Source organism: Pristiophorus japonicus, chromosome 12 (assembly GCF_044704955.1).
Source record: "Pristiophorus japonicus isolate sPriJap1 chromosome 12, sPriJap1.hap1, whole genome shotgun sequence".
Taxonomy (NCBI): domain Eukaryota; kingdom Metazoa; phylum Chordata; class Chondrichthyes; family Pristiophoridae; genus Pristiophorus; species Pristiophorus japonicus.
This window is the reverse complement of record NC_091988.1, coordinates 198445075-198516761: the sequence shown is the minus strand read 5'-3', so window position 1 is coordinate 198516761 and position 71687 is coordinate 198445075. Positions and strand designations below refer to the sequence as shown.

At 48.4% G+C, this 71687-nt stretch overlaps 1 protein-coding gene across 1 annotated transcript; it reads left to right on the top strand.

The window, feature by feature from the left end:
• Positions 1-36988: 36988 nt before the first annotated feature.
• sdc4 (syndecan 4) lies at positions 36989-69021 on the top strand. Its single transcript, XM_070896402.1, has 5 exons — positions 36989-37347; positions 61862-61979; positions 64707-64735; positions 65570-65759; positions 67076-69021. Exons 1-5 carry the CDS (start codon positions 37279-37281, stop codon positions 67225-67227), a joined length of 558 nt encoding a protein of 185 aa, XP_070752503.1. The 5' UTR covers positions 36989-37278; the 3' UTR covers positions 67228-69021.
• Positions 69022-71687: the final 2666 nt, after the last annotated feature.

Here is a 71687-nt window from a genome sequence, read left to right as displayed (position 1 = left end):
GACTTTTTTGACGGGATAACATACGTTAAAAATGGTCGCAACAACGTTGATAGATTCTTATCATAGAATGATACAGCAGAGAAGGAGGACATTCGGCCCATCGTGCCTGTGCCGGCTCTTTGAAAGAGCGATCCCATTAGTCCCACTCCCCCCCTGCTCTTTCCCCATCGTCTGGGATTGCCAACTCTAATTGGACATATTCCTGGAGGCTTCATCACAAGACCTTTTTTTTATTCGTTCTTGGGATGTGGGCGACGCTGGCAAGGCCGGCATTTATTGCCCATCCCTAACTGCCCTCGGGAAGGTGGTGGTGGGCCGCCTTCTTGAACCGCTGCAGTCCGTGTGGTGAAGGTGCTCCCACAGTGCTGTTAGGGAGGGAGTTCCAGGATTATGACGCAGCAACAATGAAGGAACGGCCGATATATTTCCAAGTCAGGATGGTGTGTGACTCGGAGGGGAACTTACAGATGGTGGTGTTCCCACGCACCTGCTGCCCTTGTCCTTCTAGGTGGTAGAGGTCGCAGGTTTGGGAGGTGCTGCCGAAGAAGTCTTGGTAAGTTGCTGCAGTGCATCTTGTAGATGGAACACACTGCAGCCACGGTGCGCCGGTGGTGGAGGGAGTGAATATTTAACGTGATAGATGAGGTGCTTTGTGGGCTGCTTTGTCCTGGATGGTGTTGAGCTTCTTGAGTGTTGTTGGAGCTGCACTCATCCAGGCAAGTGGAGAGTATTCCATCACACTCCTGACTTGTGCCTTGTAGATGGTGGAAAGGCTTTGGGGAGTCCAGCCTCCAACCGCCTCACCCAGTCAAATAGCCTTTATCCCCATCTCCACTGTTTTTATGACTAATAAATGGAAGTGTTCAAAGAACATGGGACAATTTATTTAACCCACACAAATTTTTCCCCTGGATGTTGCTCACATCAGTGACATGGAGATTAATCAGCTAGGGGAAGGATTAGAGGGGTGATGAGGAAACATTACTTCACCCAGAGGGTGGTAGGGTCTGGAACGCACTGCCTGAAAGGGTGGTAGAGACAGAAATCCTCATCACATGTGAAAAGTATGTAGATGTGCAGCTAAAGAGCCGTAACCTACCGGGCTACGGATCTCGTGCTGGAAGGTCATTATCATCATAGGCAGTCCCTTGGAATCGAGGAAGACTCCCTTCCACTCTAAAATTGAGTCCTTAGGTGGCTGAACAGTCCAATACGAGAACCACAGTCCCTGTCACAGGTGGGACAGATAATCGTTGAGGGAAAGGGTGGGTGGGACTGGTTTGCCGCACGCTCCTTCTGCTGCCTGCGCTTGCTTTCTGCATGCTTTCGGCGATGAGACTCGAAGTGCTCAGCGCCCTCTCGGGTGCACTTCCTCCACTTAGGGCGGTCTTTGGCCAGGGACTCCCAGGTGTCAGTGGGGATGTCGCACTTTATCAGGGAGGCTTTGAGGGTGTCCTTGTAACGTTTCCTCTGCCCACCTTTGGCTCGTTTGCCGTGAAGGAGTTCCGAGTAGAGCGCTTGCTTTGGGAGTCTCGTGTCCGGCATGCGGACGATGTGGCCCTGCCCAGCGGAGCTGATCGAGGGTGGTCGGTGCTTCGATGCTGGGGATGTTGGCCTGGTCGAGGACGCTAACGTCGGTGCGTCTGTCCTCAACGGCGACTGGGTCTCCTCTTCTTTGACGGTGGTTGGCCTCCTTCAGCGACGAGTGGACCTCTCCTTCCCCACTGGTGACCTGGCCTCTTCTCCTCCTCCAGCTGGAAGGTGGGATTAGGCTGGGTAGCTCTTTGTCGGCCGGCGTGGACATGATGGGCCGAATGGCCTCCTTCTGTATCATAATTTTTCTATGATTCAATTCCTGGAGGCGCCAAGCCAATTCTGGATAGTTGCCAATCATTCTTTCCCTCTAATTCCCTCCCCCCCTCAATGTGGGCTCTTTAAGCTTGCTGCCAAGCACCTTAGGGGGAACATTGTTGGCAGCCCGACCATAGCCCTGCATAATGTTTCCTTCTTCAAGTATTTATCCACTTCCCTTCAGAAAGTTATTATTAAATCTGCTGCCACCGTGCTTTCGGGCAGCGCGTTCCAGATCACAACAACTCGCTGAGTAAATATTTTTCCCTTGGTATTCCCTTCACCAATTATCTCTACGTCAGGTAAAAATCACACAGGTTCTACTGTGAGTTTTCTCAACTTTCTGGCTGGGTGAAAGAACCTGTAATGGAAACTAAAGTGACTCTATTTTCTCGGCGATTTCACTTTCGCATTCCGTACTCGTTACCATGGTGACGGGGTTTTTTTTTCCAGCAAAGCCCTCCCTTGGTCTGAAAAGCTTTCTGGCTTGCAACAGGCACTGCAAATCAAAAACAAAATTAAATGGCTGTGTAGAGCGCTTGGAGGCAGTTTGATGGGAAAAGGTGACATTTAAATGTGCAAGGGCTTACTATTTTACGATTATTCTACAGGGACTCTGCCCGATATGACAAATTCTCATATCGGGTCCAAAATCACAAAGGTATGTATTACAGGTACAACGTCTCAAGTCCGTCAACCTCGGGACCGAGGTCGTGCCAGTTCTCGGATTTTTCCGGATGTCGGACAAGAAAATCTATGGGCCAAAAATTCCACGGACCCAGCAAGGCCTCGCAAAAGCCGGTTTTCACGATCTGTCAAGATTTCTCCGAAGAGGATCCTCCGCATGCCCGAAGCCGATAACTAGTCCGGCCCGCCGGGTTTTGGACAATAATTCCGGATTCCGGACGACTGAGTATCAAATGGGATTTTCTCAAAAGTGTCAAAAATTTTCGGACAGCGGAGTTGAGACGGCGTACCTGTATTCTTCCAATTCAGGCCTCTTGTGCATCCCCTGTTTTAAACGCTCCACCATTGGTGGCCGTGCCTTCAGCTGCCGAGACCCTGAGCTCTCGAATTCCTTCCCGCCTCTCTACCTCTCTCTCCTTTGACCAAGCTTCCCTAATATCTCCTTATGTGGCTCCATGTCAACGTTCACCTGGTAACGCTTCTGTGAAGCACCTTGGGACGTTTTCCGACACTCTAGGTGCTATGTAAATGCAATAGCAACAACAAAAACAACTTGCATTTACATTTAGAGAGGGAATTCCTGTGATTTTATGAATTCCAGAGCTCAGGGTCCAGGCAGCTGAAGGCACGACTGCCAATGTTGGGGCGATGAAATTCGGGGATGCAGAGGAGGCCAGAATTGGAGGAGCACAGAGATCTCGGAGGGTTGTAGGGCTGGAGGAGGGTTACAGAGATGGGGAGGGGCGGTGGGGGGGGGGCGTGGGGGTGGTGGGGGTCGTGAGCCAGGGAAGGATTTGAAAATAAGGATGAGAATTTTTAAATCGGGGTGTTGCTGAACCGGGAGCCCATGTAGCTCAGCGAGCACAGGGGGTGATGGGTGAAGGGATTTGGTGCGAGTTCATCATCATCATCATAGGCAGTCCCTCGGAATCGAGGAAGACATGCCTCCACTCTAAGAATGAGTCCTGAGGTGGCTGAACAGTCCAAAAGAGAACCACAGTCCCTGACACAGGTGGGACAGATAGTCGTTGAGGGAAGGGGTGGGTGGGACTGGTTTGCCGCACGCTCTTTCCGCTGCCTGCACTTGATTTCTGCATGCTCTCGGCGACGAGACTCGAGGTGCTCAGCGCCCTCCCGGATGCACTTCCTCCACTTAGGGCGGTCTTTGGCCAGGGACTCCCAGGTGTCGGTGGGGATGTTGCACTTTATCAGAGAGGCTTTGAGGGTGTCCTTGAAACGTTTCCTCTGCCCACCCTTGGCTCGCTTGCCGTGAAGGAGTTAGGACACGGGCAGCAGAGACTTGGATGATCTCAAGTTTCTGGAGGGTTCAAATTGGGAGGCCGGCCAGGAGCACATTGGAATATCGAGTCTTGAGGTGTGGATGAGGGTTTCAGCAGCCGATGAACTCTCCCGAGAGCACCCACCCACCAGCTTTCTTCCCTCCCCCACCTGGTCCAATTTCTGTTCGACTGAGTAATCTGTCTTTGTGCTGTTCATCACATTAAGATCCTGCTACTATCACATTGTCCCCTCTTCTGTCTCATTGACACCTCCTCTTATCTGCTTTATCTCCTTAACTACCGCACTATGCATCCAATTTCACGCATTCGGAACTCAGTCTCTCTCTCCCCGCCCATATTCTTCTTCGTAGCCGGTGCCTCGGAGTCAAGGATAACTTCCGGCTTGTCTCCGTAGCTCAATTAAAAGCAGCAGATGCTGGAAATGCACAGTGAGTATTTGTAAAGGGATACGGCAAGACTGACGAAAGGGTCCACACCTCACACTCTCTACAGACATGGACTGATCTGCTGTGTACTTCCAACATTTTCTGATTTTGTTTCATATTTCCAACCGTGGCTCACTGGGCAGCACTCTCTCGCCTCTGAGCCAGAAGGTTGTGGGTTCAAGTCCTACTCCAGAGTACTTGTGCACCTAAATCTAGGTTGATGCTCCCAGTGCAGTGCTGAGGGAGTGCTGCACTGTCAGAGGTACCGTCTTGCGGATGAGACGTTAAACCGAGACCCCCGTCTGCCCTCGCAGGTGGACGTAAAAGATCCCGCGGCCATTATTTTGAAGAAGAGCAAGAGAGTTCCTCCTGGTGTTGTGGCCACCATTTATCCCTCAAGCAATACCTAATAGGCCTGCAAGGCCATCAGCAGGCCGGAGCCATCAGAGGGAGCAGCGTACGGCAGCATACCACTGCAGGAGGGCAACGGCGGCGAAGTCAGGTCGCTGCGGGCAGGCACAGCAGGAGGGGCGAAGGAGCGGCAAGAGTCCGTAGAGGGAAGTGACCGGGACCCAGGAGAGGCGAGGGCCCAGGGGCAGCACGGGCCCAGCCCACACTGCGATATGTGTGCGCACTAGGTCCATGCAGCAGAACTTGACTCCAGTCGTCTTGGGTAATCCTTGCCACTGGACCAAGGCCTAGCTCGGTCAAGCCCGTGTGGTGGCTGGTGTGCAACGGTCACCACACGTTAAAAAAATCCACGCACAGGCTTCACGATGTAGTTCGGGACCTGGAATATCAGGTCCTTCATTGAAACACCTGTGAACTCATTCTTTCTTGGCGTGGAAACAAGTCATCCTCGCTGCCTATGATGATGATGATGAATAGGCCACATAATAGGCCTACCAGCAAAGTTGAAGCCCATGGAGTAAAAAGGACATTGGCAGCATGGATACAAAATTGGCTAAGTGACAGGAAATAGAGAGTAGTGACAGAGAGTACAGCACAGGAGGCCATTCGGCCTGTCGAGCCCGTGCTGGCTCTCTGCAAGAGTACCTCAGCTAGTCCCACACCCCCACCCTTTCCCCGAGCCCTGCAAATGCTTTTTTCCTTCAGGCACTTATCCAACTCCCCTTTGAAAGGGAACATTGTTGCTTTCGAGGTTTAATTTTTTCCCCCCACATGCCACAGGCCCCGATCGGAGAAGAGTCCTGCTTCTGTCACGCCTTCTGGGGCACCAGGAGAAATTGGGTCCTGGACATTAGTGCGTTACACTGATTAAGAGTTCCGGCAGCACTGGAAGTGAGGTGCTAACACCATCAATACTGACCTTTCAACGTATTGAAAGGGTGGACTTGTCTGATGAGCCACTCAGTGCAGGGAGATTATGTTAATCGACCAATTCTCACCCGCTCTTGATGTTCTGATTCACAACAACAAAGGCCACACAAACTGAGGAAAAGAAACGCATCAGCTCCTTATTATTGAGGATTGCAGCTCTGCCATCAGAGAGGGAACAGATTTTCACAGTCAATGGGGGAACTTGGTAATATTAATCCCAGTTGTTGCTAAGAAAGAAAGACTTGTATTTATATAGTGCCTTTCACACCCACCGGACATTTCAAAGCAGTTTGCAGCCAATGAAGTACTTTTTTGGAGTGTAGTCACTGTTGTAATGTGGGAAACGCGGCAGCCAATTCGCGCACAGCAAGCTCCCACAAACAGCGCTGTGATAATGACCAGATAATCTGTTTTAGTGATGTTGATTGAGGGATAAATATTGGCCCAGGACACCGGGGAGAACTCCCCTGTTCTTCTTCGAAATAGTGCCGTGGGATCTTTTACATCCACCTGAGAGGGCAGGCGGGGCCTCGGTTTAACGTCTCATCCAAAAGGCGGCACCTCCGACAGTGCAGCGCTCCCTCAGTACTGCCCTGGGAGTGTCAGCCTAGATTGTTGTGCTCAAGTCTCTGGAGTGGGACTTGAACCCACAACCTTCTGACTCAGAGAGCAAGAGCGTTACCCACTGAGCCATGGTAGCGCAACATACAAGCAGCATAGCTCCTCACTTATCCCTAAAACCAGGAGAAAGCAAGTTGCACGTGCATGTTGAAAGAGATTGGCATTGATCCAGATTGTAGCTGCACTCATTCTCCCTCTGTTTCTGCCTCCCCCGGACTTTAATGGTCCCTTTCTTCTCCCTCGCCCCTCCATCCATTCATTGGCAGCGATCCAGTTACGTCATTCTTAAAAGTCTTGGCACGGCACAGTGCATTATACGTTTAATCGTGTATATAAATTTTAGATTGTGTATAGTCCAGTTAATTTATATAATTTATTGCCGCCCATTGTAGTGTGATCATTGTTTCATGTGTTCCTAAGCAGCTATTTTATCACGGTTTTCCTGAGGCTGCCTTTTAATCTTCAGCTCGGTCAGCAGTGGGTTTAACCTGTTCACGATTTATTTGCTCCGCTCTGCTGACCTGCACCATTGTCAGATCTTGGATGCTGAGACGAGGGCCTGCAATCAGATGCACAGTCCTTGCTCCGACCGGGACCAGGAGTCTCCTTTCCCGCTACTCAAGAAAGGCAGGAGAAGAACCACCTCTGTAACATCGCCCGTCTCCGCCCCTGCCTCAGCTCATCCGCTGCTGAAGCCCTCATCCATGCCTTTGTTACCTCGAGGCTTGACTATTCCAATGCACTCCTGGCTGGCCTCCCACATTCTACCTTACATAAACTAGAGGTCATCCAAAACTCGGCTGCCCTTGTCCTAACTCACACCAAGTCCCGCTCACCCATCACCCCCTGTGCTCGCTGACCTACATTGGCTCTCGGTTAAGCAACACCTCGATTTCAAAATTCTCATCCTTGCTTTCAAATCCCTCCATGGCCCTCGCCCCTCCCTATCTCTGTAACCTCTTCCAGCCCCACAACCCCCCGAGATGTCTGTCTGCGCTCCTCTAATTCTGCCCTCTTGAGCATCCCTGATTATAATCGCTCAACCATCGGTGGCCGTGCCTTCTGTTGCCTAGACCCCAAGCTCTGGAACTCCCTGCCTAAGCCTCACTGCCTCTCTATCTCTCTTTCCTCATTCAAGATGCTCCTTGACCTGCGCTAATTTCTACTTAAGCAGCTCGGTGTCATGATACTTCTGTGAAGCGCCTTCAGGACGTTTCACTACATTAAAGGTGCTATATAAATACAAGTTGTTGTTGTTTTTTAAAGTCCTATTCCTGAAAATGCCAGTTTGTTGGCAGCAATGAAAAAGCAAATTCAATCATGATATACCTGCAATACTGGTGTCAGCCTGTGGCTCAGTGGGCAGCACTCTCGCCCCTGAGTCAGAAGGTTGTGGATTTAAGTCCTACTCCAGGGACTTGAGCACACAATCTAGGCTGACACTCCCAGTGCAGTGCTGAGGGAGTGCTGCACTGTCGGAGGTGCCGTCTTTCGGATGAGACGTTAAACCGAGATCCCGTCTGCTCTCTCGGGTGGATGTAAAAGATCCCACAGCACTATTCCGATGAGTTCTCCCCGGTGTCCTGGCCAATATTTACCCCTCAACCAACATCACTAAAAAACAGATTATCTGGTCATTATCACATTGCTATCTGTGGGAGCTTGCTATGTGCAAATTGGCTGCCACGTTTCCTGCATTACAACATTGGCTGTAAAGCACTCTGGGATGTCTGGTGGTTGTGAAAAGCACTATATAAATGCAAGTCTTTCTTTCAGTAACGATAATCCCTTTAAAACCTTTCAAGTACTTAATGAGGCACTAAATGTCAAAAAAAGTTTGGTTGCCCAGTTGCAGAGTGCCCAACTTTTGTGACAAATGGATCAATGTCTCTGCCGTTCTTTTGTTGCATTGCTTTTATGTTTCTTAATAATTCAGCGTCAAAAGATAAAGGAAAAACAAAATGAGTTATTACGGCTGAAACACAGCATTACACATAGCACCTTTCATCTGCTCATTCGTTGCTAACACACTCTGCCTTCTGGATCCAATCATTTGCTTCACAAAAACCTAACGGAGCCTCTCTTTTTTTAATATATTGACTCACGGGATATATGCATCTCCAGCAAGGCCGGTATTTATTGCCCATCCCTAATTGCCCTCGAGAAGGTGGTGGTGAGCCGCCGCCTTGAACCGCTGCAGTCCGTGTGGTGAAGGTGCTCCCATACAGGAGGGTGGGTATCACTACTGCCCTGTAGACCAAAAGCTTGGTGCCAGATTTGAGGGCCTGGTCTTCAAGCACTCTCTTCCTCAGGCGACCGAAGGCTGCGCTGGGGCACTGGAGGCAGTGTTGGACCTCACTGTCGATGTCTGCCCTTGCTGGTAGTAGGCTCCCGAGGTATGGAAAGTGGTCCACATTGTCCAAGGCCTCGTGCTTCCCACCCACCCCTTCCTTCAACCACTGTCTGCCCCACCTGTGACAGAGACTGTCATTCCTGCTCACTTTTAGAGTGGAAGCAAGTCATCCTCGACTCTGGGGGACTGCCTATGATGATGATGAAGGTGCTCCCACAGTGCTGGGAGGGAGTTCCAGGATTATGACCCAGCGATGATGAAGGAACGGCGATATATTTCCAAGTCAGGACGGTATGTGACTTGGAGGGGAACGTGGAGGTGACGGTGTTCCCATGCGCCTGCTGCCCTTGTCCTTCTAGGTGTTAGAGGTCGCGGGTTTGGGAGGTGCTGCCGAAGAAGCCTTGGCGAGTTGCTGCAGTGTATGATAGATGGTACACGCAGCAGCCACAGGTACATGGAGGGAGTGGATGTTTAAGATAGTTGATAAAGTGCCAATCAAGTGGGTTGCTTTGTCCTGGATGGTGTCGAGCTTCTTGAGTGTTGTTGGAGCTGCACTCATCCAGGCAAGTGGAGAGTATTCCATCGCACTCCTGACTTGTGCCTTGTCAATGGTGGAAAGCCTTTGGGGAGTCAGGAGGTGAGACACTCGCCACAGAATACCCAGCCTCTGACCTGCTCTTGTAGCCACAGTATTTGTGTGGCTGGTCCAGTTAAGTTTCTGGTCCAGGATGTTGGTGGTGGGGGATTCGGCAATGGTAATGCCGTTAAATATCAAGGGAGAAGTGGTTAGACTCTTGCTTGTTGGAGATGGTTATTGTCTGGCATTTGTGTGCCATGAATGTTACTTGTCGCTGACCAGCCCAAGCCTGGAAGCCTTGATGTTGTCCAGATCCTGCTGCATGCGGGCACGGACTGCTTCATTATCTGAGGGCTCGAACTGCCCAGTCAACTCATTATGAGGTCCATTTTGGAAAGCCTGTTTTACAGACTGTAAGGGAACTCATTGAGCAGACAGTTTGTCGAGGTGACACAGGAGGAAGCCGGCAGTAGAGGCAATGCAATCGCAAAGACTCAGAGGCCTAGGGAGAAGCCTGCAACAATGGCACAGTTCCACTAACTCAATAAGCCCCCAGCAGTGAGGCCTGTGTACTCCACGAACGTCATCCAAGATTGTGAGGATTAGATTACAGCCTTGGAAACATTCATTCAATCTGTTATTAGTTACAACAATGTGTCCTGTGCATTCTCACATGGACCGCAGCCTGAGCTTGTTTCATCTGAGCACGTGTGAATATTTCATTCACTTCACTTCCTCTGGACTTTAGAAGAATGGGAGCTGATCTCATTGAAACGTATAAAATTCTGAGGTGACAATTGGCAGGGTAGATGTTGAGTGGCTGTTTCCCCCTGGCTGGAGAGTGCAGAACTAGGAGGGATAGTCTCAGGATAAGGAGTCGGCCATTTAGGACTGGGGGATGAGGAGGAATTTCTTCACTCAGAGGGTGGTGAATCTTTGGAATTCTCTGCCCCAGAGGGCTGTGGATGCTGAGGCTCTGAGTATATTCAAGGCTGAGATCGATAGATTTTTGGAGTCCAAGGGAATCAAAATATATGGAGATCGGGCGGGAAAGTGGAGTTGAGGTTGAAGATCAGCCGTGATTGAATGACGGAGCAGGCTCAAGGGGCCCTAGAGCTTAGTCCACAGCTAATAACGTGTTTCCTACATTACAACAGTGACTACATTCCAAAAGTACTTCATTGGCTGTAAAAGCGCTTTGGGACGTCCGGTGGTCGTGAAAGGCGCTATATAAATGCAAGTCTTTCCTTTTCTTTCTTTCTAATCCTGAGCTCACCCAACATGTGTACATTCCAGCAGGATGTGGGACGAGTGCATCACAATAGCAGAGGGTGCAGGGGTGGGGGTGGGGGATGAGTGGGGGTGTGCGGGGGCGAGTGGGGGGCAGGGGTCCGGGGGGGAGGGAAGGAGGGGGTGTGGGGGTGTGGGGGGAGAGGAGTGTGTGGGGTCCAGGGGAGAGAGGTTATTGGGGGGGCATGGGGGGGTGAGGGTGTGTGTGGGGGTCTGGGGGGGAGGCGGTGTCTGTGGGGTCGGGGGGGAAGGAGGTGTGGGGGTGGGGGGAGGGGTGGGTGTATGGGGGAGAGGTCCGGGGGGGGAGGGAGGGGGTGTGGGGGGTGAGGGTGTGTGTGGGGGTCCGGGGGGAGGCGGTGTCTGTGGGGTCTGGCGGGGAGGGGGTGTGGGGGGATGCGGGGTGTGTGTGGGGGAGGGGTCAGGGGGGGAGGTGGGGTGTGTGTGGGGGAGGGGTCCGGGGGTGGGGAGGGGGTGTGGGTGGTGAGGGTGTGTGTGGGGGTCTGGGGGGGAGGCGGTGTCTGTGGGGGAGGGGGTGTGGGGGGAGGTGGGGTGTGTGTGGGGGAGGGGTCTGGGGGTGGGGAGGGGGTGTGGGTGGTGAGGGTGTGTGTGGGGGTCTGGGGGGGAGGGGGTGTGGGGGGATGCGGGGTGTGTGTGGGGGAGGGGTCAGGGGGGAAGGTGGGGTGTGTGTGGGGGAGGGGTCCGGGGGTGGGGAGGGGGTGTGGGGGGTGAGGGTGTGTGTGGGGGTCCGGGGGGGAGGCGGTGTCTGTGGGGTCTGGGGGGGAGGGGGTGTGGGGGGATGCGGGGTGTGTGTGGGGGAGGGGTCAGGGGGGGGAGGTGGGGTGTGTGTGGGGGAGGGGGTGTGGGTGGTGAGGGTGTGTGTGGGGGTCTGGGGGGGAGGCGGTGTCTGTGGGGTCTGGGGGGAGAGGGGGTGTGGGGGGATGCGGGGTGTGTATGGGGGAGGGGTCCGGGGGTGGGGAGGGGGTGTGGGTGGGGGAGGGGTCCGGGGGTGGGGAGGGAGGCAGAGGCTCCTGGGTGGCAGCACCCCAGATAATTATTGTCGGTCACTCCTGCTCCTCTGGAGCCCAGAGAAATATTTGAGCGTTTAGTGTTAGAGGGCCTCTTCAGTTCCCCCGCCCTGGGCTCCCTGGGGCTTCATCTTTTCACCGTATTTCATAGAAGCACAGCATGGTTACAGCACGGGAGAAGGCCATTCAGCCCGTCGAGCCTGTGCTGGCTCTCTGTCCTTCCCCCTCCCTTTCCCCGTAGCCCTGCAAAAATGTTTCCTTCGGATACTTATCCAACTCCTTTTTGAAAGCCACGATTGAGTCTGCCTCCACCACGCTCTCAGGCAGTGCATTCCAGATCCTAACCACTCGCTGCGTAAAAAAGGTTTTTTCTTACATCACCTTTGGTTCTTTTGCCAATCACCTTAAATCTGTGCCCTCTGATTCTCGACCCTTCCGCTAATGGGAACAGTTTCTCTCGATCTACTCTGTCTAGACCGCTCATGATTTTGAACATTATTTAGTAATGACTTGGATGGAGCTCTATATCCAAGTTTGCAGATTGAAATTAGGTTAGGAGTTCATCATAGGCAGTCCCTTGAACGAGGATGACTTGCTTCCACACCAAAAGGGATGAGTTCACAGATGTTTCAATGGAGGACCCGATGTTCCAGTCCTGAACTCCAGTTGAGGGGGTGGAAGATGCCTGTGCGTGGATTGTTTTAACGTGGGGTGACCGTTGCACATCAGCCACCACACGGGCTCGACAGAGCTCGGTCTTGGTCCAGTGGCAAAGGTTAACCAGGACGACTGGAGACCTGCTCTGCTGCACGGACCTAGTGCGCACACATATCGCAGTGTGGGCTGGGCCCGTGCTGCCCCTGGGCCCTCGGAGTTAGGAGGGTCATGGGAGCAGGAAGAGGCATAGACAGAGTAAGCGAGTGGGCAAAATTTATGAAAAACTTCTAACCCAAGAAAGATAAATGGGGAGCATTTTCTAAATGGTGGGTAACTAGGGACTGAAGAGGAGCAGAGAGATTTGGGAGTTAAATACACAAATCGGTGAAAGCTTGTGGACGGGTCGAAAATCAATCACAAAGGCTAACGGAATGTTGGCCTTTATCTCGAGCGGGTTGGAGTACAAAGGGGAGGAAGCGATGCTTCAGTTGTACAGAGCTCTGGTCACACCCCGTCTGGAGTAACTGTGCTCAAGGCGCCGCAGTTTAGGAAGGAGATATTGGCCTTGGTGAGCAGCAGTGCAGTCACCAGAATAATACTGGGTCTAAAGGTTAGATTACGAGGACAGGTTGCACAGACTGGCCTTGCATTCCCTGGAGTTTAGAAAGCTGAGGGTGATCTAATCGCGCTGGTTAAAATGATAAAAGATTTCAACAGAATAGATAAAGAAAGAAAGACTTGCATTTATATAGCGCCTTTCACAACCACCCGGACGTCTCAAAGCGCTTTACAGGAAATGTAAGATGGAGGGGAATCTATTTCCTCTGGTGGAGGGAGTCCAGAACAGGGGGGGCTTAACCTTACAATTAGAGCCAGGCCGTTCAGGGAGCACTTCTTCACGCAAAGGGTAGCGGGAATCTCAAACTCTCGCTCCCAAAAAGCTGTGGATGCTGGGTTTAGTTGGAGCTTTCAGGACCGTGATGAATGTTGGGCAAGGGTGTCAAGGGATGTGCAACCAAGGTGGGTAAGTGGAATTGAGGTCAGTGGTATCAGGCATCATCGATGACCTTAGCACCCAGATCTACAGTGCTCCAAACCCAAGAAACACAAGTGCCATTTCAGAAGGGCATTGAAGGGTTGGGATCAGCCTCCACCCAGGGAAGGGGGCATGGAGAAGGCAAACCATCACATCACTGCCCATTGCCCGCGCTCCCTGTTCTCTGAGTCGTAACCACATGGAAACCGGTTATTGCATTCTAGCGCATTGAGTCATTGTAACCTAAACATAGCCTGAGGGGCCGGTTTTCATCAAGGTCTCCGCCCACCCAAGTGCTGCCCAAAGGGCCGCCGATGGCCGCCGAGGTCTCTGACGGTACTTTGGGCGGGACATTCATCGGCGAGGTAACTCGAAGGTCGGCGGGCGGCAAATGGATGATGTACGCCGCCAATCTGGGCAGCAGCGGGCGGGAAGTCTCATTCTCGGCGGCAGAGACGCTTGCCGCCCAAATGCCGCCGGGGATAGAGTCGGACCCCCGGAGGGTCGAAGACATGAAGAAAAAAAATCACAAATAAAAAAAATACAAAAAGTATCGGAAGACCAATGCAGGTGAGTCGCTGTTGACATTTTTGTTTAAATGTTCACTTACCTTTTTTTCAGGTTCTTCATACTTACCGTCGGGGACAGACCAGCCTCCAGCCAGCGTTCCCACCCCCCCGGGTTCTGCCGCCGAGTCCCGCCGAGTCCCGCCCGCAGGAATCTGGGAGCTCGGCGGGCGGGAGCTCAGTTGCGCCACTCGGCCGTCAGCGGGCGATTCCCGGCGGCTCTCCCCTCCCGCCCGCTCCAGGCCGCCTCCAAAGTGTCACTGGGCGGAGCTTCACGAGGAATGTCGACGGCAGTGGGCAGTGGGCCTCTGAATTTCGACCCCCAAGGGTTATTGCAAAACTTTGTTTCAAGATGAAACATAAAAACATAGAAAATAGGTGCAGGAGTAGGCCATTCGGCCCTTCGAGCCTGCACCACCATTCAATAAGATCATGGCTGATCATGCAACTTCAGTACCCCATTCCTGCTCTCTCTCCATACCCCTTGATCCCTTTAGCCGTAAGGGCCACATCTAATTCCCTTTTGAAGATATCTAACGAACTGGCCTCAACAACTTTCTGTGGTAGAGAATTCCACAGGTTCACAACTCTCTGAGTGAAGAAGTTTCTCCTCATCTCGGTCCTAAATGGCTTACCCCTTATCCTTAGACTGTGTCCCCTGGTTCTGGACTTCCCCAACATCGGGAACATTCTTCCTGCATCTAACCTGTCCAGTCCCGTCAGAATTTTATATGTTTCTATGAAGCGCCTTCAACTGTTCGGGTCCAACAGAGACTTCACAGGGCAAGCCTGACACATCACACTGAGACCAGACATCACAACAGGTTTATAAACCGGTTCAATTTGAAGCTGCACAACCAGTTTAAGTGAAGGACTGTGCAATGTGTGCGCCTGTGTGTATGCTCACAGGTTTGTAGAGCTGTTGCATCACTCACAGCCTTCCGCCAGAGGTGGGCACCGGAGGGACTGGAGTGCATCATCACCCCCGGCAACCAAATTTTAATTTGATTTCAGTTCTGGTAAAAAGGTAATTTGATTAATTTGTCGGTTTTAGTGCCCCTTTAGTCAAGGGGGTATCTGTCCCACCTGTGACAGGGACTGTGGTTCTCGTATTGGATTGTTCAGCCACCTAAGGACTAATTTTTAGAGTGGAAGTAAGTCTTCCTCGATTCCGAGGGACTGCCTATGATGATGAGTCAAGGGGCACTTGATTATTGTTCTACCAAAAAATAGTTGTAGAGCTGTTGCATTGTGAGTGGCTTAGCCAGTCACGTGATGTTCACAAGACTCAGTAAAACCCCAGTCCGTTGGGTCTAGGTCATCCACGATGAGACAGGTGGTTGTGAGCCTAGTGGATGAACTGGTAATGTGTTGTGCGAGTGTTAAACCTTCGTTAATAAACCAACTGGCACGGGCCCAGCCCACACTGCGATATGTGCGCGCACTAGGTCCGTGCAGCAGAGCAGGTCTCCAGTCGTCCTGGTTATCCCTTGCCACTGGACCAAGACCTAGCTCTGTCAAGCCCATGGGGGGCTGTTGTGCAATGGCCACCACATGTTAAAAAAATCCACACACAGGCATCCTCCACCCCTTCAATTGGAGTTCAGGACTGGAACATCGGGTCCTTCATTGAAACACCTGCAAACTCATTCCTTTTGGTGTGGAAGCAAGTCATCCTCGTTCGAGGGACTGCCTATGATGATGAAACCAACTAGTTCTTAATAGCAATCTGTTGTTATGGATTCTTAAGCAAAGAACCTATGAAGCGAATCCATTACACCGGGTAACTCACTTTGTAGCTTAGCCCACCCCATCTACAGGCCCCTTCAGGGACAGAAGCCCTTTCAAGGCTTTATCCACAGCACAGTGTCCTTTGTACCATGCCAGCCCATCATTCCAGATTAGGACCTGGAATGCAGGGAGCTGGCCACAAGTACCCTTCGAGATCCTGTCCAGCTCCACCTCCCCAAGCAGTGATCATGCCTTTTAAGATGTCTTAAAAGAAGTGGCTGCAGAGATAGTCGACGCATTGTAATTTATCAAAATTCCCTGAATTCTGGAGAGGCCCCAGTGGACTGTAAAACCACAAATGTAACACCCCTATTTAAGAAAGGAGGGAGACAGAAAGCAGGAAGCTATAGACCAGTTAGTCTAACATCTGTCATTGGAAAATGCCGGAGTCGTTCATTAAGGAGCGTCCTCCTCTGTTTCGGATGCCCACAAAAGTTCGTCACCATCCTCCGCCTACTCCACGACGACATGCAGGCCGTGATCCTTACCAACAGACCCAATCCACATCCGGACCGGGGTCAAGCAGGGCTGCGTCATCGCCCCAACCCTCTTCTCAATTTTGCTCGTCACTATGCTCCAACTCACAGTCACCGAGCTCCCCGCTGGAGTGGAACTAAACTACAGAGCCAGTGGGAACCTGTTCAACCTTCGCCATCTCCAGGCCAGATCCAAGACCTCCCCAACCTCTGTCGTCGAGCTACAGTACACGGACAACGCCTGCGTCTGCACACATTCAGAGGCTGAACTCCAGGATATAGTCGACGTATTTACTGAGGTGTACGAAAACATGGGCCTTACGCTAAACATCAGCAAGACAAAGGTCCTCCACCAGCCTGTCCTCACCGCACAGCACTGCCCCCCAGTCATCAAGATCCACGGTGCGGCCCTGGACACCGTGGACCATATCCCTTATCTCGGGAGCCTCCTATCAACAAGAGCAGGCATCGACGACGAGATCCAACACCGCCTCCAGTGCGCCAGTGCAGCCTTCGGCCGCCTGAGGAAAACAGTGTTTGAACACCAGGCCCTCAACACTGCCACCAAGCTCATGGTCTATAGGGCTGTAGTAATACCCGCCCTCCTGTATAGCTCAGAGACATGGACCATGTACAGTAGACACCTCAAGTCTTGATCACACTTGATCAACTCCGCTGGGCAGGGCTACATAGTTCGCATGCCAGACACGAGACTCCCAAATCAAGTGCTCTACTCGGAACTCCTTCATGGCAAACGAGCCAAAGGTGGGCAGCGGAAACGTTACAAGGACACCCTCAAAGCCTCCCTGATAAAGTGCAACATCCCCTCTGACACCTGGGAGACCCTGGCCAAAGACCGCCCGAAGTGGAGGAAGCACCTCGAGTCCCGTCATCGAGAGCGTGCAGCAATTAAGCGCAGGCAGTGGAAAGAGCGTGCGGCAAACCAGTCCCACCCACCCCTTCCCCACCTGTGACAGAGACTGTGGTTCTCATATTGGACTGTTCAGCCACCTAAGAACTCATGTTAGGAGTGGAAGCAAGTCTTCCTCGATTCCGAGAGATTGCCTATGAGTAGCAGGACATTTAGAAAATCATAATGCAGTCAAGCAGAGTCAGCATGGTTTTATGGAAGGGAAATCATGTTTGACAAGTTTGCTGGAGTTCTTTGAGGATGTAATGAGCAGAGTGGATAAAACAGAACCAGTTGATGTCACATATTTAGATTTCCAGAAAGCATTTGATAAGGTGCCACACAAAAGGTTACTGCACAAGATAAGAGCTCACGGGGTTGGGGGTAATATTTTAGCGTGGATAGAGGATTGGCCAACAAACAGAAAACAGAGAGTCGGGATAAATGGATCATTTTCAGGTTGGCAAACTGTAACTAGTGGGGTGCCACAGGGATCTCAAGTGCTGGACCCTCAACTATTTACAATTTATATTAATGACTTGGATGAAGGGACTGAGTGGAATGTAGCCAAATTTGCTGATGATACAAAGATAGGTGGGAAAGCAACTATTGAGGAGGACTCAAAGAGTCTACAAAGGGATATATCATCATAGGAAATCCCTCGAAGTGAGGATGACTTGCTTCCACGCCAAATAGGGATGAGTTCACAGGTGTGTCAATGAAGGACCTAATATTCCAGATCCCGAACTACATAGTGAAGGGTGGAAGATGCCTGTGCGTGGATTTTTTTTAACACGTGTTGGCCGTTGCACACCAGCCACCACACGGGCTTGACAGAGCTAGGTCTTGGTCCAGTGGCAAGGGTTAACCAAGACGACTGGAGACTTGCTCTGCTGCACAGATCTAATGCACACACATATCGCAGTGTGGGCTGGCCCTGGTCCCTCACCTCTTCTGGGCCCCGAGCTCACGCCTCTCCTCGGCCCCGGTCACTTCTATCTACAAACTCTTGCCGCTCCTTCGCCCTTCCTGCTGTGCCTGCCCGCACTGCAATCAGCGACCTGGCTTCACAGCCGTCGCCCTCCTGCAACAGCACGTGCTGCTCCCTGTAATGACCCTGGCCTGCTGATGGTCTTGCAGATAGGCTCAGTGAGTGGGTAAAAATTTGGCAGATGGAGTATAATGTGGGAAAATGTGAGGTTATCCACTTTGGTAGGAGAAATAAAAAAATAAATTATTATTTAAATGGGGAGCGATTACAAAATGCTGTAGTACAGAGGGACCTGGGGGTCCTTGTACATGAAACACAAAAGGTTAGTATGCAGGTACAGCAAGTAATCAGGAAGGCAAATGGAATGTTGACCTTTATTGCAAGGGGGATGGAGTATAAAAGTAGGGAAGTCCTGCTCCAACTATACAGGGCGTTGGTAAGACCACAGCTAGAGTACTGCATATAGTTTTGGTCTCCTTATTTAAGGAAGGATGTACTTGCATTGGAGGTAGTTCAGAGAATGTTCACGAGGTTGATTCCTGAGATGAAGGGGTTGTCATATGAAGAAAGGTTGAGCAGGTTGGGCCTATACTCATTGGAGTTTAGAAGATTGAGAGGTGATCTTATTGAAACATGTAAGATTCCGAGGGGGCTTGACAGGGTAGATGCAGAGAGGATGTTTCCCCTTGTGGGGGAATCTAGAACTAGGGGGCATAGTTTCAGAATAAGGGACCACCCATTTACATAGAAACATAGAAAATAGGTGCAGGAGTAGGCCATTCAGCCCTTGGAGCCTGCACCGCCATTCAATGAGTTCATGGCTGAACATGCAACTTCAGTACCTATTCCTGCTTTCTCGCCATACCCCTTGATCCCCCTAGTAGTAAGGACTACATTTAACTCCTTTTTAAATATATTTAGTGAATTGGCCTCAACAACTTTCTGTGGTAGAGAATTCCACAGGTTCACCACTCTCTGGGTGAAGAAGTTTCTCCTCATCTTGGTCCTAAATGGCTTACCCCTTATCCTTAGACTGTGACCCCTGGTTCTGGACTTCCCCAACATTGGGAACATTCTTCCTGCATCTAACCTGTCTAAACCCATCAGAATTTTAAACGCTTCTATGAGATCCCAATACACAATACTCCAGGTGTGGCCTCACCAAGGCCCTGTACAACTGTAGCAACACCTCCCTGCCCCTGTACTCAAATCCTCTCGCTATGAAGGCCAACATGCCATTTGCTTTCTTAACCGCCTGTTGTACCTGCATGCTAACCTTCAATGACTGATGTACCATGACACCCAGGTCTCGTTGCACCTCCCCTTTTCCTACTCTGTCACCTTTCAGAGAGTAGTCTGCCACTCTGTTTTTACCACCAAAGTGGATAACCTCACATTTATCCACATTATACTTCATCTGCCATGCATTTGCCCACTCACCTAACCTATCCAAGTCACTCTGCAGCCTCATAGCATCCTCCTCACATTGCCACCCAACTTAGTGTCATCCGTAAATTTGGAGATACTACATTTAATCCCCTCGTCTAAATCATTAATGTACGATGTAAACAGCTGGGGCCCCAGCACAGAACCTTGTGGTACCCCACTATTCACTGCCTGCCATTCTGAAAAGTACTCATTTACTCCTACTCTTTGCTTCCTGTCTGCCAACTTGTTGTCAATCCACGTCAGCACACTACCCCGAATCCCATGTGCTTTAACTTTGCACATTAATCTCTTGTTTGGGACCTTGTTGAAAGCCTTCTGAAAGTCCAAATGCACCACATCAACTGGTTCTCCCTTGTCCACTCCACTGGAAACATCCTCAAAAAATTCCAGAAGATTTGTCAAGCATGATTTTCCTTTCACAAATCCATGCTGTCTTGGACCTATCATGTCACCTCTTTCCAAATGATTGATTCCATCATTTTACCCACTACCGATGTCAGGCTGACCGGTCTATAATTCCCTGTTTTCTCTCTTCCTCCTTTTTTAAAAAGTGGGGTTACATTGGCTACCCTCCACTCCATAGGAACTGATCCAGAGTCTATGGAATGTTGGAAAATGACTGTCAATGAATCCACTATTTCCAAGGCCACCTCCTTAAGTACTCTGGGATGCAGTCCATCAGGCCCTGGGGATTTATCGGCCTTCAATCCCATCAATTTCCCCAACATAATTTCCCGACTAATAAGGATTTCCCTCAGTTCCTCCTTCTTACTTGACCCTCTGACCCCTTTTATATCCGGAAGGTTGTTTGTGTCCTCCTTAGTGAATACTGTCCTCCTTAGTTAAAACAGAAATGAGGAGGAATTTCTTCTCTCAGAGGGTTGTGAATCTTTGGAATTCTCTACCCCAGAGAGCTGTGGAAGCTGGGTCATTGAATATACTCAAGGCGGAGATTGACAGATTTTTGAACAATCGGGGAGTCAAGGGTTATGGGGAGTGGGCAGGGAAGTGGAGTTGAGGCCAGGATCAGATCAGCCATGATCTTATTGAATGGTGGAGCAGGCTCGAGGGACCAAAAGTAGTGAGCATCCTACTCCTGCTCCTATTTCTTATGTTATTATGTTCTTATAGCCCACCCCTGAGCTGGGTGGGTGGGCCATTTCCAATAGTGCCATGCAGTAGTGGATACCTCTGGGATGCTTGGATCCAGGAGACCAGAAGTAGTGAGTATCCTCCGCATTAGCAGCTTGAGCCTCCGTGTTTTTCACAACATGGTTTGGTTTGACCATCAGAGGAACCATCCACTAGTGGGCATACTGTCAGGTGACACCCTGGTCTTCTACCATACACACTGAGAGCGAGTGATCATCATACAGGAGGCTCAACTGTTGAGGATATCTCTACAGTTGAGTCCTCTGGATATCTATCACTCAGCCAGTAATATTTCCACAGGTCTCCTTTGTCGCAGCATCTGAACCAGAGCTTGTGGTCCTGGGAGCACTGTGTTAAGAACATTAGAACATAAGAATTAGGAACAGGAGTAGGCCATCTAACCCCTCGAGCCTGCTCCGCCATTCAATAAGATCATGGCTGATCTGGCAGTGGACTCAGTTCCACTTATCCGCCCGCTCCCCGTAACCCTTAATTCCCTTATTGGTTAAAAATCTATCTATCTGTGACTTGAATACATTCAATGAGCTAGCCTCAACTGCTTCCTTGGGCAGAGAATTCCACAGATTCACAACCCTCTGGGAGAAGAAATTCCTTCTCAACTCGGTTTTAAATTGGCTCCCCCGTATTTTGAGGCTGTGCCCCCTAGTCCTAGTCTCCCCGACCAGTGGAAACAACCTCTCTGCCTCTATCTTGTCTATACCTTTCATTATTTTAAATGTTTCTATAAGATCACCCCTCATCCTTCTGAACTCCAACGAGTAAAGACCCAGTCTACTCAATCTATCATCATAAGGTAACCCCCTCATCTCCGGAATCAGCCTCGTGAATAGTCTCTGTACCCCCTCCAAAGCTAGTATATCCTTCCTTAAGTAAGGTGACCAAAACTGCATGCAGTACTCTAGGTGCGGCCTCACCAATACCCTGTACAGTTGCAGCAGGACCTCCCTGCTTTTGTACTCCATCTCTCTCGCAATGAAGGCCAACATTCCATTCGCCTTCCTGATTACCTGCTGCACCTGCAAACTAAAAGAGTTTCATGCACAAGGACCCCCAGGTCCCTCTGCACCGCAGCATGTTGTAATTTCTCCCCATTCAAATAATATTCCCTTTTACTGTTTTTTTTTCCAAGGTGGATGACCTCACATTTTCCGACATTGTATTCCATCTGCCAAACCTTAGCCCATATGCTCAACCTATCTAAATCTCTCTGCAGCCTCTCTGTGTCCTCTACACAACCCGTTTTCCCACTAATTTTTGTGTCATCTGCAAATTTTGTTACACTACACTCTGTCCCCTCTTCCAGGTCATCTATGTATATTGTAAACAGTTGTGGTCCCAGCATCAATCCCTGTGGCACACCACTAACCACTGATTTCCAACCACGGAGGTGTGTGGGGGACCTGACCCATCCACCTCCATGGCACGAACCTGGTATTGCAGTACTTCCAGGAACGGTGCAGTGGCTCTAGGCCTTTTGGCTAAGAGCATTGGCGCAGAGTGATCCTTGACTGGTGCAGGGTGACCTCTGGCGTTTGACAAAGAATTGTAACGATTGGATAACGATTGGACATTTAGGACCGAGATGAGGAGAAACTTCTTCACCCAGAGAGTGGTGAACCTGTGGAATTCTCTACCACAGAAAGTAGTTGAGGCCAATTCACTAAATATATTCAAAAGGGAGTTAGATGAAGTCCTTACTACTCGGGGGATCAAGGGTTATGGCGAGAAAGCAGGAAGGGGGTACTGAAGTTTCATGTTCAGCCATGAACTCATTGAATGGCGGTGCAGGCTAGAAGGGCTGAATGGCCTGCTCCTGCACCTATTTTCTATGTTTCTATGAAAAGGACCCATTTATCCCGACTCTCTGCTTTCTGTTAGCCAGCCAATTCTCGATCCATGCTAATACATTTCCTCTGACTCCGTGTACCTTTTATCTTCTGCAGTAACTTTTTGTGTGGCACCTTATCGAATGCCTTTTGGAAATCTAAATACACCACATCCATCGGTACACCTCTATCCACCATGCTCGTTATATCCTCAAAAAATTCCAGTAAATTAGTTAAACATGATTTCCCCTTCATGAATTCATGTTGCGTCTGCTTGATTGCACTATTCCTATCTAGATGTCCCGCTATTTCTTCCTTAATGATAGCTTCAAGCATTTTCCCCACTACAGATGTTAAACTAACCGGCCTATAGTTACCTGCCTTTTGTCTGCCCCCTTTTTTAAACAAAGGCGTTACATTAGCTGCTTTCCAATCTGCTGGTACCTCCCCAGAGTCCAGAGAATTTTGGTAGATTATAACGAATGTATCTGCTATAACTTCCACTATCTCTGTTAATACCCTGGGATGCATTTCATCAGGACCAGGGGACTTGTCTACCTTGAGTCCCATTTGCCTGTCCAGCACTACCCCCCTAGTGATAGTGATTGTCTCAAGGTCCTCCCTTCCCACATTCCCGTGACCAGCAATTTTTGGCATGGTTTTTGTGTCTTCCACTGTGAAGACCGAAGCAAAATAATTGTTTCAGGTATCAGTCATTTCCACATTTCCCATTATTAAATCCCCCTTCTCATCTTCTAAGGGACCAACATTTACTTCAGTCATTCTCTTCCGTTTTATATATCGGTAAAAGCTTTGACTATCTGTTTTTATGTTTTGCGCAAGTTTACTTTCGTAATCTATCTTTCCTTTCTTTATTGCTTTCTTAGTCATTCTTTGCTGTCGTTTAAAATTTTCCCAATCTTCTAGTTTCCCACTAACCTTGGCCACCTTATACGCTTTGGTTTTTGATTTGATACTCTCCTTTATTTCCTTGGTTATCCACGGCTGGTTATCCCTTCTCTTACCGCCCTTCTTTTTCACTGGAATATATTTTTGTTGAGCACAATGAAAGAGCTCCTTAAAAGTCCTTCACTGTTCCTCAATTGTGCCACCATTTAGTCTGTGTTCTCAGTCTACTTTAGCCAACTCTGCCCTCATCCCACTGTAGTCCCCTTTGTTTAAGCACAGTATGCTCGTTTGAGACACAACTTGTGTAGAGGACACAGAGAGGTTGCAATGAGATTTGGATTGGTTAAGCGAATGGGCTAAGGTTTGGCAGATGGAATGCAATGTCGGTAAGTGTGAGGTCATCCACCTTGGGAAAAAAAACAGTAAAAGGGAATATTATTTAAATGGGGAGAAATTACAACATGCTGAGGTGCAGAGGGACCAGGGGGTCCTTGTGCATGAATCCCAAAACGTTAGTTTGCAGGTGCAGCAGGTAATCAGGAAGGCGAATGGAATGTTGGCCTGCATTGCGAGAGGGATGGAGTACAAAAGCAGGGAGGTCCTGCTGCAACTGTATAGGGTATTGGTGAGGCCGCACCTGGAGTACTGCGTGCAGTTTTGGTCAACTTACTTAAGGAAGGATATACTAGCTTTGGAGGGGGTACAGAGACGATTCACTAGGCTGATTCCGGAGATGAGGGGGGTTACCTTATGATGATAGATTGAGTAGACTGGGTCTTTACTCGTTGGAGTTCAGAAGGATGAGGGGTGATCTTATAGAAACATTTAAAATAATGAAAGGGATAGACAAGATCGAGGCAGAGAGGTTGTTTCCACTAGGGGAGACTAGAATTAGGGGGCACAGCCTCAAAATACGGGGGAGCCAATTTAAAACCGAGTTGAGAAGGAATTTCTTCTCCCAGAGGGTTGTGAATCTGTGGAATTCTCTGCCCAGGGAAGCAGTTGAGGCTAGCTCATTGAATGTATTCAAGTCACAGATAGATAGATTTTTAACCAATAAGGGAATTAAGGGTTACGGGGCGCGGGCGGATAAGTGGAGCTGAGTCCACGGCCAGATCAGCCATGATCTTGTTGAATGGCGGAGCAGGCTCGAGGGGCTAGATGGCCTACTCCTGTTCCTAATTCTTATGTTCTTATGTTCTTATGTTCCTCACCCTCAATCTGTATTACAAATTCAACCATACTGTGATCACTCATTCCGAGAGGATCTTTTACGAGGAGATCGTTTATTATTCCTGTCTCATTACACAGGACCAGATCTAAGATAGCTTGCTCCCTTGTAGGTTCTGTAACATACTGTTCTGAGAAACAATCCCGTATGCATTCTATGAATTCCTCCTCCAGGCTACCCCGTGCGATTTGATTTGACCAATCGATATGTAGGTTAAAATCCCCCATGATTACTGCCGTTCCTTTTTCACATGCCTCCATTATTCCCTTGATTATTGTCCGCCCCACCATGAAGTTATTATTTGGGGGCCTATAAACTACGCCCATCAGTGACTTTTTCCCCTTACTATCTCTAATCTCCACCCACAATGATTCAACATTTTGTTCATTAGAGCCAATATCATCTCTCATAACTGCCCTGATATCATCCTTTATTAACAGAGCTACCCCACCTCCTTTCTCTTCTTGTCTATCCTTCCGAATTGTCAGATACCCCTGTATGTTTAATTCCCAGTCTTGGCCACCCTGCAACCATGTTTCTGTAATGGCCACCAAATCATACCCATTTGTAATGATTTGTGCCGTCAACTCATTTACTTTATTTCGAATGCTGCGTGCGTTTAGGTAGAGTGTTTTAATTCTAGTTTTTAAACCATGATTTTTAGTTTTGACCCCTCCTGCAGCCCCTTTATATTCATACATATTGTCCCTTCCTATCACCTTGTGGTTTATCCTTACCCCAGTGCTAGTCTGCTCTGTTGCCTCCTGCCTTTTGCATTCTTTCTTGGGGTCCTGTTCATCTGCACTCTTACCCACTCCAACTAGTCCAGAGCCCTCTTCTGGGCTCCAAACACTCCTCGCATCGAAGCACAGAGCCCTCAGGCCTGCCCTTTTATTGCACTTTGACCCTTTAGAATTTTGCTGTACAGTGGCCCTTTTTGTTTTTTTGCCTTGGGTTTCTCTGCCCTCCACTTTTACTCATCTCCTTTCTGTCTTTTGCTTCTGTCTCCATTTTGTTTCCCTCTGTCTCCCTGCATTGGTTCCCATCCCCCTGCCATATTAGTTTAACTCCTCCCCAACAGCACTAGCAAACACTCCCCCTAGGACATTGGTTCCGGTCCTGCCCAGGTGCAGACCGTCCGGTTTGTACTGGTCCCACCTCCCCCAGAACCGGTTCCAATGCCCCAGGAATTTGAATCCCTCCCTGCTGCACCACTGCTCAAGCCACGTATTCATCATTGTCCAGGCTCTTCAGCGAATGCTTCGATATTTGGGCAGCAGGCTACATTCAGGATGAATGTGCTTCTAGGCCAGTGGATAGGGATGAGGTCACTTGGCATTTCAACCGGCTTGAGCTGTGAACAGTGCAATGGGATATTTCCACTTGCAGACTCGATGCAGGGTAAGTCAGTGTGTCTCCAGACAGAGAATATGACAGTATGTCTACAATGTGCGACCCCCTCCTGGGCCCCCCTGTCAAGTTGACGTGTTGCTTCCCAGTGGTGCTTGAACGACGGGGTGACTCTCTTGCTGCCACATTAGGCCAGGGTGGACAATACTACAGTCGGCACACTCAGCTGCTCTGTGGTTCACCCTGACCCGTGGATGGTCCACACTGAGGTAGGCCGGAATATCTACAGCACTTTGGGGGTTACCAGATCGATAGACTTGCTCGTATCAGCGGACAATCACCTCTCTGCGCGAGGACCTCAGCAGTCAGGGCAGAGGCTGGGCTGCCTTTCGTTCTTTCGTTTCTCGATTCTGTTGCTCAGGGTTGCCTGATCTCCAGGATGCTACAGAAGATTGCAGCAGAAGGTGGTTCTGATTAACCCTTTACTGACCTCACAAACCGTGCTTCTCAGACACCCTGGAGTCGGATATTGCCGGTCTGACTTCAGGAGCCCATGGGAGAACACCAAGTCGTTTGAAGAGTAAAGACGAACCTACATTTTTCAAGGGAATCTTCATGCTTCTGTCTCACATCCTCCACTCACTGCAGAACGATGTCCAACTGGTACTCAGGGCGAGAAGGACAGACACTGCAAGGGAACAGACTCTCTGGCTCCCAGGACAAATTGATCAAAGTGAGTGTTATTCGCGGGCGACAGCGCCAGATCCAGTCAGTAAACTGAATCATCAGGATCTGGATTTTGGATCTTGCCAGCTTCTGATTGGTGGCCTGGCCGATGAGATGGAATGCCCATCAGATATGGGTATCCCAGCAGTGTGGCACTCATGGGTACTGCTCACTTTATCACGTCTGTCCTGGTCACCTCAGCCTCCATTTACATACAAGCCCCTCCGCCTTTCTGGCCCTCAGCAATACTTGGTCAGTCGCCAGCAGTGCATGCCAAATGCCTGAATGAAGATCAGCTCCCTTGTAAGATGCTCCTTTGTAAACTCCTCTGCATTCTTCAAGTGACACGGTGTTTTCCTCCCACCTGGTTGTCTCTTGGGTCTAGTGGGGGAGCATTTGGTTCCTTTTCCTCGTTCTTGGTTGTTTTTGGGTGTCAACAAACTGAGTTCTGGGGTACGCTATAAATTAACACTGCAAGGGAGCCGGGGAGGGAGGAGAAAATATGTGCCCTCCAAAGTTATGACATCGAAAAAATGTCTTAAAAGGGAGGTCATGCCTTAAGTGATTTTCCCCCGGCAAATTGTGCCAATGCATCCCGATAATTAGGCCCACGTTATCCCCCTGATTCGGCCTTTCCATGTTTCGGAGCTGTTGGATTGTTTCATCCAATCATTGCTGGCTCAGTCACTGAATTCCAATCCACTGAGCACGTCACAGCATGAAGGAAGGGTTTCAACTCTCAGTGAATTAAAGGATGTTACAGTCAGCACTTTAGAGAATGTTGGGACAGTTTCTGTTCAAGCCAAGATGACACAGAATTATTACAAGAGGATTTGAGTATAAGAGTAAAGACGTCTTACTGCAATTATACAGGGCCCTGGTGAGACCGCACCTGGAGTATTGTGCACAGTTTTGTCTCCTTACCTAAGGAAGGATATACTTGCCATTGAGGGAGTGCAGCAAAGGTTCACCAGACTGATTCCTGGGATGGGGGGATTGTCCTATGAGGAGAGATTGAGTAGACTAGACCTATATTCCAAGAGTTTAGAAGAATGAGAGGTGAAGTCATTGAAACATGCAAAATTCTTAAGGGGCTTGACAGGGTAGATGCAGGGAGGATGTTTCCCACTGGCTGGGGCGTCTAGAACCAGGGGTCACAGTCTCAAAATAAAGGTTCGGCCATTTAGGACTGAGATGAGGAGAAATTTCTTCATTCAGAGGGTGGAGAATCTTTGGAATTCTCTGCCCCAGAGGGCTGTGGAGGCTCAGTCATTGAGTATATTCAAGACAGAGATCGATAGATTTTGGATATTAAGGGAATCAAGGGATATGGGGATAGGGCGGGGAAAGTGGAGTTGAGGTAGAAGATCAGCCATGATCTTATTGAAGGTTCTTGGCCTTTATTGCAAAGGGGATGGAGTATAAAAACAGGGAAGTCTTGCTACGGTTGTACAGGGTATTGGTGAGGTCACACCTGGAATACTGCGTGCAGTTCTGGTTTCCATATTTACAAAAGGATATACTTGCTTTGGAGGCAGTTCAGAGAAGGTTCACTAGGTTGATTCCGGGGATGAGGGAGTTGACTTATGAGGAAAGGTTGAGTAGGTTGGGCCTCTACTCATTGGAATTCGGAAGAATGAGATGTGATCTTATAAGATTATAAGGGGGCTTGAGAAGGTGGATGCAGAGAGGATGTTTCCACTGATGGGGGAGACTAGAACTAGAGGGCATGATCTTAGAATAAGGGGCCGCCCATTTAAAACTGAGATGAGGAGAAATTTCTTCACTCAGAGGTTTGTAAATCTGTGAATTCGTTGCCTCAGAGAGCTGTGGAAGCTGGGACATTGAATAAATTTAAGACAGAAATAGACAGTTTCTTGAACGATAAAGGGATAAAGGATTATGGGGAGCGGGCAGGAAGTGGAGCTGAGTCCATGATCAGATCAGCCATGATCTTATTGAATGGCGGCGCAGGCTCAAGGGGCCGTATGGCCTACTCCTGTTCCTATTTCTTATATGAATGATGGAGCAGGCTTGAGGGGCCAAGTGGCCTACTCCTGCTCCTAATTCTTATGCTGTTCTGTTCTTATGTAGAATGGATAACCTGCAGACCGGTTTCAAGTCATCGCCGAATGTTCGGGGAGAGTGTGCTGGTACAGTGGTGGACTGGAGATCATTGGTGACCAGGCTCCAAGCTGTTGCGTTCAGATGGAGTCCGCAGAGTAGAAGTGGAAAAGCGTTTGCCTTGGAATGCATGGACTTATCAGAACCAGCGTGAGCTACTAAGCTAGTTTCGATCACCTAAGGGGGTCGGAGAGGAAATGTTATTCCCAAGTTGATCTGATATTTTAATTCCGGTTTTTCATCTCTCCCAGGAGATCACACAGTCTCGGGTCGGATGGGGAGTCTATATATTGAGCTGGGCAAGGCATCGGAGTTGTGTAGGGACAGGCTGGATAAACCAGAGGATCTTTTCCCGTCTGTCACGTTCCATATGTGTTAAGAGTCACGTTATTTCAAAGGCTTAATTGTGAGGAGTTTAACATCTGGAAATAAATGTGGAAGGAAATCTAACTAACCATGTGTTGTGTGGTTGGTGCATGGATCATGGTAAGGAACAGAAAGGGGAAGAGATGACTTCTCCGATGGGGATTGCAAACTAGGGAATGTCCCTGGGCTCAGTTACTAACTGGGTGAACTCTCTGTGCCACACACCAGGCAGGGTCCAGAGACAATCCCCAGTCTGCACATACAAACATACAAACATGGCAAGTAAAGTCTATCATGCCCATCAAGCTCGCCCTGTCCAACAGACAGTATAACCTTGCACGCTGCTGTCGCACCTCCCAGTATCGCTGTCTCTTGGAACAGACAATGAAACATGGCCAATTCAAGAAAAATTCTGGACAATTGTCCTGCAGCTCCCTGAGGCTATGGGAGACACAATTTACAATCTAAACTAACCATAACTCCCTGTAACTAGTGACACATCACAATCTAAACTAGCCACTAACTCCCTGTAACTAGTGACACATCACAATCTAAACTAACCACTAACTCCCTGTAACTAGTGACACATCACAATCTAAACTAACCACTAACTCCCTGTAACTAGTGACACAACGTTGTCTCTCAGGCCAACATCCCCAGCATCGAGACATTGACCACACTCGATCAGCTCCGACGGGCGGGCCACAATGTCCGCATGCCCGATACTAGACTCCCGAAGCAAGCGCTCTACTCCCAGCTCCGTCATGACAAGCGAGCCCCAGGAGGGCAGAGAAAATGCTTCAAGGCCGTCCTCAAAGCCTCCTTGAAAAAAATGTAACATCCCCACCGACTCTTGGGAGTCCCTGGCCCAAGGCCGCTCAAAGTGGACGAGAAGCATCCGGGAAGGCGCCGAGCACGTTGAGTCTCTTCGCCGGGAGCACGCGGCAGCCAAGCACCAACAGCGGAAGGAGCGCACGGCAAACCAAGCACCCCCACCCACCCGTCCCTCCAACCACCACCTGCCCCACCCGTGACAGAGACTGTAGGTCCCACATCGGACTCATCAGTCGCCTTAGAACCCATGTTAAGTGTGGAAGCAAATCCTCCTCGACTCCGGGGGACTGCCTCAGCAGAAGCAGAAGTGGCATGTCACAATCAGAACTGACACCAGTTGTCGCGTGACTCTGATCAGTTTACTTAGCGGAGGGACAAAATCAAATGTGGATCCTAATCTGCATGGCTCAGTAATAAATATAGCATTATTTTTTTTACTACGTCAGTTAATTTGTTAGATTGTTTGCAATGACATGATGAATTGTTTACTCTCTAGTCTTTCTTTCGCTCTCTCTCTCCCTCGATCTCTCTCTAATGCACTATCTGAAGGCACATTATTCTGTTCATTTCTGTGAAATAGCTCTGGTAGCCAATTCTCTGAAAATATCCAGCCTACTCTCACACAAGCTACATAATGTACTGTTAAAGGATATGAGGCATCTTTTCTGGTGGATATGTTTGGGAAGTAATTGATGCCAGAAGCAAGAAATATTGAAATCATTTGTGGCCTCTGTACTTGAAGAGTATCCAGAAATCTTGCTTTGACCGTTCTCCTTATAGATTCTCTGGCATTGCGTCATTAAAAAGAGGCTTTTCGCATCGGCATTTAAAAGTATGAATTACCAAGAACTGACATCAACCATAGCAGGAAAGTTGTACTTCACAGCATCGAACGGAAGCGATCCAGAGAAAAAAAAAAGATTGGCGTTTCTACAGCGCATTTCACAACCACTGAACGTCCCAAAGGGCTTTACAGCCAATGAAGTTATTTTTGGAGTGTAGTCACTGTTGTAATGTGCGAAACGTGGCAGCCAATTTGCGCACAGCAAGCTCCCGCAAACAGCAATGCGATAATGAGCAGATAATCTGTTTTTAGTGATGTTGATTGAAGGTTAAATATTGGCCCAGGACACCGGGGAGAACTTCCCTGCTCTTCTCGAAATAATGTCGTGGGATCTTTTACATCCACCTGAGAGGGCAGATGGGGCCTTGGTTTAACATCTCATCCGAAAGACATTAAACTTCTCTAATCTTTCTTTATAACACACCCCCTTTACAAGTGGGCTTCTTCTTACTGTTCCTCTTTGTACCATCCCCAATGCATGATGAGGAGGGGAGAAAGTTGAGGGAGTGGCGGGGGGGACGATGGGGGGGGCGGGGGAGGGCAAGGGGAGGGGAAAGATTTGCGTTATTTTACCTCATTGAGTCCCCTGCATCACTGGCCACTCTTGGCGGGTAAACTGCTCCCGAGCAATTGGTCGATGTAACTTTGGTTGCTAGGATACAGGCAGGGAGAGCCTGGGATCTTACCTCCGTCACTGGGGTGGGTAATTATATCTCCTGAACTCTGTACTTCCTGATCGCGCCATGGCTTGGTGACCTCAGCACTAGACCAGAGACTTGAGCACATAATCCAGGCCAACATTTCAGTGCCGTACTGAGGGAGCGCTGCTCTGTCGGAAGTGCCGTCTGTCGGATGAGACGTTAAACTTAGATCCTCGTCTGCCCTCTCAGGTTGATTTAAAAGATCCCACGGCACTATTTCAAAGAAGAGCAGGGGAGTTATCCACGATGTCCTGGGCCAATATTTATCCCCCAATCAACATCACTAAAACAAATGATCTGGTCATGATTACATTGCAGTTTGTGGGAGCTTGCTGTGCGCAGTTTGGCTGCCATGTTTCTTACATCACAACAACAACTTATATTTATATAGTATCTTTAATGTAATACAACATCCCAAAGTGCTTCACAGGAACGTTATCAAAAAAAAAACAATTATTTGACACAGAGCCATATAAGGAGAAATTAGCGCAGATAACTAAAAGCTTGGTCAAAGAGGTAGGTTTTAAGGAGCGTCTTAAAGGAGGAAAGAGAGGTAGAGAGGCGGAGAGGTTTAGCGAGGGAATTCCAGAGCTTAGGACCCAGGCAACAGAAGGCACGGCCGCCGATGGTGGAGAGATGAAAATCGGGGATGCTCAAAAGTCCAGAATAGGTGGAACGCAGAGATCTCAGGGGATTATAGAGCTGGAGGACATTACAGAGATAGGGAGAGGGGTGAGGCCATGGAGAGATTTGAAAACAAGATTGAGAGTTTTAAAATCGAGGCCAATGGAGGTTGGCGAGCACAGGGGTGATGAGTGAGCGGGACTTGCTGCGAGTTAGGATATGAACAGCCGAGTTTTGGGTGACCTCAAGGTTACGTAGGGTGGAACGTGGGAGGCCGGCCAGGAGTGTATTTGAATAGTCAAATCCAGAGGTGATAAAGGCATGGACGAGGATTTCAGCAGCGATAAATTGTGGTAAGGGCGGAGTCAGGTGATATTACAATGGTGGAAATGGATAGTGTTAGTGATGGAACGGATATTTGGTAGGAGCTCAATTTGTGATCAGATATGACACCAAGGTTGCGAAGAGTCTAGTTCAGCCTTAGACAGTTGCCTGGGAGAACGATCGAACAAGTGGAAAGGGAATGGTGTTCATGGCGTGAACCGAAGACAATGGCTTCTGTCTTCCCAATATTTGTTTGGAGGAAATTTCTACTCATCCAGTGCTGGATGTCGAACAAGCAGTCTGACAGTGTAGAGAGGGTGGAGGATTCGAGAGAGGTGGAGGAGAGGTACAGCTGGGTATTATCAGCGTACACGTCAAAACTCACACTGTGTTGTCTGATGATGTCACCGAGGGGCAGCACGTAGATGAGAAATAGGAGGGGGCCGAGGATAGATCCTTGGGAGATGCCAGAGGTGACCGGTATCGGAAAGCAAAGCCATTGCAGGTGATTCTATGGTCATGGTTGGAAAGAAAGGAATGAAAGCAGGCGAGTGCAGTCCCATCCCACTGGACAACAGTGGAGAGGCATTGGAGCAGAGTTTTGTGGTTAGCTGTGTCAAAGGCTGTAGACAGGTCCAGAAGGACAAGAAGGGATAGATTACATTTGTCGCAGTCAATTAGGATGTCATTTGTGACCTCGGTAAGAGCAGTTTCAGTACTGTGGCAGGGTCAGAAGCCTGATTGGAGGGATTCCATCAAGGAGTTCTGGGAAAGGTGGGCACGGATTTGGGAGGCAACATCACATTCAAGAATTCCGGAGAGGAAAGGATGGTTAGCGATGGGAGTGATAGTTTGCAACAGTGAAATAGTGCCATGGGATCTTTTACGTCCACCTGAGAGAGAAGACGGGGACTCGGTGTAATATCTCACTCTGAAGACGGCACCTCCGACAGTGCAGCACTCCCTCAGCACTGGCACTGGTAGTGTCAGTCTGGATTGCGCGCTCAAGTGCCTGGAGTGGGACTTGAACCCACAACCGACTGACTCAGAGGCGAGAGTGCTACCCACTGAGCCACAGATGACAGTATAGGAGAACGGACATGGGGTTGGATCAGGGACGTGCAGGCTTGTGTGTAGCTCAGTACCACACCGTTTAAAAAAAATTTGTTCTGGGATATGGGCGTCGCCGGCAAGCCTGGCATTTATTGCCCATCCCTAATTGCCCCTTGAGAAGGTGGTGGTGAGCCGCCTTCTGGAACCGCCGCAGTCCGTGTGGTGACGGTGCTCCCACAGTGCTGTTAGGGAGGGAGTTCTAGGATTTTGACGCCATGACGATGAAGGAACGGCCGATATATTTCCAGGTTCAGGATGGTGTGTGACTCGGAGGTGAACGTGGAGGTGGTGGTGTTCCCATGCGCCTGCTGCCCTTGTCCTGCTAGGTGGTAGAGGTCGTGGGTTTGGGAGGTGCTGCCGAAGAAGCCTTGGCGAGTTGCTGCAGTGCATCTTGTAGATGGTACACACTGCAGCCACGGTGCGCCGGTGGTGGAGGGAGTGAATGTTTAAGGTGGTGGATAGGGTGCCAATCAAATGGGCTGCTTTGTCCTGGATGGTGTCGAGCTTCTTGAGTGTTGTTGGAGCTGCACTCATCCAGGCAAGTGGGGAGTATTCCATCACACTCCTGACTTGTGCCTTGTAGATGGTGGGAAGGCTTTGGGGGGCCAGGAGGTGGGACACTCACTGTGCAGTGCATTGAGCTGCTGAGGAAGTGAAATCTCAAGATGAATCCCTTCCTCCGAACGTCACTGTGCCTCGGTGTACCCCAGGAAACCGCATGTTAGAAACTGCAACTCAGGGAAAGCACATCCTCTTTTCATATCATCATTATCTGAGATCCGGCTGGCATTTCTAAACCACTGACGTAGGAACCACAGTCCACAGAATATTTTTTAAAAGTCCCGATCTCGCTGATGTATTTCTTCACAATGTGTAGCAGAGGCACAAAGCTCATTGACTGCTTTGTGCTGCATTTAGCTGCTCTCAGTTTGGGGGAGGGTTCCAATTGGCCTCAGCAGCCCTATATTATAATGGGAAGCGGGGGGGCGGGGGAGGGTGTGGAAAAGGCTGCGGTTCCTGCTACTGTCAGCCGTGGCTCAGAGGGTAGCACTCTTGCCTCTGAAACAGAAAGTCATGGGTTCAAACCCCCATTCCATGCAACAGCCAATTTATGCACAGCAAGCTCCCACAAATAGCAATGTACTATAACCAGTCTGTTTTAGTGATGTTGATTGAGGGATATATCTTGAACATGGGTATTAGGAGCAGTAGTCGGCCAAGCCGCCCCTCGAGCCTGCTCCGCCATTCAATGAGATCGTGGCTGATCTTTGACCTCAACTCCACTTTCCTGCCCTATCTCCATATCCCTTAATTCCTTTAATGTCCAAAAATCTAGCGATCTCAGCCTTGAATATACTCAAAGAGTATGTGGCCAGGATACCGGGGTGAACTCCCCTGAAATAGTGCCGTGGGAGCTTTTACATCCAGCTGAGAGAGCAGACGGGGCCTCGGTTTAACGTCTCATCCAAAAGATGGCACCTCCAACAGTGCAGCACTCCCTCAGCACTGCATTTAGGGAAGGCAGCCTAGATTTATGTGCTCAAGTCTCTGGAGTGGGACTTGAACCCACAACCTTCTGACTCGAGGCGAGAGTGCTGCTCACTAAACAGTTAACAGATTGAAGGAATGCTTCCAAGTACAAGTTAATGGTAATGCTCCCAACAAGAACAAATACAATTCCACAGCACCTTTCAGAAAGACCATCATCATCATCATAGGCAGTCCCTCGGAATCGAGGAAGACTGGCTTCCACTCTTAGCATGAGTTCTCAGGTGACTGAACTGTCCAATACGAGAGCCACAGTCCCTGTCACAGGTGGGACAGACAGTGGTTGAAGGAAAGGGTGGGTGGGGAGTCTGGTTTGCCGCACGCTCCTTCCGCTGCCTGCGCTTGATTTCTGCATGCTCTCGGCGACGAGACTCGAGGTGCTCAGCGCCCTCCGGATGCACTTCCTCCACTTAGGGCAGTCTGGGCCAGGGACTCCCAGGTGTCAGTGGGGATGTCGCACTTTATCAGGGAGGCTTTGAGGGTGTCCTTGAAACGTTTCCGCTGCCCACCGGGGCTCGTTTGGCGTAGATGAGTTTCGAGTAGAGCGCTTGCTTTAAGAAAGACCACCGGACGTCTCAAAGCGCTTTACAGCCAATGAGGTATTTTTGGAGTGTGGTCACTGTTGTAATATGGGAAACGTTCCATGGCATTTCACAGCGTCAGCTGTCCCAGCTGTGGGCAGCACACTCACCTCTGAGTCAGAAGGCTGTGGGTTCAAGTCCCACTTCAGGAACTTGAGCACATAAATCTAGGCTGCCTTCCCCCAGTGCAGTGCTGAGGGAGTACTGCACTGTTGGAGGTGCCGTCTTTCAGATGAGACGTTAAACCGAGGCTCCCATCTGCTCTCTCAGGTGGATGTAAAAGATCCCAGGGCACTATTTCAAAGAAGAGCAAGGGGAGTTATCCCCGGTGTCCTGGCCAATATTTCTCCCTCAAGCAACATCACTAAAACAGATTATCTGGTCATTATCACATTGCTGTTTATGGGAGCTCGCTGTGCTCAAATTGGCTGCCGCGTTTCCTACATTACAACAGTGACTACACTCCAAAAGTACTTCACTGGAAGTAAAGTGCTTTGGGACGTCCGGTGGCAGTGAAAGGTGCTATATAAATGCAAGTCTTTCTTTAAATCAGACAAAAGCATTGCCTGAGCCAAAGAGTGAGACATTATGAGGTCAGGTAACCAAAGACCAAGGCAAAAGACCACCCCAAGTGGAGGAAGAGCATCCGGGAGGGCACTGAGCACCTTGAGTCTCGTCGCCGAGAGCATGCAGAAAACAAGCGCAGGCAGCGGAAGGAGCGTGCGGCAAACCAGACTCCCCCACCCACCCTTTCCTTCAACCACTGACTGTCCCACCTGTGACAGAGACTGTAATTCCCGTATTGGACTGTACAGTCACCTGAGAACTCACTTTTAGAGTGGAAGCAAGTCTTCCTCGATTTCGAGGGACTGCCTATGATGATGAGGTAACGAAACGCTTCGTCAACGAGGTGGGGAACGGAGAGGGAATTCCAGCCCACAGGTGACGCTGGGAAAGCACAGCAGCTCATCAAAATATTTCTTTGCAAACAACCCTGTAATTATTATCAGCTAAGAGAATGGGATCAATCTGTCGCCTCTCCCCTGCCCTCTCCTGCCAGTTTACAGGAAGGGCAGACTTGGCCTGGAACAATTGAACGAACGATCTTTTAATAAATGATCTTTTTTTCCTTGTCTGTCCATGGAAATCTCACGCAAGGTGCTGCGAGATCTTCCAGTGTGCGTTTCGTTTTTTTTATGTCAGCCAAAAAAAAAGTGGGAGGGAGGAAGTGAAAGCATTTTTTTTCCATGACACAACTCAGCCCTGTGCGTCGCAATGCTGAGGTAGAGGAGCCTTCACGTAAGCCACGTACCGGAGAGGCGGAGACAGAGACAGAGGAGGCGGTGTATAAAAGCACAGGCAGGAGGCATTGCAGAAGCAGTCTGCTACTCGAGTCAGTTTCAGGCGTGTTACTCAGCAATTGTTGCCGAGACTGAAAATTGCAACAAGACCAAGATACACACAGGGAAACTGACGCAGAAATTCGTTCGCAATTTCGGACCAAGTTTCGCCAAACTCGCACATCAACAGCAAAAAGAAAAAGGGAGGGGGGGAAGGAATCGGAGGAGGAAATTAAAACCGACAGAGAGAGAGAGAAGGCAAAAAAAAAACAACCCCCATTAAAGTTTAGGAGACTTTATCGGAAAGTTTCAAGAAAATGTGGAAAATCTGGGCGCTAGTTTCGTTGTTGATGGTCTCCACATTGGGAACCTCTTCGGCCAAGACGGTAAGTACTGACAACTATTAACCTATCTATCTATATATATAATATTATATATATAATATTTATATTTAATATAATGTAAAAATCGATTCTTTCTTCCTAACCCGGGAGCAAGTAAACAGCCTTGGACAAGGGTCGGGATTACTGGAGATTAGGAGTTTTTGCAATCGATTTATTTACTTTTTTTAAACTTTGTTTTTTAAAAAAAAATGTATTTTAAAGACCCGTTTGGAATCCTCGGTCCCGCTATTTCGATCTTTTAACCCTATTTTAATCGATTTTTTTTTTAATCGATTAAATGAGCCAGAAGTTGGTGCAGTTAAATAGTTCAGTGGAATCTGCGTTTTTTTTTAGAGGCTTTTCTTTACTGCTCCGGGTTTAATTCGTGGACGGTTTGGGGGAGGGGCATTAAATTCCTCATTTAACGACAATCCGAGATATGTGTCTGACTTTGCCGTAACTTAACGACCCTACTCATGAAATGACATCGGTCACCGCTCCACGCCTCTACCTTTTCGTTAACTGCGGTAAAAGTTGCCAATGCCCCTATCGCCCCCCGCCCGCAGTATCTGTGTTGGAGAGGGCTTGAAACGTGACTTTCGAATCAAAATCACAGCACATAGAAACCAGGCATGGGAGCGGAGGTCATTTGGAACGTGCTCTGAATGTGTTTGCCCGCTCCCCAAAGTGTAGTCGCCTTTTCAAGAGTTGGGGGGAGGATTTGAAGGGGCTTTGGGTAGAGAGGGGGGAACGGAATGAACTGGGGGGGGGGACATAATGTACTGGGAGGGGGGTAGAGAGAGAGGGACATAATGTACTGGGAGGGGGGTAGAGAGAGAGGGGGACATAATATAGTTGGGTGGGTAGAGAGAGAGGGGGACATCATGTACTGGGGGGGAGTAGAGAGAGAGGGGGACATCATGTACTGGGGGGGAGTAGAGAGAGAGGGGGACATCATGTACTGGGGGGGAGTAGAGAGAGAGGGGGACATCATGTACTGGGGGGGAGTAGAGAGAGAGGGGGACATCATGTACTGGGGGGGAGTAGAGAGAGAGAGGGGACATAATGTACTGGGGGGAGTAGTAGAGAGAGAGGGGGACATAATGTACTGGGGGGAGTAGTAGAGAGAGAGGGGGACATAATGTACTGGGGGGAGTAGTAGAGAGAGAGGGGGACATAATGTACTGGGGGGAGTAGTAGAGAGAGAGGGGGACATAATGTACTGGGGGGGTAGAGAGAGAGGGGGACACAATGTACTGGGGGGAGTAGAGAGAGAGGGGGACATAATGTACTGGGGGGAGGAGAGAGAGAGACATAATGTATGGGGGGGGAGTAGAGAGGGGGACATAATGTACTAGGGGGGAGTAGCGAGAGGGGGACATAATGTATTGGGGGGGGGAAGAGAGAGAGGGGGACATAATGTACTGGGGGGGGGGGTAGAGAGAAAGGACATAATGTACAAGACCCCCCCCCCCCCCCCAGCAATCTCTTGATCCTCATGCTGGGGTATAATGGCAGTGTCCCATCTTGACTTTAGGTGCAGGAATGGATAAATACCCCTTTTTGGAGGGGAGTGAAAGGTAAATGGTGCACTTGTTTATCATTTTACATCTGATGTTTGGCCCGACCAGTCCATGCCAGCGTTTATGCCTCCTCCCGTCTTTCTTCATCTAACTCTCTCAGCTTAACATTCTGTATTATATACATTTATATTAATCTGTCTGGTGCCACATGTATCTCTGTTAACAGTAATCTTTTAGTCATTTATAAGAACTTTTAATCTTGCTATGTTATGGATGCATTTAAATCATACATGAACATTTTCCTCAAGTGGTAACTTTTTTTTTGAATATTCCAGTGTTTTAATAGTCACATTTTAGTGCTACACTGAATTGCCCCCGCAGTGTGGGTTATTACATTGTTGCAATGCGCTGGACTAAGTATGTAGCAACGCAAGGCGTGATCCCCAACCTTGCTCAAAGTACTTTTCTAAAGAAAGTTTTATTTTGTATGGTTTCGCAACTAAACTGGCATCTGGGTCAAAGAGTAGAACAGTGCGGGATTTGCTGTGGACAGAGTCACACCACACAGGAGGACGGTCGTTTGGCTCATCATGCCTGTGCCGGCTCTTTGATAGAGCAATCCAATTAGGCTCACTTTCTTCCCCCCCCCCCCCCCCCCCAGAAAAAAACATGCTCTTTCCCCATCACCCTGTAAATGTTTCCTTTTCAAATATATATCCAATTCTCTGTGGAAAGTTACAGGTTGCCTTTTACTGGCATTTTTTGCACACGCACAGTTATTCTGTGTGTTGCAGTATTTTGAAACTACACACGGGAAAACATAGAATGGAAAAAGTGTACCCGAAATGAAATGGTTTGGTAATATTTCAATGTAATCCTCTGTTGCGGCATTGGCTGTCGCTGACTATTTCACCAATTGGAAATTTGTGAAAATGAAGATTTCCGAAACATCACAGAAGGGTATTGGTTCTCAAAAGATCTTTTTGATTTGTATTGGTCTGTCTTTTCTAAGTTTTTGACTTCTACTGAGAAGGGTGGGGTCTGAAGACTGCACGTTTGGGCTTAAAAAAATGTAAGGAGTTTTGCCCCCTCTTGCCAGTAGTGTCTGCACTGTCTCCTCCTCCTCCTCCTCCCTGAATTGGTAAGAGTCCAAGTGGTATTCAGGATGAGCTCACTCGCCTTGTTACCAGGCAACATGGCGATGGGAGGGGAAAGAGAATAACTATAACTTATCCCCACCTCCGCCCACTCTCCTGCATTTGATGTAGCCCTGGTGTCTTGGATTTTGAAACGAGCTTTTAAAACCATCTCAACGTTTCCACATTTGATGTTTTTAAAAAGCTGCTTTTATCTATCAATCTCTACCGAGCCATGATGGGACTGTAGTGTTGGAATGGTACTTGCAGCCTGAAGCACAGGCTGGCCTGTCATGCATATAATGTAATGACCCAATAATTTATAAAGTTGCTGGAAACGTCCTATGTATTAGCATTCCAGGAATTCCTGCATTTTAAAAAGTTAGCCACAGTTATTTGAGAGACACTGGGGTGTGATTTCCCCTGTGTGAAGAGTGATGGAAAAATTCTCTTGTTAAACTGCCCGTGTAAACCAGTAAGAGTTTCAATTAAAAGGAATTGTTCTTTTGCGCTATGCTATACTTAGAGGAAAACTGACAATTTGGGAGGTACAGTGTCACTTTCACTGTGATACTGGCCTCTGCTGTTTCCATGTGCAAGAACGCCATTTATCACAGCCTAGCTGTGTAGTGTTTGGTCAACACATAAGAAAAGTTTATCGAAGCCTGTTTAATGGAAGGCTGTGATCCTTCAGCCCGGTAGCCTTTGTGCCATTGGAAGGGACCATCTAAACGAGGTAGCACCAATTGTTTCCATAGCGATAACTTGGATGGGAGATAACTGCAGGATGTGCAGACACTATTCGCAAAGGGGAACAGAACTCAATAAGTTTTTAAACCCAAAGGTGATCAATGCATTTCCCTCACCCCCTGCCCCGTGATGTTCTTTACTGGTTAGGACAGTCAATAGTTTGGATCGAGTTGGCACATATGTTGGTACCCTAGCCTTGACTTTACTACTTGTAGCACTCGTGTCGCAAGAGTTTGTTTGCCTGTTTTTAAGCTCAACCTTCTGTTGGTTATTGATTCTAGCTGAGGTTTAGAAACCATTTGAACATCACCTGATTTACAGTAGTGAAATGCCCAAGCAGGTTATGCAGCTTAAATGGCAGAGCAACATTGTGTAATTGGAGCTGTGTTTTGAATATCTGGCCTGCCCAGCCTGGGGTGGAATTGTAAATCTACTCGTAAATGCTTTGGGCGAGCCTCCGTGCGAAAGAGCAAATGTGTTTTTTTTTCTTCTGTGTATAAAGTTGAAAGAACTTGCATTTGTATAGCGATGCATCTCCCAAAACATTCCAAAGTGTTTCAGTGCCGAGATTAAAATTCATTTTGCAAGCCTAATGCGGGTTTAGTAAAAATAATTTTTTCTTTGACTTCAGAGGAAACGGATCTTGGATAATTGAGGGTATTAAGGGTTATGGAACCAAGGCGAGCTACAGATTGGCCATGATCTAATTGAATGGCAGAACAGGCTTGAGGGGCTGAAAGGTCTCCTGTTCCTGTGTTCCAGAAGTTTACAGACTCCAGGCGTTCAGCTGATGTATCCAAGTTTGAGTCGATTGTCTCCTCCGAGGTTAATTCCCAGCCTGTGATGTGGTCAGTGATTTCTGCGTTGCGTAGATCTGCTCTAATGAGTGGGGTGGAGTTGCAAGATATGGAATTATTTTTGATGCTGAATAAGCTTCCAAATATTACAGACTAATATTGTCTGAGGTTCATCGCGCTTAAGCAGGATAGTCGAGTGCAACCATCCAAGTCTGAATTTTTTTTTTTAAACATCCAAGGCTAACTTTCACCCTTAAAGTGTTTTTATAATTCTAAAGGTGAGTGATTAGTGCTGGGGAAATTGGACCACTTTCTTATTTTACATACACAATGTCAGCATCAAAGGTTCAGAGTAAAGTATATCCCAAAGCACTTTACAGCCAATGAAGTACTTTTGGTCGTCGCTGTTATAATGTAGGAAACGCAGCAGCCACTTTGTGCACAGCAAGCTCCCACAAAGAGCAATGATAAATATTGGTCAGGACATCAGGGAGGACTCCTCTTCTTCGAGGATAGTGTCATGGGATCTTTTGTGCCTGGCACCTCCGACAGTGCAGCGCTCTCTCAGCACTGCCCTAGGTTTTTGTGCTTCAGCCTCCTGGAGTAGGACATGAGCCCACAACCTTCTGACTCCAAGGCAAGAGTGCTACCCACTGAACTGTCACCATTGCTGCCAGTAGAGGCGCTGATTCCGTTACTTTGGGCTGGATCTGATGCCATCGCCAGAAGTGGTTATCACAACTCGCTATTGGATCCCAATGGATTTTGTCCTTGGATTGTTTGCATACACACCGAGAAAGCAACCAAAATCTTAACCGACAACTTCAAAAAAAAAAAATAACGATGTGAGTTTAAAAACAAAATCTGAACGGCTCAAACAGCAGTGAATGCTGGTTTCACCACACCTCGCGAAATTAAGCTACACAAAGTGCAGTGGGACATGAATTTGTCATAAATAAGCTTTAGGTGTGCTTGACATCTTTTTTTAAATGCAGGGGTAGGAAAAGCCTAATGTACACTAAGTGTAGCTACAGCAATGGTTGACTTAAAGGTGACGAGTGCAGAAAGAATGTTTTTAGGGGCGAGCTGTGGAGTTGTATCTCCCAGGGAGCATTTGGTTTTTTGACTCTTAGTTTGGTGAATTTCATAAACTACTGCAATTTGCTTTCATATCTAAAAGAATGTATGGTGGAAAGCGTTAGAAGTATATTAAACCTAATTAAGTAGTTGTACACACTTCCATACAACCTCTTGCGGTAACGTCAGGAGATGCTCACTAAAAATCCTGCCTTTATTGTATTGCCTCAATTTTAGACGGTTGTGGCTATTGCTGAAAACAAGCCTTCGCTCCACAGCCAGGCATGCTCCAGAAGTCTTTGTTCTGTAGAACTTCACTGTGGGGGCTAAAGCGAAATGAACACACCGGTGACTCTTAAATTAAACTAATGAATCTGGAGCTTGTTTGGAACGCAGTGTGGGAGAAATCAGAGGGAGGAATGTAGTGACGTCATGTCTGCTTCTGGTGAGGTGAAATCTTGCTGTCCAACTGAGCTAATTGGTTGGCACTGAACACCTCCCAATTCCTGTGGAAAAGATTCTCCTGCCCCTCCTGTAAAATCATAGCATAGTACAGCACGGAAGGAGGCCGTTCAGCCTGCCACGTCTGGGCCGGCCCTTTCGAAGAGCAAACCAGTTAGTCCCACTCCCCTCTCTGGCATGTATTGCATCATTCCATTCTTCCCATCGCCTCATGCTTTCCTGCATTAAATTGCATCTGCCATATGTCCGCCCATTCCAGCAGCCTGTCTGTGTCCTCTTGAAGTCTATTACTATTTTCCTTGCTGTTGACTACACTTAGAAGTTTTGTGTCATCTGCACATATTTGCCGATGGGATGAAATGGACATCAGCTTAAAATGTGACTGTGCCTTTAGCTGCTTGGTCCCAAATCCCTGGACTTCCCTCCCTAAATACCTCTACTTCTCTCTCTCCTCCTGTAAGTCGCTCTTCTTTAAAAAAATTCTTTAACCAAGCTCTTGCCCTCATCATTGTGGTTCAGTGTCAATTGTGTCAGACTATGCTCCTATGAACCAACCACCTTGGGATGCTCTTGCTAATTTAAAGGCACTCGTCTATGAATTGATCATAGAATCATAGAAGTTTACAGCACGGAAGGAGGCCATTCGGCCCATCATGTCCGTGCCAGCCGGCAAACAGCTATCCAGCCTAATCCCACTTTCCAGCTCTACGTCCGTAGCCCTGAAGGTTACGGCTCTTCAGGTGCACATCCAGGTACTTTTTTAAATGTGGTGAAGGTTTCTGCCTCTACCACCCTTTCAGGCAGTGAGTGCCAGACCCCCACCACCCTCTGGGTGGAAAAAAAATTCCCTCAACTCTCCTCTAAACCAATTACTTTAATTCTATGCCACCTGGTTATTGACCCCCTCTGCTAAGGGAAATAGGTCCTTCCTAGCCACTCTATCCAGGCCCCTCATAAATTTTATACACCTCAATAAGGTCTCCCCTCAGCCTCAGAATTCAAGTTGTTGGTTGACATGTATGGGCTTGTAGGACTAGTTTGTATTAACTGTGTGGTCCTTGGGAGCATTTAACAGCTTGTAGACTTAGCCTGCCACTTCTTGGAGTGTAGTTTCCACTAATATTGTGAAACTATTTCTTCCCCCAGTCTGGCGGATTCTGTGGCCGGTGTCCATGTATGAAGCAGACTGAAGCGTTGTACTGTGATGCCAGTCAGTCACAGTGCTGTAACACGACCAGCATTGCAGAAATGCCTGCCCATGCGTCAGCAAATTTTTACATGGTTGGGTGATTTCCAGTGTCTGTATTCTAAAACCATGCACTCTCGGCTGACCAGGTTGCAGTGCTCCAGGAGCCAGTAATGTGCAGCAAGGTGGCAAAGGACACCTTCGAGCGGTCAGCAGAAGGAACGGTTGTGGGGGGGGGGGGAAGGGAAGAGGTTTAAGTTCAGCAAAGTTCCAAGTGAAAGACTTTCGCAATAGCGGTTGGCCAGTGGGAGTGCAGAGCTCGTACGGAGAAATTGATCCAGGCGGGATTGTGCTGTAGGATGTTTGGCAGAGTGCATTCAAGTTCGGTCTTGAAACAAAATAAAAATGCATCTCACCCCCCCCCCCCCGCCCCCCCACTCCCCGCTCTGCTGAAGGTGCTGGAGTTCCATTGGGTCCTTTCCATTCTTTCACGCGTTGGCCTCGACACTCGAGGATAGCAGCGGAGTTCAAAAAGAGAGAACTTGCAATTATGTAGCGCCTTTCACAACCTCGGGATGTCCAAGTCAACCAAAACCTCGCCTGTTCCAGCAATAGCAGCGCACCATGTGGGAAACACACTCCAACTCTGGCAGCATCTGTGGAGGGCGCAGCGAGAGATGGGGAGGGACGGGTTAACATTTGGGTGTGGACCCTTCCTCTGAACTGGAAGATGTTCCAAATAAGCAACTTTAAAAAAAAAAAAAAAATTACAAAGGAAAAGGGTAAACAAAAAAACCACGCAGTAAGTATTCGAATAGGATACGAGACGCTTGGATGGCTGAGGTATAATGAGATTCAGGACATGTGTGTGAATGGGGACATGATGAGGCTGTTCTGCTGTTCAATTTGCTGATCTGTTTCTTGATTCCATTTACGCGCCTTGGTTCCAGATGCCGGTGTCAGCTGTGGCTCAGTGGGCAGCACACTCTCGCCTCTGAGTCAGAAGGTTGCGGGCTCAAGTTCCACTCCAGACACTGGAGCACACAAATCCAGGCTGAGGGAGTACTACAGTGTCGGAGGTGCCATCTTTCGGATGAGATGTTAAATCGAGGCCCCGTCTGCCCTCTCGAGCGGACACAAAAGATCCCATGGCACTATTTTGAAGAAGAGCAGAGGAGTTATCCCCGGTGTCCTGGCCAATATTTAATCCCTCAATCAACATCACTAAAACAGATAATCTGGCCATTATCACATTGCTGTGTGTGGGAGCTTGCTGTGCACAAATTGGCTGCTGCATTTCCCATATTACAACAGCGACTTCACTTCCAAGGTACTTCATTGGCCGTTGAGCGCTTTGGGATGTCCGGTGATCGAGAAAGGCGCTATATAAAGGCAAAGTCTTTCTTTTGGTTCCAGATCCCTTAATACCTATTTGGCTGGTAGCAACTGAAGCAAGAAAACCTGAGCAGGCTCCAGTGACCCAGGGGAAGAACACAGGAGGGTGGGGAGTTGCATGCTGTTCCCTCACCTGGCCCTGTTCTTGCAGACTAGGCCTATATTCTCTATAGAGTTTAGAAGAATGAGAGATGATCTCTTTGAAACATACAAAATTCTTACAGGGCTTGACAGGGTAAATGCAGGGAGGGTGTTTCCCCTGACTGGGGAGTCTAGAACCAGGGGTCACAGTCTCTGAATAAAGGGGTTGGCCATTTGGGAGTGAGATAAGGAGAAACTTCTTCACTGAGGCTGGTGAATCTTTGGAATTCTTTGGAGGGCTGTGGATGCTTAGTCATTCGGTATATTCAAGACCGAGCTAGATAGATTTTTGGATATTATTGGCATTGAGGGATATGGGGATCGGGTGGGAAAGTGGAGTTAAGGTAGAAGATCAACCATGATCTCATTGAATGGCGGAGCAGGCTCGAGGGGCTGAATGGCCAGCTCCTGCTCCTAATTCTTATGTTTTTAATGACTTGTGAAGTGCTTTGGGATGTCGTGAGGTAGGGAAAGGCACTACGCAAAGGCAAGTTCCTTTTGAAGTGGTGATGGTGACGTATGGTTGCATTGTTTTGGATGTGGGGCGAGGGACTTCTGTCAATAGCGTGACTATGCTTTGTTTACTAACTTCCAAGAAATAATTGCTTTATGTAGTGCCTTTCAGGATGTCTCAAAGCACTTTACAGCTAATTAAGTAACTAAGGTAGAACTGAAAATGCTGGTCAGCAGGCCAGGCAGCATCTATGGAGAGAGGACCCAAGTTAATGAGGTCGATGACCTTTCATCAGAATTCTTTGAAGTGTAGTCACTGTTGTAATGTAGGAAACGTGGCAGGCAATTTGCGCACAGCAAGCTCCCACAAACAGCAACAGACTGGGCAGTCTGTTTTAGTGACGTTGGTTGAGGGATATTGGCCCTAGGACACGGGGAAAACTCCCCTGCTCTTCTTTGAAATAGTGCCATGGGATTTTTTAAAATATATGTCCACATGAGAAAGCGGACGGGGCCTCGGTTTAATGTCTCATCCGCAAGATGGCACCTCCGACAGTGCAGGGCTCCCTCAGCACTGCACTAGAGTGTCAGCCTAGATTATGTTACAAGGACACCCTCAAAGCCTCCCTGATAAAGTGTGACATCCCCACTGACACCTGGGAGTCCCTGGCCATAGACCGCCCTAAGTGGAGGAAGTGCATCCGGGAGGGCGCTGAGCACCTCGAGTCTCGTCACTGAGAGCATGCAGAAATCAAGCGCAGGCAGCGGAAGGAGCGTGCGGCAAACCAGGCTCCCTACCCACCCTTTCCCTCAACGACTATCTGTCCCACTGTGACCGAGACTGTGGTTCTTGTATTGGACTGTTAGCCACCTAAGAACTCATGCTAAGAGTGGAAGCAAGTCTTCCTCGATTCCGAGGGACTGCCTCTGATGAGATTATGGGGCTCCGTCTCTGGAGTGGGACTCGAACCCACGACTCGGGTGCTACCCACCGAGCTACAGGCCACGTTCTTGGATCCTGCAGTGAGTTGCTAGTAATTCATGCCGACAGAGTGTGTTGTAATGTACACCCCTCCTGTGTAGGGCAGCAGTGTTGGGCACTGAACAGGTTGACTCCTCCCCCAACCCTCCCAGCCCGTGCATGGCCAGGGCTCTGACTGCCCCGTTGACCAGTTCTACTGAAGAGTTTTACTCTTTAACGTTTCTGATTCTCTAACATGAGGTTCACCACCTCCCGCATATCTGGGCTGTTGCCAAGGCGGGGCGGGAGATCTTGCTGTGAAAGTGGCTGTGTAAAGCTAGTCTTGACCAAACGTTCATGCTTGAACTACATCGCTTCAGTGTGGGGCTGCACAGCCAGATATCCGAACGTTCCCGGTGTGGGGATTAGTCCCCTCCCTTTATTCTCTGCCGACGCAGGAAGTCTCTGCCTTGCAGACTCGCTGACCCCCTTTCTGAGCTGCTGGCTGTTGCTATCGGTGAGAGCTGGTGCTATTTACAGCGGCCAATGGAATGCAGTCCCTCCAGATTAAACTGTGAAATACTTGGCGCTCCAAGTAGTTGTTTTCAGTTGGGAAGCCAGCCCTGGTGCCAGTGCTTAACACAGCTGCTTTGATAAGCAGTTTGAACCAGGATGTTGGGGGGTCTTGTGATATGAAGGTGGTTCCTTTGCTGTTTGAGCAGGTGGCATTCTTGTTTACAAAGAACGTGTTGGTTGATTTAAAAAAATATATATTTTTATGATCTTTGTTGACGCAGGGATTAAAATGGCTGTCGGCTTAAAGCGCTGGTTGGCATGTATGGGATGTGTGATCTTCAACTCCATCTCGTCCCTTGAGACCACCGTTGTTCTCCTACAGTTCTCTCCCAGCCCCTCACTATTTTGCCGTTCACCTGCTTTATTGTGCAAATGGTGCTGTGCCAGTTTCAGTGTTCTGCTCAATCGCCATTTGCCCAAGAAAATCTATCGCAGTAGGTGATACTGACTGGGTGAGATGAAGAAGGGTGGGAGTCGGGAGGGCCTCGTGTTGAGCTTAAACACCGGCACGGACCCCGTTGTGCCGAACGGCCTGTTTCTGTGCTGTGAACTCTGTCTGATCCACTTGTACTTGAGGTGAGGATAGGTTTGAGAGTGGCTCCTTTCAACTCGTTAATGAGTTTTACAGAAACGGGCCACATGGCCCAACCAGTACCATGCTAGTACCTCGGCACCAAGACGGAAGGATCAGAAAATCCATTTATTCATCCCTACTCTCTCCTTTTGAGTTGGTTGATCCCGGCCACTGTGCCCAGTAGAGATTCTACAATGGAGTCTCTGAAGCCCTGGGCTACGGGGCTGGGGCAAAAATCAGCCAGAGTTCTCCCGCACTCGAGCCAGCGACTCTCTGCTGGGAATTGCACCCATGGGTGTTGGGGCGCGGGCGGGATCTGGCTCGGATTGTACTGCTCCTCACTGGTGACTAGGTGGCTGGCGATGTGCACACTGAGCCCAGGTAGACAAAGAGTGGCTTTCTTGGGCAAAGTGGCTGATGAACTGTGTAAGCCTTCAGAAGATGGAGGAAAGGAGAATTGGGGTGGGGGTGGGGAATCTAATGGCGCAAATGCCCCTGTAATGTATGCACCTGATGAGTATGCTCACAGGTTTTTGGAGTTGTGAGTGGCTTAGCCAGTCCCGTGATGTTCACAAGACTCAATAAAACCCCAGCCAGTTGGGTTCAGGGGATCCACGATGAGGCAGATGGTTGTGAGTCTAGTGGATGAACTGGTAATGTATAGTGTGATTGTTAAACCTTTGTTAATAAACTAACTAGTTCTTAATAGCAACGTGTTGCTATGAATTCTTAAGCAAAGAACCCATGAAGCAACATCCCCCTTTAACAAAAATCCAATTCTCTCGCACCTCGATCAGTTCGGGCTGTTTTTTTTAAAAATTTAAGAGGCTTCCTGGATTATTGCCTATCTTCACTCCACCAGGAATAGCAGGTTGTGGGAAACATTTTCTATCTCCAAAGATACTGGAAAAAAGAGGGAAAACCCCCCATTTTTTCTTGCTGGAGTGGTGGTGTGATTCGGCACAGAGTCTGACTCCTGTGCTGGGCCCTCGGGCATGGGCCTCACACACCCACCCCCGACCAGTCCTGACGTGTTTTTTTTTAATTGTTCCACAAGGTATCAAAGTACCTCTCCAGAACGGGGTGTGGCTCCCAAACATTCTTTCACCAGAAGGCAAAGTGCCAGAATTCATTAAATTGTGCAGCAAATCCTTCCAACAATTATATTAGCTATTCCACACCACTTGCTCACTCTCTTAAAGGGGTAGCAACCGCCCCCCCCCCCCCCCCCCCCCAACTCCAAAAGTTTTCTGGGTTTAAGGTGAGTGTTGCTGACACAGCGCCATGTATTGACAATCTCAGCATGTTTGCTTGTAGAGAATGCCCTCCGGCTGTGATTGGTGCATGATGTTATTGTGCATGTTTATATTTAACCTCGCCGCCCAGTGCCGCAGGAATTGTAGAATGGTTAACAGCATGGCCGGAGGCCGTTCGGCCCATTGGCCCACTGAGCCTGTGCCGGCTCTCTGTGCCCAGTCAGGGTTGTGGGTTCAAGTCCCACTCCCAAGGGACTTTAGCGCAAAAAAAATCTAAGCTGACACTCCCAGTGGAGTGCTGCACTGTCGGAGGTGCCGCCTTTTGGGATTGAGCCGTTAAGTCGAGGCCCCGTCTGCTGTTCTCGGGCGAGGACAGAACGCGGGAGACAATACCCACACGCTGAGTCACTGGACAGCAAATAGTGAGCCGTCTGCATTGTTTTTGCTCCCCCCGTAACCCAGGGGACAATGATATCCACGTTTACAACCTCCATACAGCCAATAAAGTCCATCTGAAGTGTAGCCACTGTTGTAATGTGGGAAACGGAGCAGGCAATTTGCGCAAAGCAAGCTCCCACACACCACAACGTGCTAATGACCAGATACTGTGGTTTTTAGTGATGTTGGTTGAGTGGCAAATATTGGGCAGGGCACTGACCATTCAATATTCGGTCCGCTTTACACACTCGTGAGATCAGCCTTTTGCACTTTTGAGATGCTTCTGAGACGCCTCAAGGGGGAGGGGAACGCAATCCAATCCGGTGCCCTCGACTTAAATGTTTTCCGGAAAGAAACTTTATTCATCTTCAGACAAAACGGGCTGAAGAGGATGTATAGAATCTCAGCCCATTACATCCCTCCAGTGCCTGGCAGATGTAAGCTCTGCCTGGGAGCCAATGTCTCCCTTTCCCGCCCCCACACCACCATTGTACTTTGTTTCAAGTGTAAATAATATGAAAGTAGAAGCCATTGTCGAGCGAAACAAAGGAGAGCGGAACTGCAGCCAAGTTTTTTTTTTAAACACCGTGATTGGAGGTTTGTTTGACCCTTTGGCTGCTAAAAGGCATTTGTCACCTTGTGGCATATAAACCGGGTGAGGATGGGGGGGTGGGGGGTCTTGCTGTTCGTGTTGAGAACGACTATAAGGCTTACTGTGTAGGCTTGAACCAGTGTTGAAAACGAGATTGAACCAGCGTTGAAAACGAGATAAATTAAGTCTTTCGGTGAAGTACAAGTTTTGGGTTTTAAAAAGGATGTAGATTTGTGGGAAGATTGGTGGCGTCTGCCTTCTTGGGTGGACGCAAAACACCCCATGGCACTTTTCGAAGAGGAGCAAAAGAGTTCTCCCCAGTGTCTTGGCCAATATTTATCCCACAATTAACACCTTATCCCGCAACCAAACACCTAATGGATTATCTGGTCATTATAACATTGCTTTTTGTGGGAGCTTGCTGTGCGCAAATTGGTTGCCGCGTTTCCCATACTGCAACAGTGACTTCTTTGGCTGTAAAAGCACTTTGGGACATCCTGAGTTAGTCAAAGGCCCTGTATAAATGCAAGTCGTCTTGCTCTCCTTCCTAACCGCTGATGGACTTGTGTGGGGTGGAAGCACCCAACACCTTGACTTGGAAATAGCGGATGCATTGACAGTCATTTTCCAACATTCCATTGACTCTATCGAGTGGAGGGTAGCCAATGTAACCCCACTTTTTTGAGAGAACAGGGAATTATAGACCGGTCAGCCTGACATCGGTAGTGGGTAAAATGATGGAATCAATTATTAAGGATGTCATAGCAGTGCATTTGAAAAGAGGTGACATGATGGGTCCAAGTCAGCATGGATTTGTGAAAGGGAAATCATGCTTGACAAATCTTCTGGAATTTTTTGAGGATGTTTCCAGTAGAGTGGACAAGGGAGAACCAGTTGATGTGGTATATTTGGACTTTCAGAACGTGAGGCCACCCTCGACCTTTGATCCGCCAGGGAGAACGGTTAGAGCAAACGGGTGCCATCGATCAGACGATTGGCACCTCACATCGCTCGTGCACTGCCAGTTCACCTTGGGTTGCCAAAACCAGACCTTTTCTGTACATATGAACGTATGAGAAATGACGGACAGGTAAAGACCGTCTGGCCCATCGAGCCCGTCTCCCACAATTGCGATACCTCATGTATCACAACAAAAACACTCCATCCCCACCCGAAACCAGATGATCTCCTGGGAGAGGCAAAAAAAACCCACATGTTTTTAAAAGCCTTCAGACGTAGTGCAGATATCCGATCGATCTAACTGTGGTTGCTAAAAAGGAAGTGATTATAAGATCTGCGGGGAAGTGGTTGATCTATGAGGTTGCCCGCTCTGTCGATCCTGGCGGACTTTAGGAGCAACTCTTGGCCCCTTTTGAGTTTTGTCTGTTGGTTGCACTGCCTGCTGCTTATGATTAATGGTGCTCTGTGGACACAGTAGCAGCCGTTCATTGGGATTTGACATGCCCTTTATGCTGCTGTCCAAACGATAAACTCTCTCTCTCTCTCTCTCTCTCTCTCTCTCTCTCTCCTCTCTCATTATGCCATCAAGTTGTCTTTCTCGCTGTACTGTAGGCCAGATTTTTATTTTCAACCGGTAGGTTTGAGGAGGGAGTTGTAATGGAATTACAGTTTTGGACTTTTGGTTAGGTTGTCACGGTAAGAGCTAGCATTGTACTCGATTAGAACGTGCCCACAAAAAATGTACACTCAAGCCTAACCGAATGTGGCCATTCTACCCACAGCCTGTTTGAGTGGTTGCATTGGTTTATTTAACAAGCACAACTTGTATTTATATAGCACCTTTAACATAGTGAAACCACAGGAGTATTATGAGATAAATTTGACACCGAGCCACATAAGTAGAAATTAGCACAGGTGACCAAAAGCTTGGTCAAAGAGGTAGGTTTTAAGGAGCATTGAAGGTTGTGCATAGTTGGGTTGGCACCAATTCCGAGCACCCATGGATGTCCCTGAACCGCACGTGCAGTAGAAACTGCTTCTAACAACTTGCATTTACATCGCGCCTTTCAACAAAGTAAAGCGTTCCCTGGCACTTCACAGGAGCAAGTTGATCAAACAAAAATCTAACACCGAGCCAGATCATGGGGCAGGTGACCAAAAGCTTGCTCCGAGTTGGGTTTTAAGGAGCCTCTTCAAGGACGAGCTTATAGAGAGACGGCAAAGTGTAGGGAGGGAATTCCAGAGCTTGGCAGCCGTGCCTTCAGCTGCCCAATGGTGAAGCGATAACAATCAATCAGAGATGCACAAGAGATCTCTGAGGGTTATTGGGCCGGAGGAGGAGGTTAGAGATCAGGAGGGGCGAGGCCATGGAGGGATTTGATGATCCAGTGTAAATAGGATGGTTTTTTTCCATCCCTGAAAATTGCAACCGCAGCTGCAGCATAAACAGCACTCTGAGAATTAGCACTACCAACCATGAAAGGGAGTTGGAATTCTTTTTTTCATGCCAGTGGTTATTATGATGTGGAATGTTTTACCACAAGTGGTTGTTGAAGCCACGTCATAACATTTTGAGAGGGAATTAGAGGGAGAAGAAAGTTATTTAAATGGCACTCGAGTCGATGGATCCAACGGGGAGCCAGCAACGCCCAAATAGTCAGTCTCCTTCCGTACCAGAACATCTGGTGATTTTGGGCGCTGCTTAGAATCCCGCCCTTTCACTTCTGCACAGATGGGGTTGAAATCTGCCCCCCTCCTCTTTGAGGGAAATAGTTGCTGGAAGGCTTTGAACCAACCAGGCAGCTCTGAGGTTGGGAGGATTGAACGGACGGGTGGGTGGGGTGCCTGGATTGTCATGCGCTCCTTCCGCTGTTTGCGCGTGCTCCCGGCGAAGACACTCTCTGTTTGGCGCCCTCCCGGATGTTTACCCTCCACTTTGAGCAGTCATGGGCCAGGGAGTCCCAGGTGTCGGTGGGGATGTTGCACTTTGTCAAGGAGGCTTTGAGGGTGTCCTTGAAGCGTTTCCACTGCCCACCTGGGGCTCGCTTGCTTTGAAGTCTCGTGTCGGACATGCAGACGACGTGGCCCGCTCAACGGAGCTGGTCGAGTGTGGTCAGTGCCTCGCTGCTGAGTAGCTACAGAACAACCCACGTATTGGTCGAGCGATTGGCCTGTGCGAAGGACGGGGTTGCTTGGCCGGGGAACGGGGGAAGGTGTCGTCACTGCAGGCGGGGATGGTGTCTGACGCCCGAGTTGCTGTCTCCTCCTCCAGCTGGGGCACGGGCCCTGTGGCGGCTGCAGCAACTGCAAGGTGACCATCTTGGCCTCTTCGCATGTCAGCGACCGGTGGTCGCTGAGCCACCAGAGCGTGGCACCGAGAGGTCTGCCACTCAATGCGACGTCAAGACAATTCTGGACCACTCCAAATTTTACTGAAGTTGTGGAGATTCCATGAGATTGCTTTCACTAAAATGGGTGTTGTACTGCTTCATACTGACTTACACAGCAAACGACAGAGAATGACTTCTATTTATATAGCGCATTTGACATAGTGAAACATCCTAAGGCGCTTCACAGGTGTATTGAGATTTAAACATTTTACACCGAGCCGCATAAGGAGAAATTAGGGCAGGTGACCAAAAGCTTGGTCAAAGAGGTATGTTTTAAGGAGCATCTTAAAGGAGGAAATAGAGGTGGTGAGGTTTAGGGAGGGAATTCCAGAGCTTGGGGCCCAGGCTACAGAAGGCACGGCCACTGATGGTTGAGCGATGAAGGCAGAATTAGAGGAGCGCAAACATCGCCAGGGGAGGGGGGTGGTGCGAGCCAAAGAGGGATTTGAAAGCAAGGATGAGAATTTTGAAATCCAGGCGTTTATTAATGTAGGTCAGTGAGCACGGGGGCGAGGGGTGAGCGGGACTTGGTGCGAGTTGGGACACTGGCAGCCGAGTTTTGGATCACCTCCAGTTTACGTAGGGTAGAACGTGGTAAGCCAGCCAGGAGTGCATTGGAATAGGCAAGTTGACTGAAGGAGGTTTGAGGATTGGCAGTTTCTTGTCAATTTCTGGTTTAAGACACCAACAAAAAAATGACTGGCCTTTTGGAAATGTGACGTGTAAAGCGGTGCATGCCGCTGGGTGCAAGACTTTCTTGTAGTTGAACGGCTCGGATGATGGTGTCAACCAGCCACCAGAATGATGTATAACTGCCATCTGACCCCGTGGATTAGATTACTGACCGGCCAGCACACTGCGATTAGTATTTTAGAACATGTATAGCGTTTAAATATTAGATGGGAATTTTGGTGCTGACGTCATTGCTTCTGCTCCATCTTAAAACCCAAGGTTGTATTCCTGGAATTTAGAAGATTAAGGGATGATTTGATCGATTTATTCAAGATAGTCAGGGGAACGGATAGGGTCGATGGAGAGAAATTATTTCTGCTGGTTGGGGTCTAGGACCAGGGGTCCGAGCGTAAAAATTAGTGCCAGGTCTTTTCGGAAACACTTCTACGCACACAGGGCGGTGGAAGTTTGGAACTCTCTTTCACAAAGGGCAGTTGATGCTGGATCAATTATTTTGGGGTTGGGTCACAGATCTGTCATGATCTCATTGAATGGTGGAACAGGCTCGAGGGGCTGAATGGCCACCTCCTGTTCCTATGTTACTCTTATTTATTGAGACTATTTCTCACCGTGACCAGGACTACAGCCGAGGGAGGAGTCCTCTTTGATAGATGTCCAGGCATCCACCTGGGCTTCAGGAAGTCTCCATCTCATGGGACTGTTTTTTTTTTAAAGAATTGAGAAACTTGGGTGAAGCTCCAAGGCTTGAGGTGCAGCACACCAGAGGATGGAAGGGTTAAATCGGAGTGGTGATTGGGTGCACCGAGAATAGAATCTTGCAGCACAGAAGGAGGCCATTCGGCCAATTGTGCCAGTGCTGGCACCGGCTCTTTCTAGCCAGTTAGTCTCACTGCCCTGCTCTTCCCTGTAACCCTGCCAATGAGTCCTCTTCCAAGTAAATGCCCAATTAGAATCTGATTCCACCACACGGCGAGGTGCTGCATTCCAGATCACAATAATGAAGATCTCGCCTAGTTTGGGCACTTTTTTTTTTTTTTTTTTTAATCAAAAAATCTGCAGGAGGAATAGATAGATGGTGCAGTAAAGAGTTCGAGTCTTGGGACAGTCCAGGATAAATAATCCTCTCGGAGTTGGAAACGGTATGATAATGTGTGGTCATGTGACTTCCAGTTACCCTTGTGACATTTAGTATGACTTGCCACTTGATAGCCCTGTCAATTGGGAGACTGTGTGTCGCTCTCTCCCCCTCTCCCTCTCTCGAGGAGGCCAGTGTTACTTGCACTACACTAGCCCTGCCAGTTAGCGGGTTCCATATCGGTGTTCTGCTGCGGGGCAGTATATGCAAATCTGGCACCTGTTTGATTTCAATCTCTCAATGTAAGTTGCGTGGAGACATGTAGAGAACGGAGTCGTGTTACATGTGGGTCGCTGCTTGCGTTCAGCGGTGAAGCTCTGCGTTTGACACTGTATGAAGCGGCCAAGCTATTAAGAAACTCATTTAATTTATAACACAAAAAAACGTTAACTATCCTATTTTAGTTAAACCAAAAGATTAATTAATGCTGTTGGGAGGGCTCCATCATTAGGCTGCAGAGAATGGAGGAGTGTCACTTTCAAACGCTTTGATTTCTTGGTCTTGGAAGCAAAGACCGAGAGTTGTAAGTGCAGACTGAGGGTGCGAGGTAGGAGAAGTTAGGGTGCGGTGTGCGCACTTAGGACCTCGGGAGGTCACCTCGAATTACCTTGTGCTGCTGGTCCATCCTGGTTCGTGGGAGGGGCTACGTGATTGGCCGACAAGCCGCAACAATAGGCTGGGTAAGCAGGGGAGCCGACGTGAGTCGTAGATGGTCACAGGTTTGATGCCTGGGCTGAGTTAACTGATGTGACTGGGGCCCTATGGTAGACCTTGGGGCTGCCTAAGTTTAGGAGGGCGGGGCGGGTGGGGGGCGTAATTTGACCACGGAATCCTGCTTCTGATCATCTTCCCAGGACCCCTCCCCGAAGAATTGGGTGAGAATAGGATTGGACTCTGCTGTGAATTTCTCTTCCCCCCCCCCCCCCCCCCCCCCATGGAAAAAGATTGTTATCTGGGCTTGGGTATGAGTTGGGTGAGACAATTTAGTAATAGCAGTTGATCTCCAGGATGTACTTGGGGACAGCTTTTCCACTGGGTGTACTTGAGCAGTATACTTAAAGACACAGGCCAGTCCAGATCCCTGACCACGCAACAAGCAGTGCCACAGGAGGTTAGCGAATGTGTCCATAAATCTTTGGCTGGTGGGGGGGGGGGGTTAATGACATGTGTAAACCCATGCTGGATTTTTGCTCAAATTTGTGTTTCTGCACAAGTGTGAAAGATTGCAGCACATGCACTCTAGGTGACCCTTGCTGTGAGCGAGATGCAAAATGATGACTGTGCCCCCCCCCCCCCCAGCCTAGGCTAAACGTTATTTTGGCAGCCAACGTGCCAGATGCCTAGGTTGTTAACAATACTGATTTTAATCTGAAAATGCGCACTCTTCCCTCTTTAAACCACCCCCCTCCGCCCCCATTAATTTCAAACTTTTGTTCAGTGTTTGGGAGTTTCTTTGACTTAATTGTTCCCTTTCAACCGTGAGAGCCATTGATCAAGCTCCAACTTGTACTGAGCATCCAGCCGTAACTTGTGATGGTTCTTGGTTTTTATTTTTATTTCTCAGATGTCGGGTGTCTACAGGAGTTTTGTATGTTTGCACAGCTGAAGTGTAAAGCTGTTTTTTGACTTTAATCTGGCTGGAGCTAATGACCATCAGCAGCACCACCTTGCTGCCTGTTTCTCCCTGTTGTCACAGTTCGCGTGACACAAGTTTTTAGTCAAGTCAACACTGACTTGCATTTATATAGCGCCTTTTTTTAATGTAGTAAAACGTTCCTGGGCACTTCGCAGGACTGTTATCAGACAAAATCTGACACTGAGCCACCTAAGGAGATATCGGGACAAGTGACCAATAGCTTGGTCAAAGAGGTAAGTTCTAAAGGGCCGTCTTAAAGCAGGAGTGAGGAAGAGGTTTCCAGAGGGAATTCCAGAGCTTGGGACCCGGTAGCTGAAGGCAGTGAAAATCTGAGGAGACCAGGATTGGAGGAGCGCAGAGACCTCGGAGGGTTGTAGGGCTGGGGGAGGTTCGAGATTGGGAGGGGGCGAAGCCACGGAAGGATTTGGAAAAACGGGATGAGAGTTTTAAAATCGAGGCATGGCCTTACAGTCTCCTGCTTGCATAGTTGTGGCATGCAGAGCCTTGAGACGGCCTGGTGTGTGAGTAAATAGACGTTCCATAGTGTGGCGCTGGCTTGCATCATCAGAAGGCCTGGGATTTTGCCCCCAATATCCAAAGGACTGGTGGGGTAGCCTTGCTGCAATTGGCCTCCGTGGCTTAGGGTTCGGGAGATGGGAAATCAGCCAGGGTTACCAGATCAATGTTCCGAGACCCTGCTCGCTGTTTAGGCTTACTTGTGAAGTATGCCATTTGGGCAAAGTACCGGTGTCCGCGAAAGCCCTATCCCGGTAAGAGTTTGCGCCGTCGGGAAAGAGAATTTGGCACGAGAGTAAAAAGATGACTTGCCCAAAACTGCCAAAACATTTTCATGAGTAAGGAGAAGATGTGGCAATTCGATGACTCAACGATGTCCTGAACATATTGTGCATGAGTAACCTTGTGGTCACTGAAACATAAGTCACATCAACTCTTTCACCATAGTGCATCCCCATCCCTTCTATAATGAATAACAACAGCATTAAACCTACTGGAGCTGCCAAACTGAAGCTATCGAAGCATTGTGACTAATCCTGACACATGGCAGGAGGCCATTCAGCCCCTCGGGCCTGTTCTACCATTCAATTAGATCATGGCTGATGCACATGAACTCCAACCACCTTGATTCCATAATCCCACAATACCTATTGATCTTTTCAATTGACCCCCCCCCCCCAGCTTCAATTTTTTTGGGGGGGAGAAAAGGGGGAGGGAGTGAAAGTTCCAGATTTCCATTAAGTGTGTGTGCGTGTCACCCCTGAACAGCCTGGCTCTAATTTCCCTTGTTCTTGTATCGCCTCAAAGTCTTTTTCTTTCATTCTCCAATCCCTCCCCCATGTTGGCATTCTCACTTCTGGCTTGCAGATCAGTTATCGTCCAGCTACAGTTGAGGGCAAAGTGCCGTGGGATCTTTTCCGTCCACTCGAGAAGGCAGACGGGGCCTCGGTTTAACGTCTCATCCAAAAGATGACGCCTCCGATGGTGCAGTACTCCCTCAGCACTGCACTGGAGTGTCGGACTGGATTTATGTGCTCCAGTTCCTGGAGTGGGGCTTGAACCCGCAACCTTGTGACCTCTGAGGCGAGTGTGCTACCCACTGAGCCACAGCTGACGCTGTATAGCAATTATTTGGGCGCTGGAGACCCGGCCATCGTTACCGGCTGGTGTTGGACCCTGTGCCCGTGCAGAGAGTGTGGACACGGTGACCCATGCAGTCACCAGGAATAGATTTATCAAAAAAAAAACACCCAGTGATACGAGAGATAGTGCCTCCCTAATCCTCTTCCATGTACGAGAAGCGGGTTTGATAGATGAATTGACTGGAGTCATGTACAGTGGTAACTGTATCTGGACATTAACTGGCTGGGGAACCTCGGCTTGTTTCCCAACTACACGTTGGTGCTGTCATCAGGAGATTGGTTTCAATGAAGAAGGACCTTCGGCCCATTTGATCCCAGCCTTCTGAAATCCCATCTCCTCCCTCCCCCCCCCCCCCCCCCCCTTGTTTGCAGCATCCAGTTGCTTTCAAGGAGCGGATTGGGAAGGGGATCAAACCTTTGTCGCGTGGGATTGACTTGCACGCATCGGGGCTCCGGATGTAAATCCCCCACGGCACTAGGTTTAATCCCCCCCTGACCTGCAGGGAGACCACCACTTCCGTGTGCAAGCGGTGTTTGACCAGGGGGCAAGCTGTCCCGAGTGGTTTCGTCAAGCTCTTCGCTGTCGCTTGCTGATGGAATGTTACACATGCGGCTGTCCGACTGCTGGGCTGCAGACTGTAACTCGGTACCGCGTCTATTTTAAATCTCTCGTCTCCTCTACCCCAGATTCATTTTTTTTTCCAATCCTGAACGTGTTCGCCCCCTCTCGCTGTGGTACAGGGTACACTTGCGTGGCCCCAGTCTCTCTCTCTCTCTCTCTCTCTCTCTCTCTCTCCTCCAGTCCCATTCCCTCTAAGCAGTTCCTCGTGTACTCCAGCTTCACTGCCCAAACCTGATCGTGTTCTCGCCAGTGATCTGCGCGCTCTCTTCACATCAGGAGTCCCTTGGTACTGAGCGGGAACCATGGCTGACCTCCTCCTGTCCCCGGCATTCAGAGACGCATGGTAGCACCTGGATGTGATTGCCTTCACCCCATTTTTATACTCTTGTGTGCGAATTATGGTTTCATCCCGATTCAATCGACCAGTAATCACCATTCCATTGTACAGTGTTGCTTAGCTCATGAGCGATAAACTGAAATGATTGGAATTGTAGATATTCCGGCTTGCCAATGGGAATCTAAACAGACCCGAATGTGCCGTTGTCCGTTTGATTTTTAATTTAATCAGGTTGGCTATTCCCCCCCCCCCCCCCCCCCCCCACCCCCCCCGAACTGCTCCCAGCGCCCTGTGATATATATTTTTTTTGCCAAGTCTCCCGGTCAACACCTCCCATTGGGAACCAAGTGTTCCATCAGCTGTAGCGAGTAGCATGTTTCACTTGGCAAAACGTCAGCGCAACGTGACGATGGTAGGAGCCAAGGTCACACAGCCTCGTAACAGTGATCCACTGTTTTAATTTTCCACACCCTGGACGGTCCAAAGCTGGTTGTGACGCAAGTGTATTGTAGTTTGACGCTGGGCAGGGGATGAGTCCCAGGTAGATGTAAGTGGTGGAAAACTGTGCTTTGACATTTGGTACTGGATGGGATGATTACACCCTTCATAGAATCATAGAAATTTACAGCACGGAAGGAAGCCATTCGGCCCATTGTGTTCGCGCCGGCCGACTAAGAGCTATCCAGCCTAATTGCACTTTCCAGCTCTCGGTCCATAGACCTGTAGGTTACGGCACTTCAAATGCACATCCAAGTACTCTTTTTAAATGTGGTGAGGGTTTCTGTCTCTACCACCCTTTCAGGCAGTGAGTTCCAGACCCCCACCATCCTGTGGGTGAAGACATTTCCCCTCCCATCTTTTCTAAACCTCCCCCCAATTACTTTAAATCTATGTCCCCTGATTGTTGACCCTCTGCCAATGGAAACAGGTCCTTCCTATCCACTCTATCCAGGCCCCTCATAATTTTATACACCTCAATCGGGTTTCCCTTCCCCCTCCTCTGTTCCAAAGAAAACAGACCCAGTATCTCCAATCTTTCCTCTTAGCCAAAATTGCCCAGTCCAGGCAACATCCTTGTAAATCTCCTCTGTACCCTCTCCAGTGCAATCACATCTTTCCTGTAATGCGATGACCAGAACTGCGCGCAGTACTCCAGCTGCGGCCTAACCAGTGTTTTATACAGTTCAAGCGTAACCTCCCTGCTCTTGTATTCCATGCCTCGAAGGGTTAATCCTAATACGGGCACAGTGGGATGCTAACTAAGCAGGTCCAGTGAGTTAATCATTTTTCCTGCTTCGGGACACAGTTTTTTGCAATTTCATCGAAAGCTAATGGAAATTTTACTTGATTCAGAAGATTAGTGGCCAGACCAGGAAGACAATTAATTTCTGTGCGTGTCTTTTTTTTTCCTCCCGTTGCACTAATAAGTTGGGTATATATTTATAACTTGTTTCCTGTTTACTGCCTGAATGGAATGTTTCCACTAACAGTAAGAATGTAGCACTTGTGTCTCTTCAACATGTGATTCGGAGCTTGTGCTAGACTGACCTTGTTGGGAAGGAGACAGCAGGGAGGCTGGAACTATCCCATTAAAAACCGTCTCTCATTCCACTCTTTCCTCCCCCCCCCTGCGATGAATTAATATTGTTTAAATGTCTTTGAGTGTACTAATCGCAATCGGTTCAGGTTACAGCACCTGGTCTGGTTCTGGCATTGTGTGCTCTGTACTGATCTGTGTCTCATTCTCTCTTTTTTTTAACCTGAAACAGCAAAGGGAGTTGACAAATGACCTGGAGGGCTCGGGATTCCCAGAACTAAGTAAACTTCACCCCAATTACGAGAATGAAGAAGGCTCTGGCTTCGCTTCTGGAGATGACAATGACATGGGTAACTATCTCCTTTCTTGATGTGCAGTGGTAATGTCTAGTCCAGGTTCTGACCATGCCCCGTGTGGATTGGGGCTTGCCTTGAGGTGGAACCCCCAAGGGACCCTTTCGCCTGGACTCAGCTTCTGTGTTTAAAGCCAAGTTTGGGCATGAAGAGCCTAAGACTTGTTAGGAACAGAAAAAGATGGCCACATTAAAGAAGCCCCATCCCTAGGCTCTAAGAATGTGTGCATCACAACAATCTTTTTTTTTAAAAGAGAGGGAACATAAGAATTGGGAGCAGGAGTAGGCCATATGGCTCCTCGAGCCTGCTCCGCCATTCAACCTCCACTTCACTTTCATGCCCGATCTCCATATCCCTCGGTTCCCTGAGTCCAAAAATCTATCTATTTCCACCTTGGATATACTCAACGATTCAGCATCCACAACCATCCGGGGCAGAGAATTCCAAAGATTCACAACCCTCCTGAGTGTATCTCAGTCTTAATGGCCGACCCCTTGTACTGAGATGGTGACCCTAGTTCTAGACTCCCCAGCCGGGGGAAACCGCCTCTCAGCATCGGCCCTGTCAATCCCCCTGCACAAGAGAGGATAGGATTGTGCGCCATCACAGACTGAGATGGATGAGCTGACTCGCGTGCACAGCCATTCTCAACATCACGTGTTCACACAGGTAATGGGATCCCGCTAAACAGGGACACCAGGAGACACCAGACCCAATGCCCAAACTGCAAAAAGTAGGGGTCTTGTTTTTTGCTCCTCCTCCATACAGTTGATCTATTCAAGCACTGAGATGGATTTGTTAGCATTCTATGGTTTACAATATCCACCAACACTTGTATAAATTGCCTGCTTTATACAGCCCATTTCATACTGTGTTTAGATGTTCTTTCTACTGTTTTTGTATATCTTTCTCCCCACCCCTTGCCCTCCTTCATACCCATTGACTGGATATGTTTCATAGAATCAGAGAATTTTACAGCACAGAAGGAGGCCGTTCGGCCCATCATGTCTGTGCTGGCAAAGCTTCTCGCTGTAGAAGCTGTTGCACATGTCCATGTTGCCTGACCCAAAGGAGTGTACTCCTGGCTGGCAAGATTGAAATCCCATCTCTTGATGAAGAAGCCATTGGTGTTAAGCGATGGACTCGAATCTCTCGCCAGCCTGCGATCGGCTGGATGCTGAGCTACCAGTGGCTGGACACCTCTTAGGCTGGCCCTGTTGAACTGAACGGAGACACTCCAGACTTCACGCCCAACTGGCGTTGCCGGAGTTGATTTTAAGCTGGAAAGGAACCTAAGTGACAGATTCCGGAGGGGAAACTAATCCCCAATTAGCTCCAAATGGGCGGGTGATGCTCCTCCGACACTGAGGGAACTTCACAAACACCAGTTTCCCCCTTGTGCCCGTTCCCTTTCCTTCATAAGAACATAAGAAATAGGAGCAGGAGTCGGCCATTCGGCCCCTCGAGCCTGCTCCGCCATTCAATAAGATCATGGCTGATCATCTATTTCAACTCCACTATCCCCATATCCCTTGATTCCCTTAATATCCAAAAATCTATCGATCTCCACCTTGTATACCCAAAGACTGAGCCTCCACAGCCCTTTGGGATAGAGAACTCCAGATCCTTTCATACCTTCCAATCTGCATGAACCGTTTCTAGAATCTAGAATTTTGGAAGTTGACAACCAATACATCCACTATCTCTATAGCCACCTCTTTCAAAACCCTAGGATTTAGGCCATCAGGTCCAGGGGATTTATCGGCTTTCAGTCAGTCCCATTAATTTCTCCAGTATTATTTTTTTTTTTACTAATACTAATTTCATTGTTTAAACCGAGGAAAGAATTTCATAATTTCACTTTTTTTTATTGGTGCAAATGTAACATCTTAAACAGCCTTTGAATACAGTCGTTCCCATGAATAAACAGTGAACACCACCTGATTTGCAGTAGAGGTTTAGCGGGAGAGGGGGGAATGAGGGGGTTTTGTGACCTGCGGTTGAAGTGTTGGGATTCGGAAAGTTTGAGAGATTTATTGTCTACATTCTCTTCCCCCCCCCGGGTTGGGGCAGCTTGTGCTGGAACGAGCAGCTGCTGAAAGAGGAAGTGGTTTCGGCGAGGAATGCAGGGCTCTGCCGAGCCGAGTCTACGACTTCCTCAGTTACTGTAAAACCTGTAACTGCGGGGCTTTCCTCCGGTGGACTATCTGCCTGTTGATGCTGCGTTTCCCGCCCACCCCCTTGTATTTCAACTGCACTCGAACGATGGCGGTGGCAAGTGGAACTTCCAACCCACCTGTGAGCGGAAAGGCCTCGAAGGCTGGTTTGTGATTATCATCGCTGTGCTGAAGCTCCAGTTTAATTCTGTGCACGCCTGGGGGTGTTCAGTAAAGTTCCTGTAACTTTTTTAAATTTTAAACTGCACGCTGACTGCCCATATATGCCTCTCCAGCCGTTCATCATTCCGTTTTCTGATCATGTGAGTCACACAATGCCAGCCCCAACTATCCTCTTCTCCTGCCACTAACTCTCGACTGCAGTCGGGCACAGAATGAAAGGAAAGTTTTGCATTTCTATCATGCCCTCATGCAGCCAGTGAAGTACTCTTGGAACCGTAGTTGCTGTCCTAATGTAGGAAACATGGTGGCCAATTTGTGCATAGCCAGGCACTGTGATAGTTACCCTGAAGATGATTGCCAACAAAATTATTTTCTTTTCTTCCAGATGATAGCAAAGAGCCAATCGATGATGAGGTAAGATGTGCTCCATTCTTTATGGACCGTCTCTAGGGTTGTATGATTGTCATGGGCAGTAATTGTTGCATGGGGCACCTGGAAGTCAAGGGGGGGGCGGGGGGCCCCCAACAGCGGGAACACTGGCCGAGTTTGTTGACTCACCAATGATTTGGGAGAATAGTTGAGAGTTTACAAAGCGCTGCTGAACTTCTTGAGATCCCCGCTGACTCTGTGGCCCTAAGCACAGACGGTTACAGCACAGAAAGAGGCCATTCGGCCCATCGTCTCTGTGAGCTAGGGCTACCCAAAGCTAATCCCGGCGCTCTTCCCATGGCGGTGTTGCAACAGGCTGACGCTGCCGCGGCCAGTGTTGGTATGTTGCTCCGACTGGGAGCACTGTTGGGGTTGTTGCAACATTCCAACTAAACGTAGCTCCATGAGTAAATGGTGCCAGTAGATGTGATGCTGGGCCACCATGCTCGGGAAGATTTCCATCTTCAATTCCTCATCTGTGCTGAGACGGGCCGGGATCCCAACGAGAGTAGCAATCATTGGACTCTGTGCCAGAAATGGACTGAGGGGGGTGGGGTGTGTGGAGCAACCAATATTACCAGGCCTCCAACCCCTAAATCGCCATCCGGTGCTGTCTGCTGGAAAGTGAGCAGTACGGATATTGGGTGAATGACCAACCACCTGGGTGTGACGACCTGACCAGGAGCTGGCCTCCATCGCTCCAGCGCCGGCGCCTTTCCGCATTTTAAGAGGGGGAGGGGAGGAGCGGAGAGCCGGAAAACTTTGGGAGGGGGACAGAGGGAAAAGGACTCAATGTAACAGAAGTGTTGTTCTTCTCAGGACGACGAAATGGACAACCGAATTGACGAAGGGAGCGATGATTTAACGGATGTTGTGGAGGGCCCCATTTTAAGCAATGAGGTGCAGCTGGTAAAGAACGCCCTGCCCCAGGACAACAATGGCAACCGGGTCGCCATGGCGAGCACCAACAACGGTGACAGTGTCTTCGAAAGCACAGAGATGCTCGCAGGTATGGGACACACGCCCAGTGCGCCTTTGGGCGTCCAACGCGAAATGTCTCCACTCCAGCCAGCATGTAGGGGACTGATCTGCCCAGACTATTGCCCTCCGTGCAAAAAAACACATTGCATAGAGTGTACAGCACAGAAACAGGCCATTCGGCCCAACAGGTCCGTGCTGGTGTTTATGCTCCACACAAGCCCCCTCCCACCCCTCTCCATCTCACCCCATCCCCATATCCTTCTATTCCTTTCTCCCTCATGTGTTTATCCAGCTTCCCCTTAAATGCATCGATGCTATTCGCCATAATCCCTCCCTGGGGTAGTGAGTTTCACATTCTCACCGCTCTCTGGGTGGTTTCTCCTGAATTCCCTATTGGTGACTATCTTGTATTAATATTTTAGTTTTGGTCTCCATGGAAACCTCGTCTCTGTCTATCCTATCAAAGCTCTTCATAATCTTAAAGACCTCTCTCATGTCACCCCTCTATAGAGCCAAGAGCCCCAGCCTGCTCCGTCTTTCCTGATGGGTATTCTGGAATTATCTTTGTGCTCCTTTTCCAGTGCGTTTCCGTAATGTGAAGATAATGTCCTTTATTGGACAATCTTCAATTCTATAAATCTAATTTTTTGTTTCTATGGGGGTGAGGATTAAAAATAAATGAATAAATATATAAATAAGTCTAAGTTGCTTCTAGAAATTATCCCCCGCCCCATCGTGCCTGGCTGGATCATCACTAAGTTTGGAAATTAGAAGGATTTTTTTTTTTTTTTTTAAGTCAGTGGTTTCTTCATGAACACCATTTATTGCCCCTCCTGCTCTTCCGACCCCAGCGTTGACTGCACTTCCAGGGTAATTGGTTGTGTGTGAAATGCTTTGTGGCGTTTCTGAGATGTGATGAGGTGCTTGTATAAAAACAGCACTGAGGCAGAGCTGCACGGTCAGACATTGGATGAGATATTAAAACGAGGCTCCGTCTGCCCTCTTGTGTGTGGACGTGAAATATATCCCTGCGACACTTACTGCGAAGAAGAGCCGGGGAGTTCTCTTCAGTGTCCTGACCCAAATATTTATCCCTGAACCGACACCGATTTTTAAACTGGCTGTTTGTGGGAGCTTGCTGTGTGCAAAATGTCTGCTGGGTTTCCTGCGTTACAACAGTGACTACACTTCTTCAAAAGGAATACTTTGGCTGTAAAGTGCTTTTGGGACAGCCCTGAGATTGTGAAAGGTGTTCTTTAATTTAAAAAAAAACGCAAATTTTTTGTTTTTGAACGAGGCACGTTGTACAGCCACCCGGACTAACAGACTTGTTCTGATTTGCAGCAATGATCGCAGGTGGCACCATTGGCCTGCTGTTCGCCATCCTCCTCATCCTGCTCCTAGTTTACCGCATGAGGAAGAAGGATGAAGGCAGCTACGACCTCAGCAAAAAACCCATCTACAAGAAGGCACCAACCACTGAGTTCTACGCGTAAGCCTCGTGTGGTACCTGAGCTTCTGAACAACAGACTTTATATTCTCTCCAAGAGCTTCCGCCTTAACAAGACAAAGACAAAAAGTGGAGCCAAATTCTGCAACTAGTTTTTAAAAAAAAAACAACCTCTGCTAATCTTTTTAATATATAAATATATACACACATATGTATGTGTGTGTGTGTGTGTGTGTGTATGTGTATCAAAAAAGAAGTCCACTTTTAACTGTTGGTTTTCTAAAAAGAAAATGTTGTCTAACCCAGATTAAAAGATTTAAAACGTTTCAAAAATGGACGAGTCTTGGAGCGCAAAAAAACCCAGCGGCGTCCATTATTGTGCCCGCCATGAGTATTTCTACCGAGTTCTGTGGAGGAGGAGGAGGAGGAGGTGAAAGGTCACCCAGTCCCGACATTTCCAATCCCGGAAATCGTAACCGGTTTCCCGGGGGGGCAGGCAGGCAGACTGTTAAACCCGCGGACTTTAAACACTAATCGACAAATTGGAGCGGCTTTTTTTTCTAAGAACTGCCTTTCTCCATTTCTCCGAGAATTCTAATTTTTTTTCTCTGTTTGTTCCAAAAAATCTTTTAACCATCGGAACACTCGCAAGCGTTAATCTCTTCCCCTTCTCCCCAGTGCTTATGTTGCTTATTTTGCATCATTTTCCTTCCTTCTCCTCCCCCGACAACAAATGAATTGGATTTTTTTTTTTAAATGGGTTAGAGAGACGTACTTAATCATAGATTGTTACCTTTCTGTAGTATTTTATTACAAATACTAATAGCATACAACTATGTTCCTATAACACCACTGATGAATTCTGTAGAAATGGTTCTATCTTAAAAAAAAAAATTTCATGCTTTTTAAAAACAAAAATTAATTTATCTTAAAATATTTTAATTGACTTTTACTTTCATTTTATTTCAAGGTGTGATTTTTTTTTAAATGTTTTCAGATGAATGATGTGTTTAATTCTAGGATGATGTACCTTTTCTGCCATTTTATTTTGTAAACGATATGACAATATTGCAGTTGGAGTTCCACACTGGAACAGTCACATGTTTTAATAGTCAGTGCTTCGCAGGGCAGTGTAGTGCAGTCACGAGAGAGAGAGATTTCCTGAGTTTTTTTTTGAAATTTTTTTTTATAAAGAGGATTTTCATTTTTAATTTAACCCAGTTCCTGAAAATGCCCCCTTTTTTTTTTTACATCCTGGGAATGTAATGAAACTACCAAGTAGCAGCTGTACAGTCTCCGATCTGCATTCGACCTCGGCCTTTTGTTGTTGCTAGGAGACTCTCAACGTTCTCTGCAAAAGTCAAAACACTATCAGTTCGGGTTCCTCATTCCTGGGCCCTTGGAAGTTTCGTTTTCAATTCCCTCGTTTGCTGTTTTATACACTAATTTCCCCCACAAGTGGTCAGAATATCCAACTCTCTCTCTCTTTCCTGTTGTATTAACTGTAGTAGTGCGAAGTAGGCCTCAGGCTTTGCTGTTTCTTTGAACATTTCATATTGACTGTATTCCTCGGTCAACGTTCTTGAGCATACGATCCCTTGACAATTGGAATGATTTCTTTAAAAGCTGTCTCTTGTTTTTTTTTTTTAAATACCAAAGTTTCTAAACTCGGTTCTCCTGGCTATTTGGAGGAGGAACCTAAAACTTTAGCCTAAATTAAACCTGCCAAAGCCTCAGGATATACACGTATCTTTTTTTTTATATAGACTACAAAGAATAATGGGAGAGCAATTTCTGGATTAAATTATTGTTTTTATAAATAAAGGAATCTTTTCTCTTGCATGTGTGCAGCTGTTGAATCCTGTGATGCAAAAAGGGGTTTGGATGTTAACGTTTTCCTCGCGCTCAATTTGCTAGTAGCGTCATTGAGGCTGATGTTGCTAAAACTTTGGCCATTTCTGAGACCCAAGTAAATAGCTCCCGAAGGCTTCTTTCAATGGGGCTGTTTTGTAAAGCCACGACCCTGCCTCCACTCGAGGCACATTAAGCACGATGTGTGGCTGGTACCAGCCCTGTTGAGAGGCCGGATTGATCCCTTTCTCTGTCTGGATCGTGCAGCAACCCAGAACTGCTGAACCTGGGAGTGCCTCCCCTGAAACAACCACGTGCATTTATGTCGGGCCCCTCGGTGTAAAATTTCCCGCCGCGCTTCGCAAGGAGCGTTTAACCGACAATTGACACCGGGCCGCATAAAAGGAGATCATTGGGACAGGTGACCAAAGGCTTGGTCAGAGTTGGGTGTTGAGCGGCTTGGAAGAACGATTCAAGGAGGGGGATCCCAGCTTGGGGCCTGGGTAGTTGAAAGTACGGTTTTAAACCCTCAGTTGGGAATTCAATCAGGCCTTTCCCCAAACCAAACTAACGTGCGCCATGCCAAAGGTGAGGGCACGTCTTCGTTTTGCGAAGTAGTTTCTTTTTGTTGCCGTGTTGAGGGAAAGGTATGATTCCGACCATCATCTCCAATTTGGACAACCGGCCCCATTCTCTTCACTGCCAGAAGCAATCAGCTGCTTGAGATGCCCCATCATGAGATGGGGGCGCCATTGATGGGCTTTTGGGCAAAAATGCATCCTGCACAATCGTATTTTGATAAATTACTGTGTTTTTGCATGGAGAGGTCTCCAATTGAAGCCTGCAGGGTTCTACGTGGTGTGGGTTACAGGTTGATGTTGGGTGATACTCCTGTTTTAATTTTCTTTTTTAAAGCTACGTGATAAATTTGATCATGAGCTACCTTTTTTTCTTTTCGAAAGTAATGCTTTGATTTGAAGGTTGCCTCTGCCAATGTGACCATCCCCTGGGTTTGGCAGGTGAATTACCTGAAGTTGAAGGAAGGGGTGGTCCGTGGAGATGATTTGACTCCCTGCCTTTGGCCTTTCTCGATTGGCCAGTTCGGTTTGCCACTTTATAATGCCAGAGCGACAACCAGTATCCAAGCTTGCTTTTTATTTTTAAATAATTTTTGTTTTGGGGCCCCTAATTTTGAGAGTTCTTTTCAGTTGAGCCAATGCTAGTTGTGTGTCCAATTAAAATGATCCAACCTCCAGCCCTTGCTCTCATCTGTTTCCACCTCTTCTCCCAGTAGAATAGGAGTCTGTTTCAGAAAACTTGTTTTGCAAAGTGCTCACATACTGGCTCCAGTATTTGAATAGCGCACCCAGGTACAAGGCTCTTAATAAAAGTATAAATATAGTAGAATTTTTTTTTGTTTTTCAATAAAACTATATATTTTGGTACGTAAAAAGAATTTAAAAGTAATTCTTTGGATTAATATTGGTGTAAATACTATTGGCAACATTCTTTAAAGGCTGCTTGATGTGGGGGAGAGGGAGGGGATTTGAAAAATAAGAGTTTACCAATGAATAATAGCTCTCCATGCTTCCATCCCTTGCCCCTGCCCCCTCCCTCACTGACACACACTAGCCAATCAATGGCTGTTGAGTTGGTGCTATTACACAAATGGAAAGTGTCACAAAATATAACTGGAGCAAGAGAGCGTTTGTGTGTGTGTGTGTGTGTGTGTGTGTTCTTTAGAAAGTTGGGCCTTGAAGTGAGGCTCCGATCCGATCCTCGGCGCACGTGTATGCCGGGACTGAGTGTGCTTTACTTTAAATAAACTCAGGATATAAAGGTTTCAGGTCCTGTGGGCAGGGGAAGGCGGGATCCCTACATTTCATGGCGCATTGTCACTCGCTTATTGGAAGATGTTAAAATGCATTTGTGAGCAATGACTTTGAATAGAGAGGGCCCCCCCGGACATTGTAGGTCCTGCCTTCCCCATTGTACAGTCCTCGTGAGGACCTGTACTTTGAAACTCTTGGCGTTGCACAAGTAGAACATGGTACCCAGTGAGCTGGGGGAAAGAAAGAGCCAAACTGAGAATTTGGGCTTGTAATCCCTTCCTCCTCCTCCTTTGGTGTTGGTTGGGTGGGGATGGCGACAGGGTGGAGAAAGCACAATTGCTTGCTCCCTGTTACTATTCCAAGTAGTATCGGCGCAGCGCTTGGCCAGTGTGGCCCCAGTTCTCATTGCAATGTAAAAGTGTTGGTTCTCCGAACACCGGCGGTCTCTGTACTGGCAGAGTCCACACTGGTCTAGTCCTTTCCAGTGATCCACACGGTAATTCCCAGTGCCAGCAGATACCTATGGCTGCAATTTTAACCCAACCACCAGGATCGGCTGGAACTCCGGTTTGGCAGGCCACCCCAATGCTGCTCTCCGTTGAATTTGACAAGAGAATAAAATCGGTCGGGGCACAAAACCCAGCGTGGCTCCTGATCTGGCAGTTTCCCGACGGGCGTATTGGGTTAAAACCACCCCCAAATGTTCCAAACCGTCTTAACACCAGTGGGAAAAGCTGTAACCCATCTTCCTGCTGACTAATTATTTTGTCTGTGGAGGAGGGAAAAAAAAAGTGATTTGCTATTTTCAGATCTGTACATATTC

Bases quoted from the DNA above. Each gene is read 5' to 3' on its own strand.
- sdc4 (XM_070896402.1), top strand. From the start codon at position 37,279: ATGTGGAAAATCTGGGCGCTAGTTTCGTTGTTGATGGTCTCCACATTG. The intron at 37,348-61,861 runs GTAAGTACTGAC...AACCTGAAACAG, and splicing joins GAACCTCTTCGGCCAAGACG to CAAAGGGAGTTGACAAATGA. The intron at 65,760-67,075 runs GTATGGGACACA...TCTGATTTGCAG, and splicing joins AAGCACAGAGATGCTCGCAG to CAATGATCGCAGGTGGCACC.